The sequence below is a fragment of the Capra hircus genome, chromosome 24 (assembly GCF_001704415.2).
Source record: "Capra hircus breed San Clemente chromosome 24, ASM170441v1, whole genome shotgun sequence".
Classification (NCBI taxonomy): domain Eukaryota; kingdom Metazoa; phylum Chordata; class Mammalia; order Artiodactyla; family Bovidae; genus Capra; species Capra hircus.
In genome coordinates, this window is record NC_030831.1 from 61,763,117 (window position 1) to 61,830,934 (window position 67,818).

At 51.2% G+C, this 67,818-nt stretch overlaps 2 protein-coding genes across 5 annotated transcripts in view; both read right to left on the bottom strand.

Moving 5' to 3' along the window:
- The window catches only part of BCL2 (BCL2, apoptosis regulator), a 193,297-nt gene extending 185,507 nt beyond the window's left edge, over positions 1-7,790 (bottom strand). For 2 of the 3 annotated variants that reach the window (XM_018039337.1, XM_018039338.1), the window contains exon 1: positions 7,202-7,790. In XM_018039337.1, the coding sequence (XP_017894826.1) occupies positions 7,202-7,756 (555 nt within the window). In that variant the 5' untranslated portion in view covers positions 7,757-7,790. 3 annotated transcript variants of the gene reach the window in all.
- KDSR (3-ketodihydrosphingosine reductase) lies at positions 16,253-56,925 on the bottom strand. 2 transcript variants are annotated; one of them, XM_018039374.1, is made up of 10 exons: positions 56,726-56,925; positions 50,574-50,663; positions 48,472-48,528; positions 45,124-45,189; positions 44,838-44,933; positions 38,516-38,707; positions 30,368-30,451; positions 27,345-27,428; positions 23,889-23,990; positions 16,253-20,400 (listed from the first exon to the last, which is right to left on the bottom strand). In XM_018039374.1, exons 1-10 carry the CDS (start codon positions 56,831-56,833, stop codon positions 20,281-20,283), a joined length of 999 nt encoding a protein of 332 aa, XP_017894863.1. In that variant the 5' UTR covers positions 56,834-56,925; the 3' UTR covers positions 16,253-20,280. The 2 variants fall into 2 exon arrangements, with proteins under 2 accessions (XP_017894863.1, XP_017894864.1); XM_018039375.1 differs by lacking the exon at positions 27,345-27,428 and having other exon boundaries at positions 56,726-56,888.

The window sequence follows — 67,818 nt, forward strand, 5'->3', positions numbered from 1 at the left end:
ATGTAGACTTAGAGGTGTCAATGAACATCCCTTATAGTTCTTTTTCCCTCAAGAGATAAAATACCAGTATCTAAATATGACAACAGAATGATGCACCAATTTTATTCCTATGCTAACTGTAAGCAGGCACTGACCTAAGGGGACTAAGCACTTATCCCGTATACGCTTTGAAAAATCTATTTTAAAGGTGATACATAGGTATGACATTCATTGTGCTTAAAGCAGAAGAAATGTGAGGATTGGTGAAGACTTGGGAAAAGTCAAGGAAAGGCAACCTGTAACGCTGATGCCTGGTCCGGCCTCCAAGCGCTAGAAGTCAGAAACTCTCCACATTCTTCTGCAGCTTAAGAGAAGGCAGTTTAAAAATACAGAAATACAGTAATTGGGACTGTCACAATAAAGATGCATTGTTCTCAGTGGTAAAATCTCCCTTGGAAAACTTAAGCTTCACTTGATACAGTGGATCCTTGGGTCGGTTTTAGGACCCAGGAATAGAGGGGTGAGGGAATTGGTCATAAGCTGACTCGTTATGCTGAAGCTCCAGAGCACAGATGAGCTGATTATTAACTGAAAATGGAATGTGGCTCCATCTCTGAAATTCTGAAAGGCAAAACAAGGCGCAGAATGGACGCATCAGGGAACCTTCTCATAGAACCTGGTCCATTGCCTGAGAGAATCAGCCAAATAGCCCTGAGTGTGTCTGTAGCTGCTACCAATAGCCACGCCAGCACGGCAGGGAGATCCCCTCTCTAACGTGCTTAAGAGGGCGTTTGGGGAAGTAGTCTTCAGCATAAGCTGTTTTAGCTGCGTTGAGTTAGTGAAACTTCATCTCAGACTAGAGTATCAGCCCCACTCTAGTCTCCCGCTGCAGAGATCAGAGCCAGTGGACTCTTCCAGCAGATCCTATCTTTTTCCCTGCACAGGGTTGGAATTTATGGTCTCTGGAGGGCAAGCCATCATATCTGATCACAGAATTTTTCCTTGCCTGGCTGCTTGTGGCGAGAATGCAGATGGGGTTCAGATATTCCAGCCTGGACAGACCCCTTTCCTGCCCCTCTCCCTTGCGATCCAGACACAGTGCTCTTTCCTTCAGGTGAGCCCACCCTTCACGTGCTAGAGGCTCACAAGGAGCCGACCTTGCAGGTCCCCCTGCGCTGGGATGATGGGCAGGTAGGGTCAGTGATGGAGGTTGCAGGGGGTAGGTCCTGATGAGAAAGCCCACATGGCTCTGGAGAGAGAGAGACAAACACCCCGTCATCATGCTCACGGAAGGACAGCTGGGTTTATCTTCTGTCTGGCAAATGAAGAGCAGGGAAATCAGGTTGGCACTACAGAATCGAGCAGATCAGAACAAGCAGCAATCTACAAAAATACTTTTAGAAACAAAAATGGCTTTGTCAACCTTCATTAAAGAAAGAGGACCACGGATAAAAGACGTTAGATGGTAAACACCTGCTCTTCAGGAGCACGAACGTCACAGTGGACGACGAATTTCTGTATGTAGCGTTTTGGAAGACAAGCCTCTTAACAAACAGAAATAGGACTAGAATATAAAACCAAGCCAAAACAAAAGCTTTTATTTTCCTCTCTCCCCTGTTTTGGTTCAAATCGACTCTGACTTTTCTGCATACCAGAACGATTTAAGAAAGATAGTTCTTCAAATTAATCTATTCTAACCATCTTCATCAGAGCTTGACTGTCTGTTACTGAATCCTTCAAAAACTGCAGACCAGTATTTATTAAGCCTTTATAATATGCATAGACAGCGCCTAATGGGTGAATACTTAACAAGGGAACTCCCCTTGCCTTTCAGTTCTCTTAAGCACATGTCTGTGTAACAAAGTATTTTTTTAAATTATCTATATTCCTCTCCTAGTTAAATCAGGCCTAATGCACACATGAATGGCCATATGGTTAGAAATAGCTTTTTCAGACAAATACTGAAGGGTATGCAAAATAACACACACTTAGCTTTTTTTCTCCCCTCTCAATCTGAGAGTTTAGAATCATCTCATTGGGCTGGGTGGCAACAGAATGCAGGACATCTCCAGTCCAGGCCTGCGATGGCATCCAGGGCAGAGAAAACGCCCTCCTCCCTGAACCCCGACCTAACCCAGGACCGGGCACAGAGGGGACTCTGCCTGACCTGACCCAGGACCGGGCACAGGGGGGACTCAGCCTGACCTGACCCAGGACCGGGCACAGAGGGGATGCGCAGTCAGGTCTGCTGAACAGCCATCCCCGTCCTCAGCTAACTTTCATTCTCAATCCTGTTTCAACCTCACGCACTCACTTGGTTTGAATCAAACCAAGAGGGATGAAAGAAGAGCCCCGCGCTGGACTCATTTCTCCAAGTGTCCCCTGAGCCGCGCGCTGGACTCACTTCTCCAAGCGTCCCCTGTATGAAGCTGGGGGAAGGGGGACCAGCGTGCGAGGTTACCGCCATACCTGAGTCAGGTGCTATTAGATGACTTTAAAAAGGTTTAACAGAACCTTTGACCCTCAAACACAATATATCTCTGGGGGTAAAGAAGCCTTTTTACTCGCACACTACAAAGGCAGTGTTGTCTTTCTAGCACAAATGCCGCATTACTGCTGAAATACTGCTCCTGCGAAGACACGCTGGATGACCTCAGAAATGGGTGTGGGGGTGTGCTGAGTGGGAGAGATTGCTATTGATACACACAGCACCCACACACCTGCTTCATGAGTGGGTTTACCAGCCTCCAAAATGCTGACTAGGACTGGGAGGAAAGATAAACTATAGGAGTTCGGCTTTAAAAAAAAAATGTGGCTTTCTGTTACCTGGTGTACTATGTGGCCTAATGACATTCAGCGAATCTGAAAGGTACCAGTTCAACCAAGGATTGCTAAAAAGATCAATCCGTTCTCACTAGAAAGCACAGCTGAAAGTAACAGGATGCACAGAGGAAAGCCATGTTTTCGACTGACATTAAACAGCAACAACGGCCCTAAAACAGAAAAGAGAACTGAGTGAACTGTCAAATTTTACAAAAGTCCCCGAATGTGGTTGCTCAACAGCACATGACTGCAGACTCTGGGAGCCACAGTGTATCTTTTCTCTACAAAGCAAATCACTGAGAAAGGGGTCATATGATTCTTTGCAGGCAGAAAGATGCACTTTCCCAAGGAAAGTTCATCATTAAATATATTATTTAAGACTGGATCATCTTCGGCTATTTTTAATCCTATCATTTTGCTGCCAAAATTGGCCTTAAGCAGCTAATGCTCAACCACTAGAAAAACGATGTTTTCTCATGTATTTTGTACACTGGCCTGAGAACAGTCTTGCTTTCCAGTTAATCAACTGTTTGAGTGGATGTGGACTGTGTACAGAAAAGAGAAACTGCTTGCTGACCAACTAATAAAAAGGAAGCTAACCCTACTGGATGCGGAGTAGTAAGTTCCTGTCTTCCTAAACCACAGAGACCAAAGCATGAGCGCACAGAAAGGGTCGCCCCACCATCTCAGCAGAAGGAGCCAATCGCCCATTAAAGCACCTTTTCCTTGAAGCTGTCAGACGTCTCCCGCTCTCCTAAGACGTGAAGCAAAACGCTGTCACGCTTCTCAGTTCAGAGCGCACCGTTCACCATCAACTTGCCTACATCTCAGCCCTGTGCTTGCAAAAGCCACCTTGGCCGGGGTGGTCCCAGGGCCCCTAAACTCATCTACAGAAATTAGAACTGATTTACTAGGGGATAAAGCAAGGCTGAATACAGCCATTAAGAGTTAAGTTTCCTGTCTTTAACTGGAGGGGAACGCTATCTCACTCTAACGGGGCCGCCAGTGCCAACACGTCGTCTCGTGCTCAGCTGCTTCAGTCGTGTCCAACTCTCTCCAACCCTACGGCCCGCAGCCCGCCAGGACTGCAATGGGTCGCTGCGCCCTCCTCCAGGGGACCTTCCTGACTCAGGGGACCTCCCTTGTCTCCTGCGTTGCAGGCGGATTCTTCACCGCTGAGCCACCGAGGAAGGCCCACCGACTGTACGGTCACCACGGGAAACGTCCTTGAGAGGTCAGAGCGCACGACCGTTCTGCTCCTGTCTCTACGGCACTGCAGCCTCCCCCCCCGAAGCTCAGGCCGCTCCAGCAGACGCCTGGGATGTGCCTGGCATTCTAGGTGACACCGCGGAGCCCAGGAGGCCACTGGAAGGGGCGCTGCAGGACCCCTCCCGGACTCTCATTTTTCCTAAAAGATGTACGGGAATCAGTGGTCGGTGACGGTAGCCGGCACCTCTAACCCCCCTGTGCACCCCACCACCTGCAGACGTGCGAACCACAGGCTCTGACTCAGAGGCTCTGGGTGGAACCTGAGGCGCTGCTCCTCCAAGGCGCTCCCAGGGGACGCCCGCGAGCTCCCACACGTGGAGAGGCAGGTCTCAGATGCTTCCTAGAACCACTGCCGTCTCGCCGCTCTGCTACCCTGCCTCCCTCTAGATGCTTTATTCAGACTCAGGGATAAAGCCCCAGTCCACCCCACAGCCCGTTTCTTCCTGAGTGTTAGTGTGACGTGCAGACTTCTGAGACCGTCTCTCAGACACTGACCATCCAAGGCCCTGCTTTCTGCCGCTCACGGAGCTCGGAATGCAAACCGTTCTCCCTCAGCCTCAGAAGCAGCAGCAGCAAAGCCCAAGTGCGACTTCGAGTCTAAAGCCCCCATCAGAACAGATTCAGCAGATGGGCTGATCCACTGAGTCCTGTACGCAGGGCAAGTTACTGTCCAACGTTAAGAGAATGTGCCAGCTCTCCTCTGAAACTCACCCATCCTCACCAAGTCCTTTACGCCATCCCATGACACGTATTACGAGAGAAGCAACTCTGGTTGGTGCAAATTGGGAGGAAAATCTGTCTGGATGCCAAATGCTCAAAATAAAAATTTAGGTTCATAATGCATCTTTGGAAAGGACATGTAAATCAGTCCCCCAAATACACTTCTCAAATACTACCACCTCTTTTATTATTGCAAGGTGCCCATTTATGACGGCATTTCCTCACACTTTTTTCTGCCAAAGTCCTTTGTTTTCCTATTTGTCATCCATCTCTATGTTGTCCTGAACGCTACACATTTTGCCATCAGCAATTTGCGCTTCTATATGATTTATTTTTACTATACGAGGTTTTGTCAAGAAAAAGTTTATCATGTTCTATGGGACGTCACTGTGGTTTGGCATCATAAAATGTAGCCTCTACATTTATCAACCTCAGATACCTGTTGACCACAAAGACAGGCTCTACCAAGAAAAGTCTATTTTGAAAGGAGGAAAGAGCGGGCCTTCACTTAAAAAGAAAATTCAATTGTATGAGATGTTAATGTACCACAACTTTACAACAAAGATCAAGATTACATCTTAATTTCTATCATAAACATATGTCTCCATTTCCCATCTTTTTATTGCATTACTTGACACATGACAGTTACCACCTTGGCTTTCTTTCAACTGGAAAGAAAAATTTTTTAATATTTTTTCACAAAAGTTATGTAATAGTCAAACTGTTCAGTTACTTTTACTTTGGTCTCAAAATGATCCTTTTGGTGTCTGGAAGTCCCTACCTCTTTGGTTATAGTGGTTACAAACAAAACCAGCTACTTACTCAAACATTTAACAAAAATACTCCTTACACCTTCTACAGAACTCTTCCAGAATTACTAAAGATCTGATAACATGGTATCTCAAAGAAACAAACAATTCACAAAAAGCATTTATTAATAAATTTTAGGGGTTGAATGCGGATTTTCACTCTTAAACACTAAACACGGCATCAGGGCTTTGCCAGCTTTGGCCACGCGGGCCCGGCGTTCTCATTCAGTCATCTGCTTTTCTTGGCTTTTCTCTTTTCAGCCCCCCGTACGCGCACACTTTGTAAACTATGTGATGTGCTTCTTGAAATCGAACCCACGTGTAGTGCCTTCTAAGGGTTTTGCTCCTGTTAGGTCCTATAAGAGAGTAAGAGCAGTAATCCTGGCGACTGTAAAAGGAACCACTGAATGGCACCCTTTTTCAAGACAGCTCTTCAGATTAAAACAGAAAGTCTGCAAAAAACTTGAACCAGAGTTATTCCTCTTTCACTTTTTCACAAATTAATCATTTCAGATATGAAGTACAGATGTCAATGACACTTCTTCAGTCTTATGAGCTGTACTCCTCCCCCGAAGAATCACGCTCACAAAAAGAGCTTTATGGTGACATGACGGAGGCTCTGTCTAGCACAATAGTACCAGGAAAAAAAAAAAAAAACAGCTCACAGATGTTCTTCAAAAATACAAGCATCAATCACTTCAACTAAAGTCACAGCATGAGAATCCACAGCTAAGAATCAATTCTTCTATCTTTATATAGATACTCTGGACACAAGTTTGCCCCGCAGAGGATCCCACCAAACGATGTGCATTGTAGGTTAGGGTAGAAAATAAAATATACTAAAAATTCCAGTGAACTTCTAAATCGTACACAAGTTATAGAAATAGAATACAAGGCAGGCGGCCAACGCGAAATCCGTCAGTGATGAAACAAACACCCATAGCCTAGGGTTCTTCAAGACACAACGTCATGCCCACTATGAACGTGGCACAAACTGGAGGTCAGTGTCAACAGACTCTGGAAGTCAACTTAACCTTTTCACAATCATCCAGGTTTTCTAGGGAAAGGGGCTACACTGGTTTTCCTCTTTGGGTAGATTTTACCAAGTGAGCCAGAGAAGGCAGGCCCCTGGGCCTCTAGAGGAGTCTGCTCTTCTAATCCAGTGGTTTTCAAATTTTAGGACAAAGCAGAACCCCCCCAGGGGAGCTTATTTCTGATACAGATAGTCAGGACTCAGCCTGGCATCCAGTTTATGAGTTGTCCCTGAAATGCTCCTTTTCAATAAGCTCCTCCACCAGGTACCGTGATCAGGGGGATCCCTGGACTCCCAGTTTCAGGACCTCGAAGGGATGCTCTTTATCCCCAAATTCTACTGAGCAGCAAAGCCTGGATCTTTGGACCTCAGCAGCTGGCGCAAGGGAAGCAATGTCTCCGGGGAAGGAGCGATCGCGGTGGGGCTGGCGGGGAGAGCTCTCTGCAGGGGAAGAGAAAGGGAGACCACACACCTGGCTCCACTCCACTGGCCTGCCCTTGACCCTGGGCCCAGCCACACCCCGCCACTGGGACCGCCGGCTCAGGCTCACACCCAGACGAGCACCTACCCAGCCTCCGTTGTCCTGGATCCAGGCGTGCAGGTGCCGGTTCAGGTACTCGGTCATCCACAGGGCGATGCTGTCCACCAGGGGCGACATCTCCCGGTTGACGCTCTCCACACACATGACCCCTCCGAACTCAAAGAAGGCCACGATGCGCCCCCAGTTCACCCCGTCCCTGAAGAGCTCCTCCACCACCGTGGCGAAGCGTCCCCTCGCGGTGAAGGGCGTCAGGTGCAGCTGGCTGGACATCTCGGCGAAGTCGCGGCGGTAGCGCCGAGAGAAGTCATCGCCGGCCTGGCGCAGGGTCAGGTGGACCACAGGTGGCACCGGGCTGGGCGCAGGCCCGGCGGCGGCGGCCGGGGGCGGCGGCGGGGAGGTCCTGGAGGGCGCGGGCGCGCGGCCCGGCTGGGAGGACAGGATGCCCGGCGCGGGGGCGGCCCCGGGGGGCGCGGCGCCCGCGGCTCCGGCATCCCACTCGTAGCCGCGCTGCGACAGCTTGTAGTGGATGTACTTCATCACGATCTCGCGGTTATCGTAGCCTGTGCCCCCCGCGTGCGCCATCCTTCCGCGCACCTCTCGCCCCACAGCACCTCTCGCCCCCCCCCGCTGCCCGCCCCACGGCCCCGCAAATGGGGAGAAGAGTTACAATCCAGCTATTTCATCGGATGTGCTTTGCATTCCTGGAAGAGGGGGTGTCTTCAACCACGCGGAACACTTGATTCTGGTGTTTCCCTCTTGGCATGAGATCCTGGAAATTTTTACTTAAATCCCTTTCGGATCTTTATTTCATGAGGCACATTATTAATTACTGTTAATATCAGTCCACCTCCTCCGTGATGCTGAAAGGTTAAAAAAACTAATCAGTCAAAATCAGGTGCGTTTCCCTCTGTACGCTGGTTGAAAGCAGGGCACACACACACTACAAGTTACACGCTGAAAAGAGTATATTACACTGCCTGGAAATTAAACTTACTCCAATGCACTTAAAGTGAAAATCGCAAAGGTTCCCACTGACAGTTACATTAAACCAATTTCCTGTGCAAAGAACTTACTGGTATTTTTCAAGGACAGCATGATCCTCTGTGAAGTTTCCTTTTTTGTGAAAACAAATGAAAAGGCAAAAAGATTCCATCAATCTTCAGAACTCTCCAGTTAGAGCTGCTCTGAAAACTTCCAAATGAATCAGGAGTTGGGGGAGGGGGGTGCAAAAAATTAGGAGAATTTCCAGTTTGATTCCTAGACTTCTTCACAGAAATGTCAATCTGTAGGAATCCCAACCGGAGATCTCAAGAGCACGAGCAAACGGAAGGCAGCGGTGGCGGCGGATGAATTACCATTTCTCAGTCGGTATTTGCAGAAGTCCTGTGATTTTTCCCCTTCTCGGCAATTTTCACGCGCGCACACACGCGCGGGCACACACATGGGTCTGTATCCGCGGGGCCGCCTCACGCCTCCCCGGGGAGAAAACACCGGGCCGGAGCCGGCGGGCGAGCCGCGGACGCGGGCGGGGATCCTCTCCGGATCAAACTCCGAACGGCCAAGGCATTTTCCGAAGAGCTGCCGATAGACGCAGGCTGGCCGCGCCGGCCCCGCGGTGCCGAGCGCGAGGAGCCCGCGCTGTGTGTGGTGCCGCGAGGGTGGGAGGCGGCGCTGGCGGGGGAGGGCTTTATTTTTTTTTTTCCCCCTCTTTTCCTAAAAAGGGATGACTGCTCCGAAGTTCTCCCCCCCGGACCCCTCTTCCGCTGCACCCCACCGGCGCACCCCGCCTCCGGGCCGCGCACCCTCTCCCCGCCCCCGCGCCGCGCGCTCCGGCCGAGGACGCCGCCCGGGGGGGGCCCGGCGCCCGCACCTTCGCGGCGGCGGGGGGACCGGGCGCGGGGCGGGGCGGCGGGAGGAAGGGGGCGGCGCGGGGGGCCCGGCCTCTGACTTCATTCTCCGCTCGAACCGCCCGGTTTCCTGTGCGTGCGTCACACGGTTCATTCAAAAAAAGAAGAAAGGACGGGCCCTCCCCGGAGCCGCCCCCCCGGCCGGGTTAAAGGCGCCGCGGCCGGCGCTCCGCGCGCGCCCCGCCGGGGGCCCTGCGGGCGGGGGCCGCGGGGCCGGGGGGTCGGGGGGCCCGCGACGCCCCGCCCGCTCCGCGCGCCCGGCCGGGGTGGGGGGCGCGGGCGGCGCGGGCGGCGCGCGAGGGGCCTCCTCGGGCCTGCGGCGGCCGGGCGCGCGCTCGGGGTCTCCGGGGCCCGCGAGGGGCCGGGGGCGCCCGGGGAACCGCCCGCGGCGGGGGTCGGCTGCCGGGGGCGGAGGCGCGGGGGGGGGGGAACCCCGAGAAAACGGGCGCCGGGAGCCGCTGGGACCCTTCCTCGCCGCGGGCGCGCGCGTGGCGTGAGCGCGCGTCCGCACCCGGGGTCCACCCTCGGCCGATGCTGACCCCGGGCAGGGGCCTCGGCGCCGGCCTCCGAGAGGAGAGGCCACGCCGCGCGCGCCTCCGCGAGGGAAGCCGCGAGCCTCGCGCTTCCTTGCAGCCGCTTCCTGGCTGTCCACGCAGAGCGCGCGCTTCGGAGACCGCACCCGGGCCCAGGCTAGACGCGGCTCCCGGGGCTCGCGGACGGCCGGCCCGGGCGGCCGAGCGCGGTCCGGTGCGAGTGGTGGCGGAGGGCTCCGCGGCCCGCGGGCTCCCCTGTCCGTGGGATTCTCCGGGCAACAGGGCTGTCCCTTCTCCAGGGGCTCTCCCTGACCCAGGGATCGAACCCAGCTCTCCGGCATGGCAGGCAGATTCTTTTTTCCTCGCTCCCAACCATTTCGGCCCTGGCTTAGGAGCCGCGGGGGCTACGGGGCAATTTCAGGCCCGCAGCCCGCAGTCAGGGCGGGTGGGTTTCTAAAGGCCTCCGCGGTCGTCCAGCACTCAGTTCTAGACGTCCGCACCTTCTCGAGTTCTCTATACATACACCAACCTATATATACACTATGTGTGCACAGTTTTAATATTTTTATACACACTCATACATATACATTTTATATACGGAAACATTTTTTAAGTTCATCAGTACAAATGGCCTCCAGAAAAAGAGCACAGAGGGCAGACAAATCGCATGCGCGTATTTTTATTTCTAAAAGTCTGACGGAGCGCCGGGAAAACGTTTACTAATGGCACGGCGGCTTAGTTAACTGGGCTTCCCTGGTGGCTCAGGCGGTAGAGTCTGCCTGCGATGCAGGGAGACCAGGGCTCCACCCCTGGGTCAGGCAGATCCCATGGAAAAGGGAATGGTCACCCACGCCAGTATTCTCGCCTGGAGAACTCCATGGACGGAGGGGCCTGGCGGCCTACAGCCCATGGGGTGGGTTGCAGAGTCGCGCACACAGAGTGACGAACACCTGATGGGGCTCAAGTGAAACTTCCGGGAGCGTCCTTTGTGTGGGCGAGGAATGCGAGGCTGACTACTGCCCTGTCCACACGCACACCTCAAACTGTACTTGGTCTCCTTCTTAGACTAGAATCAACACATTCATTCTTCGGTAAAATAAGCACAGCAAATTACTTTCATTTCTTCATTTATCAGAGCCAGTCAGCCAACATGCCAGCCCACCTCTTGCTTGTAGGAATGTGCACCTGGTACAAATGTCTCTTCCAGGCAAGGAGTGAAGGAAGATGGTCCTTCCTGTTTCCAGCTGCTGGGACCTTTGCCCCACGGCAGTGACGGCCAGGTGCGGTGGCCTGGAGATCTGTTCTCACCGAAACCGAGGAAAGCCAAGCTGAGGCCACCCGTCCTGGTTGAGGGTCTTCTCAGAACTTGCCTTAACTCCTGAAGTTACTTAGGAGGAACCAAAAGCCTCAGTGCTTGCGACCCAGCATGCGAGCGAGGAAACGAGAGGCCAGAGCTGGAACCAGGCTGTCCTCCTGCCAGGGGGAGACAGAAGGAAAGAGAGGCCATTCCGAGTGAAGGAAAGCCTGCCTTCTTCTCCCCTTTACTCCACAGATGATTCTTCCACTCTTAAGTGGCCCCTTGATCATAATCCAACATTCTCAGGACAGGTCTGCATTAACCTTGACTAAAGGCTAAATATTCCCTAGGAATGTTCTGGGTACTCCTTCAATCAAAACAGTGAAACCACTCCTCTATTCAGATTGCGTGCTTATCAGATTCCACCGAAAGTGTCAGGGCAGGTAGTCCTCAGAAGTGTGTGGATTAACTGTTTGACTACTGGTGACCTAGTCAGAGGAGCACCAGTCTAAGTCAGGAGCCCTAGGTACAAACCGAGAGACTTCCAATAACCTTCCAAATGCAGGCACTGTGGGGTTTCACTGGCCAAGCCGTCCTCCACTTTTAAGAGCCGATGGTTGGTCCTTTGCCCAGCTTTGCTGGCTGGGTTCTAGCGGTGGGTGGTACCAGGGAGTGAAAAGGACAAGACGCAAGGAATGGAGATCATATCCAGTGTCTCGAAGGCCTGTGCGTCCCTTCTTTATTCTCCAATCTGCCAAACAAAAAGGGTTTTATTGCCAGTTTCGCCACCTACTGGTTGATATTTAACAGTATCATTCAGAAAGTTCTCTTCATCACCAATATTGTTATTCAGTTGCCAAGTCATATCTGACTCTTTGCCACCCCATGGACTGCGGCACACCAGGCTTCCCTGTCCTTCACTATCTCCTGGAGTTGGCTCAAACTCACGTCCATTAGATAGCGTAAGTGCTATCCCACCATCTCATCCCGTCACCCTCTGCTCAGGCCCTCAATCTTCCCCAGCATCAGGGTCTTTTCCAATGAGTTGGCTCTTTGCATCAGGTGGCCAAAGTATTGGAGTTTCAGCTTCAGCATCAGTCCTCCCAATGAATATTCAGGACTGATCTCCTTTAGGATGGACTGGTTGGGTCTCCTTGCAGTCCAAGGGACTCTCAAGAGTCTTCTCCAACACCACAGTTCAAAAGCATCAACTCTTTGGCGCTCAGCTTTCTTCACAGTCCAACTCTCACATCCACATGTGACCACAGGAAAAACACAGCCTTGAACACATGGACCTTTGTCAGCAAACTGACGTCTCTGCGTTTTCATACTGTCTAGGTTTGCCATGGTTTTTCTTCCAGAGAGCAAGTGTCTTTTAATCTTGTGGCTGAAGTCACCATCCACAGTGATTTCGGAGCCCAAGAAAATAGTCTGTCGCTGTTTCCATTTTCCCCCCTCTATTCATCACCAATATAGATGTTCCCAAAGCTTATGAAGCCCAAAAGGACATTGTTCTAATCTAAACATACGAGTAGATGTGTGTATCAAATTCTTCCAAACCGTTAAAATTTTTATTTAAAGCAAGAATAGAAAGAGACTGTTAACTGAGTGGGAATTGACAACTAACAGGTAAGATGAAAGGGGTAAAAATATAAAACATGACCCCAAACCAGTCAGGCAACCAAGTGCAAGGAAACCCATAAGGTGCACTAAGGAGAGTGAAAACAAGCAGAGAGCCTGCCTAAGAGAAAAGCGAACTGCTTAAAAACTAACTTCTCACAGGCATAGATAGGCAAGCCAGAACACTGCTGTCCAACATGAAGTATTTCTCCGCTGTTTCCAGCTTCACTGAGATAGAACTGGCGCAGCATCTTACACACTATCAGCGCTCATGCTACCTAGTGCCACGCTCTGCAGGACGGTTTCACACTTTGTGGCAAACAGTGCTTGATGACGCTGTAATACTGATTCCACATTAGTTAGTATAGCAACAGTAATAGCGTTCCTGACTCATTTACACTCCAGAGCCCCTCTTCTGTACATGCCTGTCCTCATCAGGAACCTCTTTACAAGATCTAAACCAACAAGCCCTGATGTAACCAGGAAACCCACCTGGTTAACTTTTAGTGGGCCCTAAAGCTCAATAAAATATTTGGAATAATTAAGCAACAACTTTTGAAACCAGGCAGTGAAGTGCAGGTAAACCATTGTATTGTGCAAATTTAGCCAGCAAACGTTCACAAAGACAGTAAATTCACCCATGGCAATTTTTCTCCTTTCAGATGAATGACTCGGCCCTTGATCTGAATGAACTGAGGTTAGGAACTTACACTTTTCAAATGCTCACTCCTCTTGTGGGAGTGACATGAACCACCACCGTGCTGAGAACAGGCGAAGAATCTGCGTTCTTCTGCAGTAACTATCGTTCGCTCTCTGCGCTCCCTTCTCCTTGCTGGACTAGCTCTGTGCGCACAGGGGCTCTCTCCAGCTGCTGGACTAGGTCTGTGCGCACAGGGCTCTCTCCAGCTGCTGGACTAGCTCTGTGCGCACAGGGGCTCTCTCTCCAGCTGCTGCACTAGGTCTGTGCGCACAGGGCTCTCTCCAGCTGCTGCACTAGCTCTGTGCGCACAGGGCTCTCTCCAGCTGCTGCACTAGGTCTGTGCACACAGGGGCTCTCTCCAGCTGCTGGACTAGGTCTGTGCGCACAGGGCTCTCTCCAGCTGCTGCACTAGCTCTGTGCGCACAGGGCTCTCTCCAGCTGCTGCACTAGGTCTGTGCACACAGGGGCTCTCTCCAGCTGCTGGACTAGGTCTGTGCGCACAGGGGCTCTCTCCAGCTGCTGGACTAGGTCTGTGCGCACAGGGGCTCTCTCTCCAGCTGTGGAGCATAGGCTCTCGGTGCCTGAGCTTCAGCAGTTGCTGCACCCAGGCTCCGGAGGACTGTGGTTCAGGCACATGGGTTTAGTTGCTTCAGGGCACGTGAGATCCTCCTGGAGCAGGGAGCGAACCGGTGTCCCCTGCATGCGCAGGCAGATTCTTAACCCCTGGACTACCAGGCAAGCCCCCTCTTATGCTCTTTAGCACAAGACCCAGTGTCTCCCAGACATGAACTACTGATGAGCACGTGTAGAAAAAGCAGTCAGCACATCTGTTATCTAGGGCTGCAGTAGCAAAGGACCACTAACTGGGTGACTTAGAGCAGAAATTTACTCTCCCCCAGTTTTGGCAGCTCAGAGTCCCAAATCCAGGTGCCAGGAGGGCCACGCCCCCTCTGAAGGCTCGGGGAAAGGCCTTTCCTACCTCGTCCTGGCTCTCGCTGGGGGCTGGCAACCCTTGGCTCGCAGCCGCACCGCTTCTATCCATGCCGCTGTCTTCCCGTGGCCTTCTCCCAGTTTCTGTTTTCCCCTGTTTTCATGAGGTCACCAGTCATATTGGATGAGGACACTAATAGCCTCACCTTAATGTGGCTGTATCTGTGAGGACCCCACTCCCAGTAAGGTCACATCCAGGGGTTCTGAGGATGAGGACCTCAGCATCTTTTAAAGACACACAAGTCAACCCATAACAATATGTATCTGACTTTTTCCTCCCAAACTACTGAGGAATGTTTATTCCAAAGCTCAAGGGCTCAGCAACCCCTAAATTTCAGAGAGCCATGATCTTTCCAAATTCCAGCCATTCCCTGTTTGTGCTCAGAGTTCTTCAGAGGCCGAAGCCTCAGCTCCTCCACGTGGGGTGATGTGGCCCAAGCCTGCCCACCCCCAAGACCTCCCCCCAAGGCCTCCATCCCGAGACTCCCCCCCCCCCCCGCCCCAGTCTGCTCACCCTCTCCTGGAGCTGCGTTACCGCCACAGGCTTTCTGGGAGACGCCAGGGTCTCTCCCCTCTCCTTGCACATATGCTTGTCTCCCTGAAAGGAACCCAGCTTTCTTGTGGCAAATTCATATTCATTCCTCAAGGTTGATCTGAACCGCTTCTTCCTTCCATGTGACCTTCCCCGCCTGTCTCGGGCAGTCCAAGGATCCCACTCGTGCTGCTAACAGAGGTTTCACGTGGAGGCCAGGAGGCTCCAAGTCAGAAAACCCGTTTGGATCCAGGCTTCAGTGCTTTGCTTCTGCGACCTTGGTCTAGTAACTTAACCTCTGTGCCTGTGCCCCCACTTGTAACACAGGGGCGTAAGGGCACCACTGGCAGGCTCAGTGTATGGTTTAAGTGAGTTAGACAAAAAGCGCTCACAACGGGGACTGTCACGGGTCACATCTCCAAACGTTAGCTGTGGTGCTTTACTACTGTCGGGTCACCAGGTGATCTGTCTCTTTTCTCCTCTGCAGGGCTAAGCAGCACCGTGGGGACTTAACTCCCCCATCGGGATCGAACCTGCACCCCTTGCGTCGGAAGCGCAGAGTGTCAACCACTGGAGCACAGAGAAATCCCACCATGTGATTTCTGACATGCGCCCCCTGCCCCCAGATTGTAAACTATTTGAGGGCAGGAACCATATTTTCCTCTGTACATTCCCAGCCTAGAATAGAGCTCGGCATTCAAATGATGGTGGCATAACGTTCAGAAGCCTGAAGAAAGGAATGGGGAGCGGTTCCTCTTTTTCCAGGAAGAATGGTCAGAGCCTTCAGAGGGATGAAGAAGTGAGCAGGGGACTCACCAGAAATGGGATCCCCACGGGGAGGGGCAGACTGTTTCCAGTACTGTTTACATCGCCGGTGCCTGGATACCAAGCTCCTCATAGGCATTCGATAAACACAGGCCAAAATGAGAGAAAATGGGGTGCATAAAATCAAGAGTGGGACAGAAGTCAAGAAATAATTTCCTTTTTAAACATCCAAACATAAAAAGTACAGAGGGGATATCCTACGCCATTTATGTATACAAGTTGCTCAAACTGAAAGGTTCAATTTGCCAATCAAGCCATCCAAGGCATCTCTTCTCAATGTGACCACAATTTTTCTATTTAAGGATCGAGAAATATTAAGGCGTGTTCTTTCCCATCTCTCTCTTCTATGCCTTTCAGAGTCCAGAAGATATTTCCTTGTTGGAATATGAAGCCTTAAAGCATAGAAATCAATTTGTGTATGAAACATAATTACCTAAGAAATTTTCTTAAATTCCATATTTCTTCCTTTTATTCATATACCCCACACTAGAGTCACACAAATCCAGAACATATTTGAAACAAGGGCCAAAACATCTACTGTGAAAATACTACTTCCTAAAAAATGATAAAAATAAAGCCTTGTCAAGTGTTTAAGATGTAAGGTTAGGGTAATATCATGAAAGAGACTGGTGTTTTGCTTAAACGTGTCTTTAAAAATGCACATTTCTAAGAAAGAAGTTTTCAAATCTGTAAAGCATGTTCCCCATTTATTTTTTGTCATGATTCAGAAATACAAGATATGAAAATTAGGTTACAATTCTGCCACAAAAGCTTCTATAGTAGCAAACACAGGTTCTATTATATATCAAAATAGCCATATGCATTCTTATCAGTTTAAAAATGCCTTTAGAGTTGTCACCTCAAGCAAGTGTAAAATATAATAGCTAGTCTTTCCTCTTCAAAACACCAGACCTGCCAGCTCTGCTGAGCTAGGCAAGACTACATCCAGAATACGGGAGATCATGGCTAGCAGGCATTCTCAGCGCTGAGCCACTGAGAAGCTAAGGAAATGAGAAAGCTGCAGAACATTTCAGGGCAAAAAGTATGAGCAGCTTAAGCGTCTTCAAGTAAGTTAAGACACATTTAAACTGGAATATGATATAATAAAACTAAATATGTTGATACACTTCATTTCTCAAAAATTATTATGGGACTACCTTCTTCTGAAAAGAAAGGACACTCAATTCTTTGAATCAAAGCAACTATTATGAAAAAGGTTTTGTCATTTAATATTAGAAATGGTCTCTCAAATTTTTACTTCCAAGAATCAACAATAAATGGTTTACCAGATCCAAACAGAGACTCATAATGAAACAAATATAATTTCATATAAAGGGGCCATCAATAACAGCATTTTTAATTTCTTCTCTTTTCAGCTGTCAAAGTTAAATTTTAAAGTATATAGAAAAGAACAACTCTCTTGACTTTGTTTTGGCAAAAATGAGAATTTTTATACCTTTTCCAATGATATAGGGTCCTTGAACATACTTTGCAATTTCAATGGCTGAATAACGTTAAACATTAAAATAAATATACTCACAAATACATTATAACAAAATAATACAACCCAACCTAGCAGAGGCAGGCACATCAGACCTGAAACTCACATAATAAGCTATTGTTGGTCACATACACAGAATCCACCTTTCAACAGAATTATGATTAAACTTCTTCTGCCACAAGTAAGACTTACCCACTTCTCGGTACAACAGAAAGTGTTGAATCAATGTGATCCTTAAAAAAAAAAAGCCGATAGTTTCCCTAACAATCTGCAGTCTGAGTCAGTCTTTCTCTTCTTTGTGAGCAAAAAAGAAATCAGTATAATAAAAGGTTTAACAAGAATTGAGCCAAAAAAGATAAAAAATAGAATCTGCCTATAATAGTTTCACAACTTGGATGAAGCCAGGTCACTGTGTGATGCTTCTTAAGTGTCTACAATCCCCCATCCAAAAAAAATTTTTTTTAACATTTTGAAAAGGTAATATGAGGTCTACATTGGACATTATAAAAAACATCTCCACAGAGTCTGGGGCAATCTCTGTCATCTAAACCACTGGTATTTCTTCAGATAAGTGAACAGCCCATGGTGTGACATAAAGAAAAACTATACGAATCTCAAGTCAGGTTTTGCTATCAAGTAAATTACGGCACCAAGTGTAGGCAAGAACAAAGGAACACCTCAGTTTCCAAACCTTTTTGTCTACGAAACTGTAGACCTTTGCCATCTCTGACAGAGGCTGTATTTCCATGAACCTCATGCTATAATTCCCCGGTGCTATGATTTCCACAAACCTGCTCTCACGCCTGAGCCTCGCCTCAGTTGGGGATATCTCCCTGTTGCAGAACAGGGGCTCCTAGATTTGTTCGGGTAGTAAGTGACCCAGAATGACTGAACTCTCTCTGAAGCTACCTTGAGAAATGTATATTGAAATAACTACTGTAAAAGAGTTAATTTGATCAAAGAAGGTACCATTTTGGACTAGACTTAAATACAGACCATCAGTAGAAGATACCCACATTCAAGAAACACTTATGAGAAAAGAATAAAACTGAGAAACATTCAGCTTTTACTTTGTATCTGTTTTCTGCCAATGAGGAAAATACAGTCAATACTCCCTTTTAGAAGCTACCCAACATGACTCAACAGAGTTTGCAGATGATGGCTCCTGAAGGCTGAAAGATTCATGAAAACTTTATGGGTTCAACCCACCCCGATAGACTGCAATGAAGTCATCCCGAGTAACTTATATATTGATAACAATCTCTTCTGTCGCCGTCAGTGTGTGAACGCATGCCATTCTCATGCCTTTCAAAAAGACACTGGATAAAAGCCGTTCAACATCTTACTTTGTAGAAATTAAGTCATTTGAAAGTCAAGAGTTCAAAAACTCAAGAGTAAAAAAGGTTTGTCAAAGTGGTCAGGTCTTTAATCTCTTGTACAGCTGCTGTTTTTGAACAAGAAAAAAAAAAATTCCTTCTTCCAAAGCAGTGGTCTTTTCTCACTAAAAGGAGCTGGAATCTGGAGACGCATAAACTCACCCGTGTGCGAGAGGGCGGAGCTGGGTACAGTGAGGGCGCCGCCCTCGAGGCTCAGGTCTGCAGAGCGCATCCCGGACGGCGCGGCTCGGGCCTCGCCGCGGAATTCCGCCCGTGGACAGCAGGCCGCGCCCGGAGAGGAACAGCGTGTCCAGGCCTCCGCTGTGCCAGCGACGACGGCTGGGCTTGCTAACACGCGGTCGGAGATGTTCTCAAGGTCAGTGGAGTCATGGAAAGACCAGGGCGATCATTTCATTTCACAAAGAAGCGTCTTCAACACCAGGCAGCCCTGTCGTCCTGTGGTTTTTTCTTAAGGAGTAAGCTGAGGCTGCTGCCAGTGTGTGCCTCGAGGGCGCCGACCGGCACCTCCGCAGGAGCCCCCCCAAACACTGGCAGAAAACGGAGGGGGGGCATTTTCTAACTATTAAGGAGGTGGGTCCATGGAAGTGTTGCTTCAGCTGCATATTAAAACGGTTACACACCTTGGCCAGATGGAGCCTACCTCTGCCGAGCAAGGCAGGTAAGGCACCACACGGACGCGAGGGGGAGAACCCGCACGGCCGTCTCAGGAAAAACCCCAAGCTGAAACATGCTGTCAGCGTGTTTTGTTGTTGTTGTTTTTGCTGTGCTACACGGCATGTGGGATCTTAGTTCCCCGACCAGGGATCAAACCTATGGCCCTGCACTGGAAGGGTAGTCTTAACCGCTAGGCCACTGGCGAAGTCCCCTTTCAGTCTTTCTTAAAAGCTACATATATGCCACAAAGAGACAAACGTCACACTTTCTAACTTTTTCATTTGCTTTAATAAACTCATTAATTCATTTTAAAAGTCAAGGGGAAAAAAACTGGTCTCTCTCTTTTCTTTTTTTATAAAAATATTATAGCAGTCTAAGCAAAAGTGGAAAGGCAGGCGTGGGAAGAGTGAGAAACTACAGCGGAATGGTGAGCTTTGGGCCGTTACGGCTATCGAAGAAACTGCAAACTTTAAGCTCCTAAGGTTTCATCTCTCTCCTCAGAAAGTATTTTAGGAGGCTGCCTTTCTCCATGAATGAAAAATGAGACGTGCCCTAAGCATTCGAGCCTAAAGAAGACAAAAAAATCATTATTTTTTCCTACTGGAAAATATTTATCTCCTTCGTTCCTCTGTATGGTCCTCTCCCATCCCCCACGTAGTTTTATGGGATCAAAGAGAAAGAAACCACAAGTGGCCACCAGCATCAGAGTGAGTCAGGGGCACTATTACGCATTCAGCCCCCACGGCAATGTGTGAAATGCATCTGTAATAAAACACACCAAGTTAAAAAAGAGAACAAGAAAAAAAGGAAAGGTCCCAGAAACCCATTTGGACATGATTTCTAGTGGGAAAAAGTAGAAGAGAAGAACCATTTCGGTGATCTTTCTGGAATCCTGCTCACATGCTGTGAGTTCCCTTACCATCACCTCTCCACCTCGGAGAATCAAGCAGTCTCCTCCGTATTTGCATAGTATTAATAACAGTCTGGAGTTGAACGGCGATCCCCTTGCTTGTAGCCAGGTTTCTGAAGATCACTGGTCCAATCTCACAGATTAGAAAGCAAGACCTAAGTGTCTGCAAGCCCAAAACTGCGTCCCACTTAGCAGCAAGCTGGCAGATTATTCAGACAGTCTTTTTCCAAGGGGTGAGAATCAGGCAGTTTTGTCTACAGTCTCCAATTGCGCCTTCTGCGTCATGCAGCGACGCACGATGCTGTCGAAACTTCCCAGGTAGAACAGCGCGATCGTGCGGAAGAGGCCCATGGTGACCACCTGCGGGACAGAGGCCTGTGAGCTCGAGCGGCGGGGCAGCACACTCACCTGTCCAGGGACTCTTCGGGTCCGTCTCTGATACACAGTCCCTAAGACACATCTTCTGATCTGCTCCGAGGATAAGGATAGAGAATGAAAACGTGGTAAGCACCAGCAGAACACAGAGGCTCTGCACCGCTGGACAGCACAGGGCCTGCAGCCAGGCGACAAGTCGTCATCCAGCTACTGAAAACATATGCAGCTACACAAAGAACAAAACGGAGATGCTCAGTAGCCCTCGGGTTCTCCGAGCTCGGGAAGGTCCAGAGAAGCATCTCCAGTATCCAGACTACAACCAAGGCTTCTTGGTTCAAGGTTTATGTACTGATCGTAAAAGGCAGACCCTACGCCAGGCGCTGAGAATGCCTAGTGCCAGCCGCCACCAGCTCGCTCCAGACCTGGGCAGAGAACCAACTGAAGAACAGCAATTACTGGCTCAGGGTTAGGGAGCGATTAACCAAACCCCTTAATTTTTGCCCTTTCCAGTAAGGGACTCCCACTGTAACACCTGCAAATGCAACTTTTAAAAGGCAGGAGACTACAAAGAGAAACATTTTCAAAGATTCAAAGCATCAAAAAATTTGCCTCCCAGGAGTTCCCTGGTCGTCCAGTAGTTAGGACTCCATGCTTTCACTGCTGAGGGCCTGGGTTCAATTCCTGGTCAGGGAACAAAGATCCCACAAGCCATGCTGAAATGGCACAAAAAACCTGCCTCCCAAGCAGCACCTGTTTTTCAGGAAGCTACTAGAAGAGGGAAGCAGCCAAAGAGAAAGGCGTCAACAGAGAAAGGCAACGTCCTGTGATACAAGGAAGCAGGGGACCTGACACTGAAAAGAGGCGGAGCGTCCCTGGGGTGACCGAGAAGGGGGCCGGGGTCCCCCAAGCCCCAGACTCGGGGGTGGCAGCCAGTCCTGATGGCAGATAAGGAGGCTCCGTGAGGAAGTCCTTCCAGGTGAGACTGACAGATTATCTGATATTTCTGAGAGGAGACGAACACAGTCACTATGAATAGCACCCAGTAAAAGGCCAGCCAGCCTTTAGTTTCAGGGAAGAATAGGAACGATGGTAGGAGAAAGGAGAATGGGCTGTGTGTTGCACAGCTCAGCTGGGAACAGCATGAAATAGCCCTAATGATGGTTAGCTCAGTACAGTCTGACCAAAATCACAGCATCACTAAAAAGGGAGGGTAAGAGCTGGTGGAGGCGGGGCGGGGTAGGTGTGAACAAGGAGAGAAGGGTAAGAAAGGGGAGCTCCACGTGCACCCTTCAGCAAGGATATCAACCTGATCCAGAACCAAGAAATCAGCTAAAAGCCTCCATGGACGTGTCTGCTCCAGAGATAAGGAGGTAAAGGCCGGAGCCAGACCGCTTCTGAGAAGGGTGGACAGTGGATATGGGTGAGGGTCTGCCGTGTCTCACATCAAGTCTCAAAAATGACCTCATTCTCTCAAGCAGGCAGAAGGATAATTTTGAAAAGTGTAAAAACCAAAGGGAAGCTGGAAAAGGCAAACTATGGAGACAGTGAAAACATCAGCGGTTGCAAGGGTTTTAGAAACAGGTGGCCCCAAGGGAACACTCGGAGCTTCCAGGTGGCCCTAGCGGTAAAGAGCCCACCTGCCAACGTGGGAGATGTAAGAGACGTGGGCTCAGGCCCTGGGTCAGGAGGACCCCCTGGAGGAGGGCCCGGCAGCCCACTCCAGCGTCCTTGCTGGGGTAATCCCATGGACAGAGGAGCCTGGAGGGCGACAGTCCACAGGTTCACAAAGAGTCGGTCACAACTGAAGTGACCTAGCATGCACAGTGCAAGATTCAGGCCAGTGAAGCATCTGTAGGACACTTCAATGCTGGGTAGGGGTCACTCTACAGCCGTCAGAGCCACAGGGTGGATGACGCGATGAATGACTCCCAAGGCCAACTGTGGACTTCGGGCGGCAGTAACGCATCGACACTAGCTCCTGAGCTGTAACGGAGCCACGCCAACGCGCAAGACGTTACTGGCAGGAGCATCGGGAGGGAGTGGAGACAGGTCTGCGGGAACTCATGGGCTTCTACTCATTCTCCATAAGCGTCTAAAAGAAATTTAGATGCTCTTTTTGTTATTGTTGGCAAAACCCTGAGGCACGCGGGGTCTCAGTTCCCTGAGCAGGGGTTGACTGCATGCCCCGCGGCGACAGTGCGGACTCAACCCCTGGACCCCCTGGGGCGTCCGAGGATCTCCTCCTGGGAGAAGCAGAGAAGCCTCTCCCCACCCGACTCGTTGGGACTTTCTGGGGTGAATGAGGCTCTGCCATCAGCCGCCCCTGAGGGGCTGCCCCGGCCCCATCTCCCCTCCATCACCTGCCTCGGTCTTTCCAGAGTGGTCCCTCCGTGGAAACCCGCATCACGCGGCACTGCACTCTCGCATCAGCCTCCTCAGCCTCTCCCACCAGACCGAAAGCCTCCTGGCGTCCAGAGGCTGCCGCCTTCCCTCTGGTTCTCCAGCAGCAGACACAGCACCAGGCTCAAGGAGCAGCTGATTTTTATGTCTCTTCTGGATGAACCGTAATCGCTGTGAGGGCAGGGACTGCCTTGCACCCTGGACTTACCTCCCTGAGCTCCTGTGGTCTGACTCACTGGAGAGTTTCTGGTCTAATATCCTGGGACTTTCAGGCAGGACCACCTCTAACCCCTAGAGACCTACCAGGATTCCCAGGTGGCGCCTGTGGTAAAGAACCTGCTTCCCAGTACAGGAGACTTAAGAGACCCAGGTTTGAACGCTGGGTGGGGAAGATCCCCTGGAAAAGGAAATGGCAACCCACTCCAGTATTGCTGCGTGGAGAATCCCATGGACATCCCATGGACAATCCCAGAGGAGCCTGGCTGGCTACGGTCCATAGGGTCACAAAGAGTGGGACATGACTGAAGCAATTTATCATGCACACACCCCCTAAAGACAGAGATTTCCAATTTTCAATTCCAGACGAGGACGCATTCTCAGAGGAAAACTAGATTAACGCCCTAATAGCAGAGCAGGCGCCTTCTCTCTACACCCGCAGCGCCACGTGGAAGACTTCTTCCCAGTCTAAATTCCTCACGCTACATCTTTAACCTGGCTTCCCTGGGGGCTCAGATGGTAAACAATCTGCCTGCCAACCCAGGAGACGTGGGTTCCATCCCTGGGTCAGGAAGATCCCCTAGGGGAGGGCACGGCGACCCACCCCACTGTTCCTGGAGAAGCCTGCGGACAAAGGGACCTGGAGGGCTGTGACTTAGTGACTAAACGACTTTAAAACGCTTCCTGTTTACTTCTCCCGGGTAGAGGAAGACACAAGCTGATACTCCAGTAACAACTCTTCACACCCCCAGGCAAAGCTGCCCTGTCTCCCCTCAGCCTTTGCCCACTGAGGCTCAGTGAAGGGCCCGGCTGTCTGTCTGGGTGTCCGTCTGTCCTGAGGCCCAGGCACGGCTCACCTGCTGGAGCCCTTCAGTGATGGACGTTACTGGAGCCATTCCACAGGTCAGTGATGAGAGCATGTACCCGTCGGAGCCGATGGAACTGTTGAAATTTCCTTGCTGAAATAGAAAGGAAAGAGGCAGTGGTAGCATCATGGAAAGGAATCAGCTCAGCATGCCAGAAATGATGTCCCGTGTCCATCCACGTCGAGGGGAGGAGCGGTCACGGGCACACGCGCGAGCTCGGGATGAACGTGGCTGTGGCAGACAGGCTGGGGCGGCTGGATGGACACTTCTCAAAATGTGAGCCACGGACCCTGAGTGTCGGGAGACCCTCCCCGAAGACAAACCTGCAGTCATGCCAACACCAAGACGTGAATCGCCTCGTCTCACCCCGGGGCACTGCACTGATGGGAGATGCCGCTGTCTGGTTAGCCCGGACCACCCCAGCGCTTAAAATGATCAGTAAACACGGGAAGAAAACGACTTGCTCCAATCTCCAAAACTTTTGCTTAAAACTGCACTCGTTAAGCAATAGAATGAATCGTTCTGTTCAATCACGACCCTGGAGAACATCTTTTTCCAGTTTTTTTTTAACTGGAGTATAGTTGCTTTACAGCGCCAACTGCTATACAGCCAAGTGCCTCAGCCACACGCGTGCGCACACCCTCCTCCCCACGCGTGCGCACGCCCTCTCCTCCCCTGGGTTTCCTCCCATCTACGTCCCCGCAGAAAACTCAGCCAGAAAGAGAAAAACAAACATCGCATATTAATGCATGTATGTGGGATCTAGAAAAACGGTAGATGAACTTAATTACAGAAATAGAGACACAGCTGTAGGGAACAAATGCACAGACGACCACGGGAGAAACGAGGCGTGGGACCAACGGGGACGTCAGGACTGACATGCTGTGAGGCAAGAGACCGCTAACGGGAGCCCAGTGCACGCACTCGGGACGCGGCTTCTCACAGTTCTGCACGACGAAGAGGAGCAACGGGCGCGCCCTCGCGCTCCGCGCCAGCGGAAGGCGACGGACGCCTCTCGGGCGAGCCCTGCGCCCGCCGTGCGCGTCAGGAAGCGTCCCGCTGCTCCGCGGACCGCTTCTGCAGCAAGAACCAGGACTGACGATCTGTGGTCATTCAGACGGGGGGACTTGGAAGAGTCCCAGCAGAAAATGAATGAAACGACTGTCGCTTCAAGGCAGGCGGGCAGCTTTTGTAGTCCGTGAGCAAGTCTGAGCCAGAATTGGAAAAACGTGCGCCTGCCATTTTGAGGCTGTCAGCTTCTCAGTTACAGAAAGACTTCTATCATAAGATCAGCAGTGATATGAATGAATGCAATTTGGGGGGGTAACTCAGGGAATCCATGTTTTCCCAAGGATGAATACATAATGTTACAAAATCATGAATGGGTACAAAACAGCGCACAGAACAGAGAACGAAGAGTTCACTGCCAGAATTCCCAATTTCACGTTGCAACTAACCTTTAAGAAACTACTGTTCATCTAGTTCAGGTTTATATCGAAAAAAAAAGGAATGTCCACAATCATCTGAAAAGCCTGGAGCGTCCCCCTCCCTTTCCCAGCTACAGTCTTTGCGCGGCCAGCCTCACTTTGCACCCTGCATGCAGAATGACCTGACGGATGGCGTGCAGGAGCGGCTACGGGGCAGCTGCTCTCCATCAGCACAGACGTTAAGGAGGCTGGGCGGAGGAGAGACAATGCCCCCCTTCCCCTTAGGTTCTGTTTTGAAAAACACTTTTTGTTATAAAAATGTTACAGTAAAACACACTGGATTTGTCTTTGTCATTTTAAATGAATAAATCCTTTTTAAATGATACAGTTTCACTTTCTGATGCAGCAAATACTGATAAGGATAAGCCATGGAACCAAAAGTTCTCTGGGGCCCTGGACAAGTTTAGGGTGGAAAGTGCTCAAGAGATGAAAAAAGCGTGAGAACCTCCAGATTAAAGGAATCCTGCCAAAATACAAAGAGCTGCTTCGAATCATTAAAAACATGGAGCGTGTTTGCTTTGACTTGAGATAACCAGGAAAAACAAAGTCCGCCCAATCCACTGGTGCCATCTTCCTACGCCTTTGAACACAATCAGGGCAAAGTCCTTCCCACCTCCGCAGATGTTTTAATAGTCTTCAAGGCTTCCTGTATTCTGCTGGGTTCGGCCTGAACACGCAACGGACGTTACTTCAAGGCCGAGGTCCAGCCAGCTGACACTTCTCGTTCCGATCACCCCCAAGTTTCCTAAATCCAATGTGGGCCTAAGGATTGCATGTATGTTTACATGTCCCCTGGACATGTATATTTTTCTGCATGTGGGTTAACAGGAACGCTGCCAAAAAGCTTGTGGCCCACACGTCATCCTACAGAGCAGCACCTGGTTTCCAGAAAGACCGTTCTGGACTCTGAACAAACTCTGGAACGCGGAGGGGCACCAGGACGATGGCTGAGGGGGCTGGCAGCACTTTCTTGTTGGTAAACGTTTGGGAAATTATACCAGGAAGCAGGAAAGGGAAAGGAAAGTCCTTAAACCGGTGTGGCAGTGAGACACCTGAAATAATCCAGAACTGAAAACACTGCGGCACAGAAGGGAGATGGCAGCATGCCAGGCAGGCCGTGGTGCAAAATGCCCACACGCCACAGGCAGCCCTCGGCTTCCTTTCAAAGAGCTGAGGCGCTCAGACTGCTCAACCTGCTCCTGAGATTAAGAGACACAGCCACGGGGCTCCCTGGTGGTCCAGCAGGAACCCAGCTGCCAGTGCAGGGGACACAGGTCCGGGAAGACCCCCCACGCTGCAGAGCAACCAAGCCTGTGTGCCAACGACTGCTGAGCCCAGACTCCAGAGCCGGGGGCCACAGCGAGAGAAGCCAGGGCACCTGCAGCATCCATGCTCCTCAGCAGAGAAGCCGCCGCGGTGAGGCGCCTCTGCAGCACAAGGAAGACGAGCCTCCACTCGCCACAGCCAGGGAAAGCCTGCGCTCACCAACAGAGACCCAGTGCAACCACAAAGTTAGATTCAAAAGAGTTCGGTGCAAGATACAGGATGCTTGGGGCTGGTGCACTGAGATGACCCAGAGAGATGGTATGGGGAGGGAGGTGGGAGGGGGGTTCAGGATTGGGAACACGTGTATACCTGTGGCAGATTCATGTTGATGTATGGCAAAACCAACACAGTATTGTAAAGTAAAATGAAGTAAAAATAAAATAAGAAATAAATAAATTTAAATTTTACTGTGGAAAAAAAATAAGAGATATAACGAGTTTCCAGAACTTATTAAGTAACATGGAATTAACCAGGGAAGAAAAGAACAGTCTATGCTATTAGATATGATGAATTTAATGCACACACACACACACAAATGCTAGTCATTTTATATTTTGAAATAAACCCTGGGACAAATACCTTTTTGGAAATACAGCACTGTAACTATTCACAAGGGAACAAGGGTTTTACTTACTACGGCGTCTTTAACAATTTGTTTGGCCACTTGTTCTGGTTTGCAGACCGATGTGGTCTCTGAAATAAGACGTGTCTCTAAAGGCTAAAAAGGTGGGGAAAAAAAGAGACATTATCGATACCATTACTACCCACTGCATCAAAAAGTAAGTAATTTTGAGAGTCCTCCTCCCCTAATTTTACATAATTCTAGTTTTCTACCTCTGAACAGATTCCTATTTTTAGAACTAAGTCCGTCTGGATTCCAGATCAGTTTCTACCTGGTTACCATGTAAAATTCAGCCCCTCAGCACCCCAGTTACTCTGTGGGATGAGAGTCCTAATTCCAGTGAGAACCATCAGAACTTCACTTAAAATATGAAAAAAAAAAAAAAAAAAAAGACCCTGCCTCGTCTTTTTTATTTTTAAATCTTTGGAGCAACATGCAACCCATGTGCTCAAAAATTCTTTAGAAGGGAGTTTCAGTTAGAAGTTTCTAAACTTAAGCCTTAAATGGTATGAATCAATAAACTTTGTTTACCATGCGGGCTTGAAAAAATAAAATAAAAACCAGAACACAGCTCCTTAAAATAGAAAAGCGTAGAGCTCATAAAAGTGCTTCTTGATGAACCTGAATTAAGAGAAGAGTCCTTTTGAAGGTGCCACCACTCTCCCACGTCCCCAGGCCAACACGACCACACGTGGCCAGACCCGCAGCAGAGGTGGAGCACCGTGCGCCCTCTACAGGGCTCACGGAGCAAGGCCGAACGCCATCGACCCGCAGAAGTCAGCCCAACATGCCAGCCAAGGAAAGACAAACAGCAGTTCACCAGCGAATCAAGTCTTCGCCGGGAAATCACCGCCTGTTGCCAGCTCTGCTTCTACCTAAAAGATCACTTACCAGATGTTGCAAATCTGCTTAGCGGATTTCCCTTATGCTAAAACAGAGCATTCAGGTTAACTTTATTTCTTTCAAATAGTAGCCATTTCAGGAAGCAGAGTCAAAACGAAATGAATAGGGGGAAAGGCTTCTCAACCATAGACATCTTTCTGAAAACATACAGCCCATGGAGCGTCAGTGCTAGTGTTTATGAGGCACAGATCCACACTTAGTGAGAGTCACTACAAAAAAGAAGAAAACCAGTCAACGCCAAGTTCAGGAGGGGAAGTTCTGACTGATTCCTTTCTTCCCCACTTTGCTTGCTCAGAGAGCGCCTACTACGTGTCAAGGCAGGTTCACGTGAACAGAGCACAGGGCCTGCTTTCAGCTCGGGATGACTGACAGTCACTGTGTTACTGTCAAAGTCCAGAGGCGAGAAAACACCGCGGAGAACAATAAGGCCAGGGCAGAGGATGGTGAGCACCCCGCGGGAGGGACGCTGAGACACAGCAAGTCAGGGGAGTCCTCTCCAGGATGACGGCTGCACAGCAACGAAAAGAAACACATGAGGAAGACCCACTCGAACAGCCAGAGAGAGGGCGGCAAGGGTGCAGCCCACACGGGGGGGCGGCGGGAGCCCCAGCGCGGCTGAGGCCCGCAAGAGGAGAAACTGCACAGGGCGGCCACACGTGGGATCGGCCTGCGGCAGGCTTGGAGGTGGACCGAGCCCCGGCGCGGCTGAGGCCCGAAGGGGAGAAACTGCAGAGGGCGGGTGGCCGAGGTCCAGACGGGGTCCCAAACGGCTCAAGGCCCCTGGCTTCTACTCCCAGATTGCCCGGGAAGCCGCACGCCACAGAATGCTATCAACACCAACATGCGGCATTTAATTCTAACTTCAGGTTAAATAAAATCAGACGTTCCATGTCTTGGTCCCACTAGCTGCCTGGCAAGTGTTTAACAGCCGCAATGGGCCTGCATCACAGAGCTGCAGACATAGACCATTTCCACCATTCTAGAACATTCTATCAGACTATGCTGCACAACAGTTTTTCATCTTTTGTGGTTTGGGTTTTTTTTAAGTTTTGCCTTTTGGCCTTTTACTCACAAGAGGGGTTTGCACAGGGGAGTGACAAGAGCTGGCTTGTCCTTTGAAAGGACCAGTAGCTACGCTATGAGACTCCAGCGGGGTAAGAGCTAGGAGCAGCCAGACCAAGCTGAAGACCATTACAACAGTCCAGGAGAAAATACCGGCGACTCACACTGCTGGGATGGCAGTGACACCTGCCCTTTTTTTTAAAAAGTCAGACTGGGGACAGGTCCTGAGAGCAGAGCCCAGGGTGGTGTGAGAGGAGGCATCAAGGCTGGCTTCAGGGTTTCCAGCCTGAGCAGCTGTGGGAATAGGGGGCACCAGAAATGAGATGGAAACTAGTAAGCGGGAACGAGAGGGAAATCAAAAGTGCTGTTTTTGAAATGTTACGTCTGAGGCGCCCATTAGACCTCCAGGCAGAGACAATGGATCAGCAACCACTTCAAGTCCTTAAATGAAATTCAGTCCAGAGGAGACGATCGCTGAAGAGTACTGTGTGTCATGCTGAGTCAGGAAGTGACGGCGGACTCTCGGGGCCCCTGTGGACTGCAGCCCGCCAGGCTCCTCTGTCCACGGAAGTCTCCCCGACCCAGGGATCAAGCCCGAGTCTCTTACGCCTCCTGCATCAGCAGCCAGTTCTCACCACTTAACTTGTTAGTTAGAGACACAAGCTATACTCTCCACCAGAAAGGAAACACTTTATTCATCACATCAAGCCTGAAGACTTAGCAAAAACGGCCTTTGAAAACAGGGTCACACCAGGACTTTCCTCCTGGTCCAGTGGTTAGGACTCAACGCTTCCACTGCAGGGGCCTGGGTTCAATCTCTAGTTTGGGAACTAAGATTCCCACAAGCCATGTGCCGTTGCCAAAAAATAACAAAGAAAATAGGGCTATAGCCCCCAAGATTTCAAGTGAAAGTTCCAGAAAGTTCTGAGGCCTCTCGCAAGCACTTAAGTTCAAAGAAGCTCAATTTTCTGACGAAAATGCCTGCAAGCTGAAGGACGGAAAGAGAGAAAACAGGAAAAGGGGTTTCTAGCGTTCAAGACTGGAAACAGGGCACAGAGAGGCCTACTCACCTTGGTCTGGTTTTCTTTTGCAAACCCAGGGGTGTCTGTGTCTGGTGGGTAGGCAACTGTGACGTACACATTGTAAGGCTTCACCTGCGTTTCAGAGACAACATCGGGCCCTTTAGTAAAACAAGACACTTCCGCACCCTCCCGTATCAACCCGTGCTGGCTGCCAGGCAGACATTCTGCACATGGCCCTGATTTTCCCAAGAGGTGGGGAGACCAACAGGCTGGCTCCGTAGAGGAGTGCTGTGTGTGCACGACCCCGTGGACCGCAGCCCGCCAGGCTCCTCTGTCCATGGGGTTCTCCAGGCAAGAGAACTGGAGTGGGTTGCCACTCCCTTCTCCAGGGGATCTTTCTGATCCAGGGATTGAACCTGTGTCTCTGGCGTCTCCTGCACTGTAGGCGGGTTCTTTCCCCACTGAGACCCCAGAGAAGCCCCTACCACTGGCTGAATCAGGAAACTCTTGGCCGTGAAGATCATTTAGAAATAAACAGCTCACCCGAGCCTCTATTCTAGAAATCAGCGGGCCCTGAGCTACAGAGGTTCGCTCGCCTCCTTCTAAGGTTCTTTCGCTCCCACTGACCAGAGCCTGGAAGCTGCAGTGAGGACAGCAAATGGTGCTAAAAGGAAGCCCGCTTGTCCCCCGACCCCGACCCCAACCACTCAGCACAGCGGCCATAGCCACGGGCAAGTCTGTGCCTTGGCCATCCGGCTGCAAAGCTGCTCTCCTTCACGGTGCTTCTCAAACTGCCGGCTCTGCTAATCTCACCTACGATACAGGCTGAGACCATTCAAACCCCTCCCCTTTGCCCCAGACCCACGTGGAGAGTGACCCCATCCCGAGTCTGCTGGCCCAGGAGTGCCCAGCGCCAGGGAGGGCTCAGGGCTCACTTCTTCAGCAAACAGGGTGCTCCTTGGGGCTTCCCCCAGGTCAGACCAGGACCACCTCACCCGCATCTAAACACGGAAACTCCTCCCCAGCTCCTCTTCCAGCAACCCTGCCCAATCTCGAACAGGATCCCAGGCTTGGTTCCCTCTCTGCCGCGTGTCCCCTCTGGAACCTCTCCACTCAGAACACACCGATGACCCCTAAGGTCGTCCTGCCGCCCAGCTGAAACGCAGCACCCCATGGGCCCCTGCTGCGCACCCCTGTGGCTCAGTGACGCTAAGGGGGGTGATTCAAACCTTCGGAGCCTCAGCCATGACTCTGCTTGCTCCTGGCTCACTGCTGAGTCCCACGGGAACACCGAGGGGACCCGGACAGGCACTGGTCCTGAGGGAGACCCCGCGCGTTTCAAGGAGGCCGACAGGTGAGTCACACGACACCTTGGAGCGCTCCAGGGTCCCGTCTGATCCGGTCTTTTCTCCCCCTGCTTCCCTCCGTGATGCGCAGCCCTGGAGGCCGAGGAAGGAGCTGAAGGGGCAGGGGCGCCGAACCACTCAGCCTGGGAGGGGCACCAGCAGGGGACGCGGTCCCCACCAGCTGGGCCCCGGACACCCAGGCGTGAGACGCACTTGCTCAGCGTCACAGGGCAGGCAGCCCCAAGGCCCAGCTCATAATGGCTCTGGACTCAGGCCAGGCAGGGAGGCTGATGAGCAAGCAATTTCTCTTCCACTTGTTCTCATGATAGCAATTTTAGAAAGTGTCTCCCACAGCCTTGCCCTTCGCTGGGCACAGACAGAAGAAAAACACCACCGCCATCAAAAAACAAAAGTCAGTAAGTGGGAATCAGACCGCCCACCCGAAGCGTGAAGCTGGCGGCTCGGACGAGGCCGCTGCAGGGATAGTGCTCCTGTCCCCCACCATGGGCCAGGACGGTGGGGCTGTGAGCTCCACGGCAGGACGTCAGAGTGGCGTTTCTCCAACTCAAGGTTACGGCTGGGCTGCCAGAAGAGCTTACCACTTTTCAGAACAGCTTTCTCCCGGGGGTGGGGTTGGGAGAAACCAGTCCAACCCCTTTCTGAGTACTGGTATCCTCGGTATAATCCTGGAGCCAGATGACCCTCTCAGCCTATGGCTGGGCAACTCCTGTGGCTACAAACTTAACCACTGTATTTATTTATTTTAATGTCTGTTTATTTATTTGGCTGTGCCAAATCTCAGGGATTCCATGGGGACTCAGACAGTGAAGAATCCGCCTGCAATGCAGGAGACCCACTTCCTGACCAAGTGGGTTTGATCACTTGGTCAGGAAGATCCCCTGGAGAAGGGAATGGTGACTCTCTCTAGTGTTGTTGCCTGGAAAATCCCATGGGCAGAGGAGCCTGGCGGGCTAGGGTCCATGGGGTTGCAAAGAGTCAGACCCGACAGAGACAAACACACTCTCCCTGCACTGGGAACGCTGAGTTTTAGCCACTGGACCACCGGGGATGTCCCCACTGTATTTATTTATCCAACAAGTGAAAGTGAGACAGTTACACAGCATCACAGACTCAACGGACGTGAGTCAGACTCCAGGAGACGATGGAGGACAAGAGGCCCTGGCGCATCGCGACCATGGGGTCGCAAGAGCTGGACATGACTGAGCGAGTCAACAAGAGCAGCAACCCAACAGACAGTTGCTGCACTATTTCCATGCCTTCATGGAGCTTACAGGCTCTGGAAACTCCTGGTTAAATAATCTGTAAAAATCTAAATAAGCTGACTCTGGTTGTGGTTTAGTCACTCAGTCGTGTCCGACTCTTTGCGAACCACCAGGCTCCGCTGTCCATGGGATTCTCCAGGCAAGAACACTGGAGATGGTAGCCATTTCCTCCTCCAAGGGATCTTCCCGACCCAGGATCAAACCCAGGTCTCCTGTGCTGGAGGTGGTGCCCTGCACTCCAGGCGGATTCTTTACCCTCTGAGCCACCAGGGAAGCCCCCCAAATTAACTCCACATCTTGATCCAATTAACTACGGTGAGTCCCCTGCATACGGGTGAGCTCCACTCTAAGCGAGTTCGCCTAAGTGCAGTCTGTCCCTAAGCCCAACGATGTTAGCTAGGTACTCAACCAGCACAATCGGCTATGCAGTGCTGCACTGGAACAGGTATAGAATAGTTTTCAAAAATTATACATAAAAAAATAAAACATTTTAAATCTTACAGTACAGTACCTTGAAAAGTACTGAAGTGGCATGCAGGGGCTGGCACTGCGTGAACAGCAAGGAGCATCTCTGACTAGAGCGGGGAGAAGGGGCAGGAGATGGCAGGGCGGAAGGATCGTCAGCAGGGGGGACAGAGGGCCAGGGACAGCCTCGCTCACGGCGTGCAGACCGGTGCACCAAAGACACGTTTGCGTCTCTGAAAGTTCTCAGCCTGAAGGTTTGTGTGTGGGGACACATCAACCCCCTGGCCCCGGCAGAAAAGGAAATGAGGGTACTGGTTCTCGCTAAGACAGTGCTAACCCCTCAGGACCACCTCTGCGAAGAACTTAAGCCAGGACCGCACTGACTCTCTGTTGGTTTAGCCGCTGTCTGCGTCTCTCTGGTCCTGCTGACCAACTCTTCCCTCCCTTCCACCCCAGGTCTGCCTGGTCCCACCCTACCATCATTTCCTCCCTTCCACCTGGCCTCAGTCGCAGAGATGCCCACTTACTCAGGACCTAATTTATTACCCAAACAATTTCACCTAAAGGCGTGCTGTTCCTCATCCCATCAAAGCAAAGACAAGGGGGCAGAGAGCAGGGAGGAGCTTCCTGGGGGTCCGGGGTGAAGACCCTGCCTCCAGCGCAGGGTCTCAGGCCCATCCCTGCTCGGGCAACTGCGATCCCTTGTGCCGCGGGGCAATGAGCCTGAGCTGCAACCACTGAGCCTGCGGGTCCCAACCAGAGAGCCCTTGTGCCACAACTAAGAACCGCCACAGCCAAACAAAGTAACAACCAACCATTAAAGAAGAAAAGGGAAGACGAAGACCGAGGAGCTGGAGGAAGCATTAGAGCTGCTGACCGTGAAGCTCAGAACCTCAGCTTCAGCTTCTTTCCGAGCAGGAAAAGGTGAGGGAGGGGGTGGGGGTGATCGGGAGCAGGGATGTGCAAAGCGGGCACCTAGGGTTCTTTTATTTGGTCTCTGCCGCCGTATCTTTGGCTACGCTCCCACCGCCAAAGCCTGCTTTCCTAAAAGAACAACTTCTAACGTCTTCAAGTGATGTCTTTATACCTAAAAGACTGGGTTTAGAAAAGGAAGCCAAAAATGCCAACAGAGCATCTTCCAATTTAGTCCTTGCACATAGAGCATTTCTAGATCCAGCTCTCGTCTAGGGAGCAAGAGTGTGGTGGAGGAAGACTGAAGAGCTCATTAAACCAGAAACAACGATCACAGGCACTTAGAGTCTTAAGTACAGAACGTTTCATTCACAAAAAACACAAACCACCTTGGCTAAACAGACCAACAAGAACAGAGCAGTGCCAGCTGGTGAGGAAACAAGTGCATCAGCGGCAGTTCTGCTATGAACATGCTCGATCCTGATGACTGAACTTACTTCCCCTCAACTCTATTTTCCATGGGACATGTTGATTTCAGCTTTTGCTTACATGAGGACATTTTATTTTAATAGAGTCCAAATATGGAGCAAAGTTAAGCCACTTGGCAAGCCCAGACTGGCCACTTGCAGCCTGTGAATCACACATGTCACTGAGAGGCTTCGGGGACTCGCCCAGAAGGGCAGCTCCGGTCTCTTCCCTCTTATTTATTAGCATCTTCCTTCCACCCAAAAGGGAAACAGGCCGCGCAGACCAAACATGTGCCCTGAGTGACTCCTGGAGTCCTTCTACGAGACAGGCTTAGGGACAGAAAGCTGTCGTACATGCCTTTCAATCCCAAAACGTGCCTTCTGCTGTGTTTCTGAGGCCAAAGGGAAGAGCTGAGGCAACCCTGACCTAAATTACAGACACATCATAGCACAGACAGGGAGCGGGAAGGCAGGACCAAAAGGCACAGACTTTGCTACTATTTCTGTTACAAAGTCATGATGCAGCTTTCGGCAACTGGACAGAATTTTGGAAAACTCAGCTTTATTACCTAGAAAGCTACACAAGGCCATCTGCCTCATCTATTTCGGGAAACTGTTATAAAAGGTGGTTATTCACAGAGGGATGTATCGAAGTGAAAGCTACAAAAGAAATTACTGGTGTTCTTGTTGGAAATTTCACAGCCATATGTGCCCCGCTGGCTAAGCATATGTTACAGAGACCTGTTATCAACTAAGCGTATCAAGGACGTCAATGACAGTGAAATCTGCGGCCGACTCCTGCGGGACGAGATGAGCACAGAGTGCTGGTCCCAAAGAGGCCGGTGGGGACTCTCACTGGCCCAGGACGTGTCTGCGTCACACGAGCTCCTCCAGTGTTAGGGCGGTGTGGCACTCTGCTCAGCACCACCCAGGGCTCTCTGCAGGCTTCTGAATCAGAGGTTGGCCAGCTGCGGCCTGAGGACCAAATCTGGCCCTTTACCTGTTTCCACGAATAAAGACTTACTGGCACACATTAGCACCTGTTTATTTAAACCGCTCACAAGGCTGCTCTCCTGCTATCGTGAGAGATCTGAGCAGTCGCAACAGGCACCATCTAGCCCTCAAAGGCTAAAATATTCACTCTGGTGCTTTGGGGGGAAAAATAAAAAAGTGCCCACTCCTACTCTGAACCATGAAATGAGAGCCTGAAGCCACACTCACTGTGAGCGGGTTGCTGCTGCTCAGTCGCTAAGTCGTGTTCGGCTCTTTGCGACCCCACGGACTGCAGCCCGCCCGGCTCCTCTGTCCATGGGATTTCTCAGGCGAGCATACTGGAGTGGATTTCCTTCTCCAGTAAGAGAAACGGCCACAGTTAATTTTCTTCTGGGCTTTTAACATCATGAGGTAGTGTTACATTTCAGTACACAGCTGACCCCTGAACAACATGGAGGTCAAAGGCACTGACTCCCTGCGTGACCACATTTTAAAATCCGCATTTAGCTTTCCAAGGCGCCCACCACACCCACGGTGCAGCATCAGAGGGTCCAACCACCCTCAGGTCAGGTGGCTCTACCATCTTTACTGGAAGAAAGCCATTCACAAGTGGACCCGTGCAGTTCAAATCCGTGACGTTCAAGGGCAACTATATATAGAATTAGAAGGAATTTCACCTTAAAGTACACGGTTTGGGAAAGGGCCACGCGGTGCTCCCTAAGCACCCCTGGTGGCAGCAGCGCAGAGGAGGACGGAGCTGCACACACCTGGCAGGCGCCGACTGGACGCTGACCCCAAGCACCCTCCTGCCACGACACCCTCAGTAACCATGCAGATTCGTGACCACGCCCACTCATCAGTCTTTCTTTAGGGTATTAAACCGTAAGTATCAGGAGAGCCAAGTGCAATTTTTAGTCCAAGTCTTATTCTCATTTTTACCAACAAGGATGATGAGATCAAGTTAAATGATTTGTCTAAAAACTGAGACCTACACAGTAGCTCTTCCCTCACACACATCCGCATTCTATTAGTCAGGACTTCCCTGGTGGCTTAGATGGTAAGGCGTCTGTCTACAATGCTGGAGACCTGGGTTTGATCCCTGGGTCGGGAAGATCCCCTGGAGAAAGAAATGGCAACCCACTCCAGTACTATTGCCTGGAAAATCCCATGGACAGAGGAGCCTGGTAGGCTGCAGTCCATGGGGTCGCAGAGAGTCAGACGTGACTGAGTGACTTCAGTTTCCTTTCCTTTCAGGTGGCTCAGTGGCAGAGAATCTGCCTGCCAACGCAGGAGATACAGGAGATGCGAGTTTGATCCCTGGGTCGGGAAGACCCCCTGGAGGAGGAAACGGCCACCCGCCCCAGCATTCCTGCCTGGGAAATCCCCATGGACAGCAGAGCCTGGCGGGCTATAGTCCACAGGGTCGCAAAGAGTCAGACACAACTGAACACCTGAATACACATGCATAAAGGAAGGATCTTCTCATTAAAGGAACATCTTTAAAGAATGTTAAAGAACAATGACAAAGAAGGGGATAAAGTATCTGGTTACCCTTAAGCATCCCCACATGGTATCAGGTCAATACAGTCACGGCTTACGGGGATCTTTAAAATTATCTATTTATTATTATTTTTTTTAATTAAGGTGCATCTTTCTTGTTTACTTTTTGGCTGCATTGTGAAGCATGTGGAACTTCCCCAACCAGGGACTGAACCCGTGTTGCCTGCAGTGGGAGCTTGGAGTCTCAACCACTGGGAAACCGAGGAAGCCTGACTCAGTTATTTTATCGCATTTTACTTCACTGCACTTTGTAGACACTGCTTTTTTTACTAATTGCAGGTTTGAGCTTCCCAGGTGGTAAACAACCTACCTGCCAATGCAGGAGGTATTAGACACGAGGGGTCGATCCCTGAGTCAGGACGATCCCCGGGAGGAGGGCACGGCAACCCCCTCCAGCGTTCTTGCCTGGAGACTCCCGTGGACAGAGGAGCCTGGCAGGCTACAGTCCACGGGGTCACACAGAGTCACACACGACTGGAGTGACTCACACTCATCCACAGACACTGCATGTTTTACCCGATGAATGTCTGTGGCAACCTCGCACTGAGCAAGTCTACCGGCATCAGATTTCCAACAGCAGTTGCTCACTTCATGACTCTGTGACACATTTTGGTAATTCTCCCAGTATTTCAAGCATTTCGTCATGACTGTATCTGTTACGGTGATCTGAGATCAGTGACCTTTGATGTTACTACTAAGGGCTCACTGAAGGCTCAGAAGATGGTTAACATTTTTGAGCAACACAGTACTTTTAAGTTGAGACTGTTCACTGTTTCTTTCAATGTTCTTGCACACGGCACGGCACAGCACAGCAGAGACACAGCCTTCCTGTGCACGGGGACCCAAACATTCCTATGACTCGCTTTAGAGTGATACTCTCTCTGTTGCAGATGTCTGAAACACAAGAGCTCTGCCGTCTGCCCATAATACTATGAAGATGTTGGTACTGCTAAGTTAGGTTCAGTTGCTCAGTCATGTCTGACTCTTTGCGACCCCATGGACTGCAGCACGCCAGGCCTCCCTGTCCATCACCAACTCCCAGAGCTTACTCAAACTCACGTCCATGGGGCTGCAAAGAGTTGGACACAACTGAGTGATTGAACCGAGCTGAAAGGGGACCATGTTCCCCTAGGCTGAAAGGAACAACGTAAAAGTGAAGGACGCTCTTACCTCCATCTGCAAAGCCTCTGCCAGTCCCCTGATGGCAAACTTAGATGAAGAGTACGCTGTGTAACCAAAGAGGCCCAGCTGCCCGGCCTGGGAGGACACGAAGACGACCCTGCCCACGCGGCGCTCCTTCATGGTGGTGATCACCGCCCGGCTGGGGTACACGCTGCCCAGGTAGTTGACGCTCATCAGCCTCTGCAGGGAACAAAGAGGCCTGGAGCCTGAGCAGGGCGCACACAACAGGCACCTGCCCCGGGTCACCCGTGCGCCCGCGCCCCTGGGGTACGCCGCCCCGAGTCACCGGCGCACCCTTCGGGTACCCGCCCCAGGTCACCGGTGCGCCCCACGGGCACCCACCCCGAGCCGGAGCCCGGGTCACCGGTGCGCCCCGCGGGCACCCACCCCGAGCCGGAGCCCGGGTCACCGGTGCGCCCCGCGGGCGCCCACCCCGAGCCGGAGCCCGGGTCACCGGTGCGCCCCACGGGCGCCCACCCCGAGCCGGAGCCCGGATCACCGGTGCGCCCCCCGCCCCCCCGAGCCGGAGCCCGGGTCACCGGTGCGCCCCACGGGCGCCCGCCCCGAGCCGGAGCCCGGATCACCGGTGCGCCCCACGGGCGCCCGCCCCGAGCCGGAGCCCGGGTCACCGGTGCGCCCCCCACCGGGGCCGGCCCCGCCCCCGAACCAGAGCCCGGATCACCGGTGCGCCCCAAGGGCACCCACCCCGAGCCAGAGCCCGGATCACGAGTGCGCCCCACGGGCACCCACCCCGAGCCGGAGCCTGGGTCACTGGTGCGCCCCGCGGGCGCCCGCCCCAAGCCGGAGCCTGGGTCACCGGGCGCTCAGCGGAGCTGCTGAACAAACCGGAACTAAAGGGTCCCAGAAGTGACTGTGACACACAGGGCTCCCCGCTGGGGGCCCATTTCTTTTCTTTCTCTCTCCCTCTTCTTTGCTGCCATACAGTTGCTTCACAATGTCGCTAGTTTCTACTGTACAAGAGAGGGAATCCGCTCCGTGCAAAAGCACACCCCGCCCCTCTGGGTCATCACAGAGCGCCGAGCTCACTGCCTGGCCCACAGCCTGCCACCCCCTGTTTACGCAGGGCGGCGCGGTGAACGTCAGTCTCAACCTCCCAGTTCACCCCCTCCCGTGTCCGCCTGTGAGAGCCTATTTCAATCTCCGGTTTCACTCTAACCTCACGCTCTCACGACAGCACTCAGGTCTTTGCTGAAGCCTGGACAAAATTAGTCTTCTCCTTAGGAAAAGTACACTGCACGGTGCAGGTAATCCTTTTGAGAGACAGTCTGAGCAAAGAGCTTCTAAATAGTTCCTGCCCTGTTAGTTCTAAGTGACAGACAGGCCAGGACAGGGGTTAAGAGCGTGGACTGCGGGGCTGGGCTCCACCATTCACGCCTATTTGATGAAAAAGCCGGACACTCTACATAATTCCTCCGCGAAAAGTGGGTTCACACAGTGTGATCTCACAGGCCTGCGGCAAGGACTGAGGGAGGAAGCAGAAGGCACGCGCCCTCCCCGCCCCACCGCAGCAACCACGCAGTGCATGTGGGTTCTCGTGCCGGGGAGGACAGGCACAGGTACCAAGGGTCTCCTTTCCCCTCGTCCTGGGAACTCTTAAACCTTTAAAATGTTCAACCTGAAAGTCTCATGACACTATCACAATGCTTCTACATTAAAAAGTCTTATGAAAAACTAGGTCTATCACCATGTACAATATAAAACAGAAACAATAACAGAGGCTCCCAGGTGGAACCCAGGCCTCCTGCGTGTCCTGCTGAGCTATCAGGGGAGCCTCCAGGTGGCGCTAGAGGGGAAGCGCCCGCCCGCAAGGCAGGAGACCAGGGGACGCGGTTCCATCCCTGGGCCGGGAAGATCCCGGGAGGAGGGCATGGGAGCCCACTCCAGTATTCCTGCCGGGAGAAGCCCATGGACAGAGGAGCCTGGCAGGCTCCAGTCCGTAGGGTCGTGAAGAGTCAGATGCGACTGAAGCAACTTAGCAGGCACACACTACATCTATTAAAGAAATTAAAGTTAAAACCTTCCCACAAAGAAAATCTCAGGTTTCACTGGTGAATTCTACCAAGTATTCAAGGAAAATAAATCAATCCTACACAAATTCTTCCAGAAAACTGAAAAGGACGGACCATTCCTCTACTGATGTTATGAGGCCAAAAAGTAACACAAAACCAAAAAGTAACATTACAAAACGCTACAGCTAATATCCCTCAAGAACATAGAAGGGATAACACATCCTGACCAAAGGAGGCTTATCTCAGGAACACAAGGCTGGAAACATCTGGAAACTAATCAGTGTGATTCACCACATTAACTCACTATTTGATGGTGAAAAGGACTCGATCAGCCCAGTAGAAGCAGAAAGAGCGCCTGACAAAATTAAACATCCATTCCACAAAAAAACTCTCAGCAAATTAGGATAAACTGCTAAACTCAAAAAAGGGTGTCTACCAAAAATAAACAAACAAAGCTACAGCTGACATCAGGCTTAGGAGTGAAAGGCAACTGCTTCCTCCCTAAAGTCAGGAGCGAGAAACGCCTACTTTGGCCACCTCTAGTCAGCATGGCACTGCAAGTTCCAGCCCACGGAATACGCGTATCTAGATGGCAGTGGGAGACCTAAGACTTGCAGATGACATGATCTTGGCTGTAGAAAGTCCAGTGAACACTAGAATTAATAGTTGAGTTCAGCAACACTGCACGATCGATACACAAAAATCAATTGTAGTTTTTTCTACATGAGCAACAAAAACTCAAGAAATTGAAATATAAAAACCACTTACACAAACATCAAAAAATATAAAATACTGAAAAACAACATGCAAGCTCCACACACTGAAAATTATGAAACACGACAGATGATTTCGTTTAAAAACTTAAATAAATGGAGATATATGTTATATACGTTGCTGCTGCTGCTAAGTCGCTTCAGTCGTGTCCAACTCTGTGCGACCCCATAGACGGCAGCCCACCAGGCTCCCCACTCCCTGGGATTCTCCAGGCAAGAACACTGGAGTGGGTTGCCATTTCCTTCTCCAATGCATGAAAGTGAGAAGTGAAAGTGAAGTCACTCAGTTGTGTCCGACTCTTAGCGACCCCATGGACTGTGGCCCACCATGCTCTTCCGTCCATGGGATCTTCCAGGCAAGAGTGCTGGAGCGGGATGCCGTCGCCTTCTCGGGTTATATGGGTCAGAAGACCAAATATCGTTAAGATGTCAGTTTCCCTCACATGTATCTATGATGTCAGTGCAAAATCCCAATCAAGACGAACTGGGGCTTCCCTGGTGTTCCAATGGTTAAGAACCCGCCTTGCGATGCAGGGACGTGGGTTTGATCCCTGCTCAGGGAATTAAGATCCCACGTGGTGTAAAGTGCCTGAGCCCATGCGCCTCACGCACGACACCACTGCTGGGACAGAGTGACGAGCGGTCCAAGTGCAGAGGTGCTGGTGTGGAGACGGTGCGGGGCTGGGTAGAGAGATGGTGCGGGGCTGGGCAGGGAGATGGTGCGGGGCTGGGCAGGGCGGGTGCTGGTGTGGAGATGGTGCGGGGCTGGGCAGGGCGGGTGCTGGTGTGGAGATGGTGTGGGGCTGGGCAGAGAGACGGTGCGGGGCTGGGCAGGGCGGGTGCTGGTGTGGAGATGGTGCGGGGCTGGGCAGGGTGGGTGCTGGTGTGGAGATGGTGCGGGGCTGGGCAGGGGGAGGTGCTGGTGTGGAGATGGTGCGGGGCTGGGCAGGGCGGGTGCTGGTGTGGAGATGGTGTGGGGCTGGGCGAGGAGATGGTGCGGGGCTGGGCAGGGGGGGTGCTAGTGTGGAGATGGTGCAGGTCTGGGCGAGGAGATGGTGTGGGGCTGGGCAGGGTGGGTGCTGGTGTGGAGATGGTGCAGGTCTGGGCAGGGAGATGGTGCGGGACTGGGCAGGGTGGGTGCTGGTGTGGAGATGGTGCGGGGCTGGGCAGGGGGAGGTACTGGTGTGGAGATGGTGCAGGTCTGGTCAGGGAGATGGTGCGGGACTGGGCAGGGTGGGTGCTGGTGTGGAGATGGTGCGGGGCTGGGCGGGGAGATGGTGCGGGGCTGGGCAGGGAGATGGTGCTGGTGTGGAGATGGTGCAGGTCTGGGCAGGGAGATGGTGCAGGACTGGGCAGGGTGGGTGCTGGTGTGGAGATGGTGAGGGGCTCGGCAGGGGGGGTGCAAAAGAAATGGACTGTGACTGCTTTTTCAAGCAAAGTGAGAGAGACAGAGGAAGGAGACAGTGTGATGGGAGCCAGGCTGAGAATAAATGAGTGTTTTAAAAGGATTAGATTCATGCATTTTTAAAATATTGCCACATACTTCATATTCTATACGTGCGTTTTATTTCTTCCTTCATCTCACCCGTTACATATTTTCTCCTTGCCACTGACACCACCTGCAGCTGCCTGAACTTTTTTTTTAACGCCACACCACAAGGCAGGCAGCATCTTCGTCCCCTGGTGGGCTTGAACTCGCAAGCCCTGCGGCAGGAGCACGGAGCCTTGACCAGGACTGCCAGGGCAGGCCCGCAGTCACCTGGTCTCATGTGCTTAGCTCCTGCTCCTCTTGCTCAGTCATGACCCCCACACATCTCTGGCTCTGAGCTCCAGGCCTCCGTTAGACACAGATGCGGGGGCCCTCCCCCTCTGCCCTGCACAGACCCTGCTCCCCGGCGCCCGGCTGCACAGCTCTGCGTTCACGTGCTGCAGCCACACAGCCCCTTGCACACTGGTCCTCTTCACCGTCCACGGTCGACTGAGGAGTCTGCCGACCTCCTTTCATATCATCTTCCACACACAGGCACACAACTCACACTTCTCTCTCACCGGCCACCTCTGAAGTCTTTCCCCTCATCCGTTCATGCCTAGACTACAGCGACTTCCTCCAACTAATTCTTTACACAGCCGTTGACATAATCTTCAAAATCTCCCTGTCAGTACCTAGAGATAAAGGCATATAGGTCAAGACATCTATCTCTTGATTCCCCTCCCCTTTGGCTGTGCTGAGTGGCATGTAGAATGTTAGATCCCAGACCAGGGATCGAACCCACAGCCCCTGCCTCAGAAGGCAGAGTCGTAACCACTGGACACCAGGAAGTCCTGACCCAACAGCTATCTTTACTGCTGAGCCGATAAAGAAGCCTTACAATACCAGAATCCCAGCTAAGGCAGCACCCTGCGTCTGCCTGTGCTGGCCTTGCCCAGCTTGACTTGAAATCGCAGAGCTCACAGTGCTTTCCCCCAGCCTGTCAGAGCAGGACGTCCGAACTGCTGCTCTGGGAGGCTCCTCTTCCATAACAGCGGGTGCACTCTAACTTCACTGAGAAGATCACTCAAAGCCCATCACCACCATGAAGGCTCTAGAGACCAGGAAGAGAGAGACAGCTGACGCGACAGCAAGTGAAGAAGAGCACGCTGTGCACGGAAGGACTTCAAGGCTGCTGTGCGCTCCTGCAGCCGACGCTTCAAAGTCATGACACGCTGTGGCGTGCTGCCTTCCTCTCTGGGCTTGAGAATGCCAGAGTCTGCTCTCCAGCTTCTTTGGGTTTTCATTGTTAAAAACACGGATACTTGACAAGACAATCCAGCGTCTCTTGGCTTACAAAGAGCTCTATTGATAATATGACCTCAGTAAGTCAATACTAATCTGTGTCAGGCTGGAGGTTGCATTCCCATCTTACAGCTGAGGAAGCCAAGGTCCAGCGGTTTGCGTAAACTTCTAAGGCTGGATGGTCACTGGGACTAAAACCCTGTCCAGCCTTCCTCTAGTTTGCTGAAGCTTCTGTTAAGCTGGAATGCATTTCACCTATTTCATTCATAAAGCTTTTAGCCATAAGCTAGTTCTCCCTCCACCCCACTCCAGTGCTCTTGCCTGGACGGGGGAGCCTGGTGGGCCGCAGTCCATGGGGTCCCGAAGAGTCGGACACGACTGAGCGACTTCACTTTCACTTTTCACTTCCATGCACTGGAGAAGGAAGTGGCAGCCCACTCCACTGCTCTTGCCTGGACAGAGGAGCCCGGTGGGCTGCAATCCATGGGGTCCCGAAGAGTCGGGCACGACTGAGCGACTTCACTTTCCCTTTTCACTTCCATGCACTGGAGAAGGCAATGGCAGCCCACTCCAGTGCTCTTGCCTGGAGAATCCCAGGGACGGGGGAGCCTGGTGGGCTGCCGTCTATGGGGTCGCACAGAGTCGGACACGACTGAGCGACTCAGCAGCAGCAGCAGCTCTCCCTTTTAGTGTATGGGCTACCACAGTGAGAAAATAAACAAATTTTTACTCACTTCAAAAGCACTGACTTCAAGATCTTCGAATTTCCCTGCAAGCGACGTTCCGGCACAGTTCACAAGCACGTCCACCGGGCCCAGCTTCTCCTGCGCCTGGAAGTTCACCCAATGGGCGTCAAGGGAGAGAAACAAAGGGCCCGTGAGCAGCCAATCAAGCTGATGAGCAAAGTCCATGAAACGGTTAGACCTACAGGGAAGGTGTGCCACCTGCAGGCCACACATCAAACCGGCAAGGGCCGATCAAAAGGCGAGTGGGTTACCTTCAACTGACCCAACCTCTTACTTGTTTTATGACGTTCTCTACTTGGCTATAGTCTTGAGATACATCAACTGATATACAAAGCACCACCTGTTAGAAAGAGAAAAAAATGATCAAAGCTTTAAATGCAGGGCTTTAAAAGAACTGTCTTTAAAAATTAAAGGCAATTCTTTCCAGCAGATAAGGAGCCCAGTTTGGATGCTCCAATTCCAGGGTCGAAGCTGCTGACGATGCAACTAGGAGGCAGATGGGGGATGGGCGGGCAGCTCTTCCAGGGGTTCAGCGGCGAAAGACACCGCCCACAAGGCAGGGGATGCGGGAGACGGGGGTTGGATCCCTGGGTCTGGAAGACCCCCTGGAGGAGGGCACGGCAACCCGCTCCAGTGTTCTTGCCTGGAGAATCCCAGGGACGGGGGAGCCTGGTGGGCTGCACAGAGTCGGACACGGCTGAAGCAACTCAGCCTGCATACACGGGCAATTTTTGGCAGGGGGGGAAAACTGTTAACAAACTACCGGGGAAAAAACGTTGCCAGGGCCCTGCTTATGCTACGCAGAGACGCACCAGCTCTGGGACGGGAGGCCGCCCTGGCCCCTCATGCACGCCCCAGCCCTGAGGACCTTCCCCTTCCTGGACGTGCAAGTCAAGGACTATTCACACGGCCTGAGGCTTCTGCCGGGTGAAGAGCAGGGCTAACCAGGGGGAGAGGGAGCGGCCGCGGCGTCAGCGAGACTGGCCTTCACCAGGACGCTCCAGATCCGTGTTCTAGACGATGCCCTTCTCTACCAGAGCTCACAGGGACAGGAAAACAAAGCAACGAAACTGGGGGGACCCACCAAGCTGAAGCAGCGACGCCGGGGGACCCGCCGAGCTAGTGCTTTCCAGTGTCTGCGGGCTTCAGAGAAGGGGGCAGAGACAGAGGCCCCAGAACTAGAGAAACCCCCAACATACGCACAAAGAGAGGTGGACACCCCCCCACACACACACAGAGAGGCGGATGAGGACATCTGCTTGCAGCACAGAGCACAGAGGAAGGACAACGCAAACAGCCAGTAAAAGAGAACTGATCCAAGGCGCGCTGCGGCGCCCAGGGTCACGCCACAGCTGCTTAAGAGACGAGGCAGATTTATCCGACTGACACGCAACCTTCTCTCTGCTCCACTACCCTAGCATCTTAACATCACCGACTCAATGGACATGAGTCCGAGCAAACTCTGGAAGATGATAAGGACAGGGAAGCCTGGCAAGCTGCAGTCCAGCAGTCCATGGGGTCGCAGAGAGTCGGACATGACATAGCGACTTAACAACAAAAAAGACAACAGAGCTCTCTAATGAATTTCTGGAGGGAAAAATGAGGCGATTGAAACGACAGTGAAACACCATTTAAAACCCATCAGAAAAGCAAGACTTAGAAAGTCTGTTAATACCAAGTACTGGCAAGGAGTCACTACTGGCAGGAGTGTAACCATTTTGGTGAAGCATGCACTCAACAGTTTCATGTCTAGGCATATTCCATCCTTGTACAACGTGCACAGAGACAAACCTTAGCAATAGCAAGGAGAGCAAACTGAAAGAAAAAATGGAGACACCCTAAATACCCACCCACAGTAGAGCTGACGGAGGAGAGTCTACACAGACAAGAGACTCTCGACAGAGAGCTGATGGATGGAGGACCGTCTACACAGACTAGAGAACTCTAGACAGAGAGCCGATGGATGGAGGAGCGTCTACACAGACTAGAAAACCCTAGACAGAGAGCTGATGGATGGAGGAGAGTCTACACAGACTAGAAAACTAGAAAACCCTAGACAGAGAGCCGATGGATGGAGGACAGTCTATAGAGACAAGAAAACTCTCGACAGAGAGCCGATGGATGGAGGAGAGTCTACACAGACTAGAAAACCCTAGACAGAGAGCTGATGGATGGAGGACCGTCTACACAGACTAGAAAACCCTAGACAGAGAGCTGATGGATGGAGGACCGTCTACACAGACTAGAGAACTCTAGACAGAGAGCCAATGGATGGAGGAGCGTCTACACAGACTAGAAAACCCTAGACAGAGAGCTGATGGATGGAGGAGAGTCTACACAGACTAGAAAACCCTAGACAGAGAGCTGATGGATGGAGGACCGTCTATACAGACTAGAGAACCCTAGACAGAGCTGATGGATGGAGGAGCGTCTACACAGACTAGAAAACCCTAGACAGAGAGCTGATGGATGGAGGACCGTCTATACAGACTAGAGAACCCTAGACAGAGAGCTGATGGATGGAGGAGCGTCTATAGAGACAAGAAAACTCTCGACAGCAGCAAAAAAAAAAAAAAAGAACAATTACTTCATGCAGCAACTGAGGGATTTTAACGACAATATCAGGTGAAGAATACACAAAGAATGATGTTGCATAAACTTAGAGAACTCAGGCTAGCGATGTCCCAGGGCCAGGAGTGCGTGGAAGAGAGCAAGGACTGACTGCTAAGGAACACGGACCTCCTTTCCGGGAGGATGAGAGTGTTCCATAACTGCATCTGGTGATAACTGCAACTCTGTGGATATGCTAAAACCCACTGAACCGCACACCTTAAATCAGTGAGCTAAACAGTATGTGAAATTCTATCTCGACACAGCCATAGAAGTAAGAATGACGCCATGAAGCTCAAAAGGCAGCAGAAGCAAAACTCTTCTTGGGCGACGTGCACGCATGGTCCAATTATTTAAAACCAGTGGAAGGGAACTCCCTGGAGGTCCGGCGGTTGCGACTTTCAATGCAGGGGCGGGGGGTCCATCCCTGGTCAGGGAACTAAAGTTCTACATGAGTGTGGCACAGCCAAAACACTAAAAAACAAAAGAAAAAAACTATAAAATCAACTTGGGGGTTACCTCTAGGAATGAGACAGAAGGATAAGGCTGATGTGGGCAAAGAGAGGAGATTTCAAGGGCCCCAGAAAATGCCATTTATTAAGTTGGGTGATGAGTGTGTGGCTATTAATTTATCATTATGTTTTAGCCTAAAATATATATTGTATAAGACATATACCATTGCATTCATCAAAAAATTGCATAATCAAAAAATATTTTTAATACCACCTTCCCTTTATGTTAATTTGAATAAATAACTGAAATGAAATCATTTTCTAGGAAAGCATCCTGTTACTGGATCACGTGAGTGTGTGTGTGTGTTAGAGTTTATGCATTGCTCGGGTAATAACCTGAAATCCAAGATAATTCAAACAATTTCACGATTTTAGAAACAATGTAATTAGGATCAGTTGGCGTGCTTTCAGCAAACTATTCACAGATGAAGTCATGGTCTCTTCCTTTGCACACCTGTGCTGATTAGGCAGAAAATACATCACGAGCACAGTGACTTTACCTGTTTATCATTAATAGAGTGTTTTTCGATTTCTTTCTTTGCCTGCAACAGCTTGTCCTGAAAGCAACAGAGAACAATTAGTTCTGGTGATGGTCTATTTGTCCACTTGTCTGTTTAAAAGGAGAGAAAAAGCAGTTTTTGTACAAGGATTTATTAACTGCCAGAGAGCACACGGGACATCACCTGTGTGTGCAGAGTTACGGACCACACGGCTGTGAAGTAGGCTGAGCTGTGACTGAGGGACAGTGAGGTTTTACATTCGCTGCAGAGAAAGACAATTTAAGAAACTAACGAACCTCAAAGTCCCAATCATCAGTATTGATCGCTAAGGGTCTCCCATCAACTCTCATAAATGTTTCCATTGTCATTACGGAGACAGGAAACATATTCCCAAACTGAAGGGTGTGGTGATTTCACGGCATAGTGATTTCCTGCAAGATCATCTAAAGAGCCCTTCCTCCACCAAAAAAGCAAATAAAGTAAAAATCCCTCGTGAGATGGACGAGGTACACCTATGCTCTGAGGACAAGCAAAACTGTCCGGTAATTGAGTGATTCTCCCAAGGTCTCAGTGGTGCTTGTCTTAGTCATTTTCAAGAAGATGGAGATCAGTTTACAGTGCCTCAATCTGCTATAAACGCTAGAATTTAAATACAGCATGACGGCAGAGACGAACAAAAGGAGAAGGGAGTCCTTTCAAAAGACGTGGAGGTTTTCTAAACAAGAATGTGCCTGTAATAAAGTCATATTATTCTACTGATACAGAGGGGCACCATCTGACTTTGCCAGAGTCAGAGCATAAAATTACACTGGAGAGTGAAGGCCTTCTCGGTGCCGGAAGGCTCGTTCAGCCCCAGCAGCGCCAGGAGCCATGGAAAGCCCGGGCCTGCCCTGCCTCCCGTCTCCTGTGTCTTCCGTCAAGCCTCAGCACTGGACAAATCTCACAGGACGCCGTTCCATCACCGCCGGGTTTTCAGTCGCGGAAGGTGGTTTCGCTGCCACAGCAGATGCGCTGTTGGAGGAGTCCCGGGGCAAATAAAAGGAGCTGATGCTGCCTTTCTTCACTTTTAAAGAGGTGATGGCGCCCAGAGCCTGATCTGTGCGGTCCCCCGGGACCCCTGTGGCCAGCCATCCCCCGGGGGCACTGCCCAGCTGTGGCCACCCCCCGCCCCCGCCCCAGGGCAGCTACCACCCCGCCGCCCTCCCTGTTCACCGGTGAATCAAACCCCATCGACGACGCTGCGCTGTATGTGCCCCTCGGTCCATCATCCTCCCTTCTTGTCTTCAGCCAACAGAGATGTTCTGAGCGCCCACTGTGACCTGAGCTCGAGGCCAAGCCAGAAGGCCTGCCGTGGTCCCCCCACCCGGGGAGCAGGAGGATGCGGGACTATGGGGGAGAACAGAGCGCCCCACCTTGGGCTCTGGCAAGGAGAACAGACACTGAGCAGAAAAGGAACCAGATCTGGTGCTGAAGCAGCACAGAAAACCCCTCTTTGTGGGACTCTGGGGAGGAGGGAGACTCCCCTGTGCAGTCTGGGTCTCACTACAGATGGCGATTACGTCGGAAGCAAATTACAGAGGAACGCCCACAGTCATCTTTCAGGACTCAGATCCGCCCTGCGCCGCCGCCGTCGGTGGCTCCGGCCGGGGGGCTGGCTGCCTCCGGCCGGGGGGCACCTGCGTCTCTGCTTCTCCCAGGCCTGCAGTCTCTGCAGTGTTGCCTCAGAGTTCCTGGCCCTGAATAAACATCTGTGGAGCTAACCTGACTCCAACCAGGGAGTTTTTGCCCGGAACACAAATAACCAGCCAGATGGTAAAGAATCCACATGCAGTGCGGGAGACCTGGGTTGGATCCCTGGGTCGGGAAGATCCCCTGGAGGAGGGCATGGCAGCCCACTCCTGTATTCCTGCCAGGGGAATCCCATGGACAGAGGAGCCTGGCGGGCCACCGTCCACGGGGTTTCGAAGAGTCAGACACCACTGAGCACAGCGCAGGAATCACAGCTCCAAGCGGAGACGAGGGTGAACACTGCGAGGCTCCCACGGCCTCTGTGACTCACATCATGCTGACTTAGCACCTAAAAACACAACCGGAAGACTTACCTCATTCCGTGCAACCAGAGTTATAAAGGCTCCTTGTTTGTAGCACTCGATAGCAATGCACTTCCCGATGCCACTAGAGCCTCCTGTAACCTAAAGGCAGAAAGGAAGAGATCTTAGCACTTGAAACTTCCCTTCTGCGGGAAATTTTTAAAACCTATGACGGGGGGCTTCCCCGGTGGTCCGCCATATGTAATATGGATAATAGACAACCAATGGGAATTTGCCATCCGACGCAGGGAATTCAAACCCAGGCTCTGGAACAACCGACGGGGGGCGGGGTCAAGAGGGCGGGGAAGTGGGTTCCCTAAGGCTGACTCACGCTGTTTGGCAGAAGCCAGCACAATACTGTAAAGCAATCACCCTTCCATCAAAAGTAAGTAAATAACAATAAAAAAAGAATCTGCTTTGCAAGGCAGGGGAGGCAGTTTGATCCGTGGTTGGGGAACTGAGATCCCAAACGCCCCGGGACAACGAAGCCTGCGCCTCGCAACTGAGACCCAACGCAAACAAATAAAACAACTATGATGGGCTCCAAAATCTAACCTACAGGAACTAAATCTTCAGCTGCTGTAGCATCGTCATCCCAGACCGAATGAACGGCGTTTAAGACCAGCAGGGCGTGCGGGTGTGGCTGTTTCCAGTGCTGAACTGTGCACACCTGTAATGTATTTCTGAGTCCACTGCGGGGAAAGAGCCCTATACATCTAGCTGATGAGTCTCATTTCAGTCTGATAATCCGAAAAGATCCGTGTACCCCTATGTTCACGGCAGCACCAGTCACAACAGCCGCGACGCGCAAACCACCTAAACGCCGGCGAACCGATAAGCCCTGCGGACGCACTGGACGGGTGCGCGCACGCGTGGACTGGGGCGCAACGCCACCCGGCTCTAAGAGAGTGCTGTTTGCAGCGACACCGATGGGCCCAGAGGCTACCGCACCAAGTGAAGTAAGCGACACAGGAAAGACAAGTATCAGCATCGCATGATGCCGCTGTACGTAGAATCTGATACATGACACAAATGAGCCTGTCTATGGAACAGACCCACAGACGCAGAGAACAGGCTTGCGGTTCCAGGGTGGCGGCGGGGCGGGGGCAGGAACGGACTCGGCGTTCGGGTTTAACAGATGCGAGCTACTATGCGCAAAATGAATGAGCAAGAAGGGCCTACTGCACAGCACAGGGAATCACATCCCACCTGTGGTAAACCGTTACGAAAAAGGACGTATATGTATATATTATATACAATATATAACTGAATCACTTTGCTATACCACAGAAATTAACACACTGTAAATCAACCGTACTTCAATAAATTAAAAAATAAAATAAACACATTACTTTGGCTTTGCGTCCAAATCCAAATGAACACTGTCTTTCTATATATCTTCTATGAATGACCAGTTCTACAGGAGATGAAAAGAATAATCACCAGCCTATATCTTATGATCTTTTAAGTGACTGCTTATTATAAAGTAATACATGATCATGTAGAAACACTAAGCAGTGAAGCTTTTCTTCTGGCACGATTCTCGTCTTCACCGTCCACAGCTCAGCATACTGGCTGGCTCCCAGTCATGCCTTCTCCAGCCACTGGGCCTTTGCACATTCTATTTCCCCGCCAGAAACGCTCTCCTCCCCTCTTTTCATCTAACTGGCATCTATTCACCCAGTCAATCTCAGCTCAAATGATCACAACCTTGGGAAAGCCTCACAGGCTGCCCTCGGCGCCGCCTCCCTGCCCCAGCCCGCTTTTCAGCATGGCAGCCTCTCTCCCCTTGCTTTTCCATCACTCCACAGCCACACAGCCGCGCATTTACCTGTGTGACGATCAGATTCCCAATCATCTCTCCCATTGCCACTCCACAGACTCCCTGCTGCTGCTGCTGCTAAGTCGCTTCAGTCGTGTCCCACTCTGTGAGACCCCACAGGCTCCGCCGTCCCTGGGATTCTCCAGGCAAGAACACTAGAGTGGGGTGCCATTGCCTTCTCCAATGCATGAAAGTGAAAAGTGAAAGTGAAGTCACTGAGTCGTGTCCAACTCTCAGCGACCCCATGGACTGCGGCCCACCAGGCTCCGCTGTCCCTGGGATTCTCCAGGCAAGAGCGCTGGAGTGGGCGCTGTCGCCTTCTCCCTAAAAGTACCAATTCCATTTGGCTCCCCACTATATCCTGGGCTTCCCTAGTGGCTCAGATGGTAAAGACTCTGCCTACAATGCAGGAGACTTGGGGTCGATCCCTGGGTCAGGAAGATCCCCTGGAGAAGGAAATGGCAACCCATGCCAGTCTTCTTGCCTGCAAAATTCTCCTCCTGCAGAGGAGTGTGGCAGGCTACAGTCCATGGGGTCGCAAAGAGTTGGACACGACTGAGCGACTAACACACACACGGTACTCCCAGCCCTCAGTATAATGCCTGGCATATAGAAAGGACTCAAAATATACTTAACTTAATGATACAAATGTAACATTGTCTTTCTATTCATTTTTCCTACACACATTACATAACACAGGTCAGGGGAGCAGGTGAACGAGGAAGAGACGAGTCAGACAGGGATCTGCCCTCACACATTTGTGTATTCTACCTTTAAAAAAAAAAATGTATAGTCGAAAAACTAAAAGGACACACAATATTGCCTTAGATAGCTATATCAAAACTTAGTTAACATTCCCCTATAGTCAGACATCTAGATTGTTCTGAATATTTTATTGTTAGATATAAATCTTGCTGTAAAGAGTATCTCTGATCGCATCTCATGACTTTAAAGGTCATCAAGACTCCTTCCTACACAATGTACCTATCTCCATGCAACACCCCAGTTTCTCCTGAGCCTCAGCTTCTCACTAATGACGGGATTTCTTTGGGTTAATTAACCAATTATCTACCAGTTACTGTTAAGGTACATCTGCTATCCCGCCTCAGAGTCACCTCTGAAGAGCTCTTTGCTATGAAATATGTTGTAGGGGGGCTTCCCCGGGGGTCCAGCAGCTAAGACTCCCAGCGCAAGGGGCCTGGGCTCTACCCCTGGTCAGAGAACTGGACCCCACCTGCTGCAACTAAGGGTTCACCTGCCACAAGGCAACAATGTGGCTGCCGCAATGAAGACCCAGACCATCCATGCAAATAAATGTGGTGGTTCGGTTGCTCAGTTGTGTCCGACTCTTTGCGATCCCATGAACTGCAGCATGCCAGGCTTCCCTGTCCTTCACCATCTCCCTGAGTTTGCTTTAACTCATGTCCATTGAGTCAATGTAGATAAATATTTAAACTATATATATTTCACAGGTGGTTTTGGCTTATTATTTATCATTCCAATTAGCAAGATCATTAAAAACGTCCCTGGCTGTCACTGCTGCCTACAGGTCCCTTCACCTAGCATCTCCCACACACCTGCATTTCCAAACCCCACGGAACCTGCAGAGGCGGGTCCCAGCAACTCCTCCTCCAGGAAGCCTTCCGGGCTCCGTCCTCTCCACCACTTTCGCACCTTCTGCAGCTCCTTCTGCGCCTGCCTGAGCTTCCAGGTCAGGCTCCAAGTTCGCTGAGGAGGAGGGTCAAGTCTGAGCTACCATCCTCATTCCTAGCACAATACTCTGCATAAACAGTTGCTAAATAAGTACTTGCCTACCATTAATTTGCAAAGTGGCGTACAATGCCATTTCCATGAAAAAAAAAAAAAAAAAGCCAAAAAAGCCTGTAAGTAAACTCCCTGTTATTCCATGACTACATGGAAGTTGAAGTGATGAGGTGACTGAGAAAATGTATATGCTCTCAAGTGCTCTGTAGACACTATGATTGTTACCGTCCTGTTTCTAGACTGAAACAGGCAAGCAAGCTGTGTCAAACTGCTGCACAGCAAAGAGCAGGGTGTAATTTTATAAGACTTGTCCATAAAAACAAGAATAAGACTTCAGCTTCTGAGTCATGGTTCATGGGAAACTGACCTTCCAGTCCAAGCCAGCTAATTCACAGAAGGTACCTAAGAACAGGCGTAAGTCAATCCAGGCTACGCTACCCTTGAGTGGTATAAGAAAGCTTAAGAGATTTTCTTAATGGCTGAGAAAACCGTAAATATGCACTGAGTTGCCTGACCATTGGTGACTTGAGACATGAGACCCTAAAGGTAACAGTTTAATGCCCTTCTTTATCACTCGCTCTGACTGTTCTTTGCCACTACTGTTTTAAATGTTAGTATCTCTTCCATTGCACCACACACCTCTTATCAAGGGCAAGAGAGGGCGCTGTGCAGTCAGAACAGCTTCTCCATCCATCTCTCCAAAAGGGTGGGTTTGATTTTCTAGTTCTCACCAAATCAGTTTAACAGTTTTGTTTAAAAAACAGCTGATTTAAATAAGTGTATACTGTGTAAGAGGGGTTCCCTGGTGGCTCAGATGGTAAAGAGTCTGCCTGCGAGGCAGGAGACCTGGGTTCGATCTCTGGGTCGGGAAGATCCTCTGGAGAAGGAAATGGCACCCCACTCCAGTATTCTTGCTGGGGAATCCCGTGGACAGAGGAGCCTGGTGGGCTACAGTCCAGGGGGTCACAAAGAGTGGGACACGACTGAGTGACCAAGTGTTTGCACGTGCGCGTGTACACACACACACACTGTGTAAGACGTGCTGCACAGCTTTACCACTGTAATTAAAGAGCTAACACTGGTCAATCAGAATTGTTTTGAAAACAAACGAATAACTAGCTCTGACCTAAGCCTGCTCATGCTTCCCCATCAGCAAGACATTCTGAACACTGGCCCCCTTCCTGACACGACTGGGTCTGGTCCTAACAAAACTCAAGGAAAACAATTACAGTTTTACTCTTTTTATGTCATTAAAAAAAGAAGACAGATGGTGACATCATGTCAACTATTCATGTCGTCCTCACATTATTTACAGTGGCACAGCCAAATGAGACGGTGAGAGTAAGAACTTCTGTGGGACCTACCCCAGCAGACATGTTCGTTATCTTATCCACGGCCTGCAGAAGCAAGATGGGGCTGGTAGGACCAGAGTCACCATTTAGTGAGAGTCCCTTACAGACACTACAAGGTATGCTCTGCAAACATCACTGCTAAAAAACCCAAGTTTTAAAGCCACAGTTTTTGAGGCATAAGCTCTCTTGCAGATGTGACCCCTTCAGAAGGTAACATGACTGTGAAATTTTGCTCCTCTCGTCCCTGCTAATGAACTAGCAAGCCACCTCCTTATCTCTCTCCTGCATCAGGGATGGCAGGAGGTGGAAGTACACTGAATAGTTTGACGAGAGAAATTAAACAAAATATATGTTTCCATCACAAACTCTCCGCGGGACGTCAGGCACGCTAAAAGCAACGACCATCCCATTCCATCTCATCTCAGCGATGCCCGATCTTAGCCAGGACACCAAATGTCACCTCCCACACCAGGAGGATTTGCGATAACTGCTTAGTAACTAACTTTTCTTACTCATAAGCTCCCGTCTCTACGTGCCTCGGGCTTGTAAAAAAATTCAGGTAAGAAAAGGGCCCAGAAAGCCACAGTAAATGGCAGCATACTGGGCGCAGAAAAGAAGGCTTTCTGTTTAAGTGAGGTGGTCTACCTGCAGAAAAGGGATCGTCGAAGACAGGAGTTTCTGGTAAGAAACAAACCAACCCACAGACCCCTTCATTCCCAACGCACAAGCCAGGTTCTCTGGCTCAACCGTCTGACTCTGCACCGGGGCGGCACCCGCCGACCCCAGGCCGAGTCCAGCAGGGACAGGCCTTGCAGACGGGGCAGAAGGGCCCCAACGCCGCTGGCGAGGGCTGCCGCTCCGCCGGAGAGACTCTGCGCGCTGTCACTTGCGCAAGCCGCCATCCAGGGGGCCGCCCCGGCGGAGCCCCGGGCCCCGGCCAGGGCCGCGCGCCGCGCGCGGGCCGCCAGCGACCGCGGGGTCCCGGCGGAGTCCCGCAGCCTCTCTGCCCCTCGGCGGACTCATCGGGGAGCCCGAGCACAAAAACCCCCAAACCCTCTGACCCCGGAGATGCCCCGGGCGCGGACGCGCGCCCCCCGAGCCCGCGCCGGCCCCGGGGGAGCAGAGGCCGCGGAGGAGACGGCGCGGGGCGGCGGGGCGGCCTGGGGCCCGCGCTCCGGGGCCCGCGCTCCGGGGACGGCGCCGCCGCGGCCTCGGGGGCCACTCACCACTACGTGCGCCCCGGACAGGGCGAGGGGCTTGGGGCTGATGAGCGGGGACACCATGTAGAGCAGCAGCACGAAGGCCACGAGCGACGCGGCGGCCAGCAGCAGCATCGCGCGGCCGGCGGCCCGGGCGCAGCTCGGCGCAGGCTCGGCGGTCACGCGCGGCGGGGCCGGGCCGGGGCGGGGCGGGGCTCGGCGGCGCGCGGGCGGGGCTGGGGGCGTCGTCGGGGCGGGGCGGGGCCGGGGTACGGCGGCGCGTGGGGCGGGGACGGGGCGGGGCCTAAGCCCGTGTTTGGCGCCGGGCGTGGCCGGCGGCGAAACAGGTCGAGGTGGGCTCTCGGCGGCGCGTGGGGCGGGGCCTGGGTGAGGCGGGGCCTGGGTGAGGCGGGGCCTGGGTGAGGCGGGGCCTGGGCGAGGCGGGGCCTGGGCGAGGCGGGGCCTGGGCGAGGCGGGGCCTGGGCGAGGCGGGGCCTGGGCGAGGCGGGGCCTGGGCGAGGCGGGGCCTGGGCGAGGCGGGGCAGGGGCGGGTAGGGGGCGGAGCCTTAGCTTGTGTTTGGCCCCGGGCGCGGCCGGTGGCGGAGCTGGCGGGCGTCGGCTCCGTGCGCGGGGCGGGGCGCGGAGGCGGGAGTACCCTGGGCTCCCCACGTCCCCGGCGCCCAGACCGGCCCAGCACCCTCCGCCGGGGAGGTGGGGCCTCCTTAGGGCCGCGGGGCCGGGCGCCGGACCTCCCCCGTGTCGGAGGCGGCGGCCCGGGGCTGTCTACGCGCCGGTCCGGACCTCCCGGCGTCGCTCCAGCGCGGGAGGCCCGGCATCAGGCCCGCGAATCCCGGGCTCCATTTCGTATTTTCTTTCGTGCTTAGAAAGGGGTCACAGCGCACTTTTGCTTGCCGAGGACCGGGAAGGCCTAGACAGGGAGTTCTAGAATCGCTCAGGTCATTCAGCTTCCTTGAGTTCAGAGTTCACCTTTTACTAGGGCAGGGTTTAAGAAAGCCAAACGCTTCATTGAGATCTAATCGCCTAACCGTATAATGCTCCTGTTTAACGTGCGTTATATAGTCAGAGTTGTGCGAGTATCACCACCGTCATTTAGCTGCGCCCGAAAGCACACACACAAATCCCTACGCGGCAACAGTCACTCCCCATTCCCTCCCAGCCCCTCGGGCTCTAAGTAAGCGCTAATCTTTCTGTCTCCGTGAATTTACCTATTCTGGATATTTCATATGAGTGGCATTATGGAATAGGCAGCGTGTTGCAGCTGCCTTCTTTCAGTCAGCATAACGTTTTCAAGGTTCTTCCATGTGGTTCAGTGTATCAGTAATTCGTGTTTTTTATGACCAAATTCCGTTGTGTGGAGAAACCATATTTCAGTTATCCATTCATCAGCTGATGGACATTAGGTTGCTTCTGCTTCGGGACTGTTAGGAACAACGCTGCTGTGAGTATCCCTGCAGAAGTTCTTCATTTCTCTTGGTTGTATACCTAGGAGTGGAATTGCTGGATCTTACAATAACTGTTCAACCAGAACCGCCAGAGCATTTTCCAAAGCAGCTGCCCAATTTTACAGTCCCTACCAGCAGTGTATGAGGATACCAGTTTCTCCGCATCTTCACCGAGACTTGTTTTTATCCGTCTTTTTAATTACAGCCTCCGCTGTGGGTGCGAGGTGACATTTTGTTAGGGTTTTAGTTTGCAAAAGGCACATATTTTTTGTCCACTTATGTGCTTTACTTTTTTGAAGTTATTCTTAGAAATACTAGAGAGCTCAGAAACAAAGGAATTGATCTTGAGTTTTTCTTCTTAATTCATTGCCCAGAATTAGCAAAACTGCCGCTTTGAGTCTCCAAGACTTCTGACATCAACTGAATGTTTGGAGGAGGGGTTCCCAAGCCACCCTCAGGTTTGATTACTTGCTAGAAGGACTCAGAGAGCTCAGTAAGAGCTGTTACACTCATGATGATGCTTTATGAGGGTCAGCCAAGAGAAGTTGTACATAGGGTGAAGTCTGGGCTTCCCTGGTGTCTCAGTGGTAAAATGCAAGAGACACTTAGCTGCAGGTTCAGTCCCTGGGTCTGAAGGATCCTCCGGAGAAGTGTCCAGTATTCTTGCTGGGCAATTCCATGGACAGAGGAGCCTGGCAGGCCACAATCCATGGGGTCACAGAAAGAGTCAGACCTGACTTAGCGACTGAACAACAAGGGCGCAGCCTGGAAATCTCCAGACGTGGACCTCCCAACCCTGGGTGTGACAGTTCCCATGGAGAGTTGCCAACTAGGGCAGGTCAACCAAGGAAGCTCCTCTGGTATCCAGAGTTTATACTGGGGCTTCATTACTAATAGGGGCTTCATTCATAATAGAATTGACTGATTGCCTTTGTGGCTGAAGGCAGTCTCCAGGTTAGCAGATAACAGAGAACTCCCACCTAAATCACATGATTGGTCTTTCTGGAATGGGCAGGCCCCACCCTGAAGTCCAATTTCGCCAGCCCTCATCTGAACAAGGACGCTTCCATCAGGCAGGTCTGAGGGAGAACACTTCCGAGAAGCCAAAGGAAACGGCAAGAACTTCTCTGGGGTCCAGGCCATCCAGTGCCCTTCTACAACAGAATAAACATATGCCTAGTACTCGGAGGAGGCGATGTGAGGTAGGAGGCTCTTAATTCAATTTCACAACAGACTTAGCTACCGGTGTCCACATTGCAACCTTGCTGCTGAGATGACGCCAGTGTCGCGTCGTGGCCCGCTGTGCTTCTTGTTGTTGCTTAGTTGCTAAGGCCTGTCCAGCTCTTTGTGACCCCATGACCTGCAGCCGGCCAGGCTTCTCTGTCCGTGGGATACCGCAGCAAGGATGCTGGAGTGGGCTGCCGTTCCCTTCAGGGGATCTGCCCGGCCCGGGGAGCGAGCCCGTGTCTAGTGCACTGGCAGGTGGGCTCCTTAACGGTGAGTCCCCCGGGAAGCCCTATCTGGGTGTGAGTGGCAGACATAGCCTGGAAAAGAACAACGAAACGGACTGAAGACCTGAACAGACCGTTCTCCAAGGAAAACATACAGAGGACCAAGAGGCACATCACTAATTATCAGAGAAATGCAAACCAAAACACGGGTCGGAATGGCTGTCCTCAAAAAATCTACAAATAATAAATGCTGGAGAGGGTCTGGAGAGAAGGGAACCCTCTGTCACTGCTGGTGGGAATGTAAACTGATACAATGACTAGGGAGAACAGTATCGAGGTTCTTTAAAAAACTAAAAATAAAACTACCATGTGACCCAGAAACTCCACTATGGGGCATATACCCTGAGAAAACCATAATTCAAAAACCATATGCACGCCAATGTTCATTGCAGCACTATTTGTAATGGCCAGGACTCAGAAGCAGCCTAGCGGTCCATTGACATGGGAATGGATAAAGAAGATGTATACACAGTGGAATATTACTCCACCATGACAAGGAGTGGAGCTGAATCATTTGTAGAGATGTGGACAGACCTAGAGACTGTCAGACACAGTGAAGTAAGTCAGAAGGAGAAAAACAAATATTGTGTGTTAACGCATCTATGTGGACTCTAGAAGAATGGTCCAGATGAACCTATTTCCAGGCAGGAACAGATACGCAGATATAGAGAACAGACGTGTGGGCCTGGGAGGGGAAAGGAGAGTGACGAATTGAGAGGTTGGGACTGACATACGTACACTACCGCGTGTGAAATAGACAGCTAGTGGGCACGCAGCCCCCTGTATAGGACAAGGAGCTCAGCTTGGTGCTCTGTGGCGGCCTAGCGGGGTGGGATGGGGTTGGGTAGGAGGTGGCCTAGCGGGGTGGGATGGGGTTGGGTAGGAGGTGGCCTAGCGGGGTGGGATGGGGTTGGGTAGGAGGTGGCCTAGCGGGGTGGGATGGGGTTGGGTAGGAGGTGGCCTAGCGGGGTGGGATGGGGTTGGGTAGGAGGGAGGTCCAAGAGTGAAAGGCTGTGTGTACACGCATCGCTGATCCATTTCATTGTGCAAGAGAAACTGCCAGCACATTGCAAAGCAGCTCTGCCCCAGTTTTAAAAAGATGGTGCCACGCTTGCTAGAGCTCCACTCAATTACCAGCCCTTGGTCCAGCTTACAACACGCCATTTCACCAAAATGTCTCCCGAAGCACACCGCTCAGGGTTGCGGGCGTCAGAGACTGTCATCTTGGGCTCCGAGCTTCCCTCAAGGAATTCATGAACGCTGGTTTTTCCTTGTCACATAATCCATTGATTCATTTTCTCTGGTTACCACTTCTCCGATTTATGATTTGCTTTTACTCAAATCGTTGTGCTTGAGGGACACTGTTCAACCTAGTACTGAACACATTGGAAGGGACCCTGTGTTCAGCCTAGTATTCTGCTTTTCCAGATTGCTGGCGCAGATATTAATCTAGAAAAACCCCCCTCTCAGTCCACTCTGATTTGTATATGGTAGAGTGTTGCAGGCATACCCCTAGTGGGCTTTTGGCAACCACTAAGCTTCCCTGGTGGCTCAGACAGTAAAGAATCTGCCTGCAGTGCAGGAGACCCGAGTCTGACCCCTGGGTCCGGAAGATCCCCGGGAGAAGAGAATGGCTACCCACTCCAGTACTCTTGCCTGGAGCACCCCGGGGACAGAGACGCCTGGAGGCTGCAGTCCATGGGGTCGCAAGGAGTCGCACAAACCGGAGGCACCAAGCGTGGCGCGCAACACAGCGCAGGCTGCATGTCTGCATCCACGGCTGGGCAGGCGGGCCCGTTCGTGAGTTTGCCAGGCAAAGTGAAGGTGTGATCCACCCATAAGCCTCTTAGGGATTCCGCCGTAAAGGTTTCAGGGTAGAACCACAGTCCCTCGCTTAGGCGTGATCCCTGATTCGGCACCCACACCTGAAGCACGGTCCTTGGGAATACTGCGTCAGGTGGAAAAATGAGAAAGTTGAGGCACTGTGAGGAAAAAAGAGTGAACCATAGTCGCATCGCCGTCTTCTTTCCAGGAGAAGAGCTGCGTAATCTCGGCAGCGTTCTCTAGCACCCCTTCTCTTCCAGAACCCCCAGAAAAGGGGAGAAGCGTATCTCGTGGCCCCTTTCTCGGTCTTCCTCACGCTGACGTCCGCACACACTCGGGCCAGCGGGTGAGCCTGCCTCACTCCCCATCACAGCCGTTCCAATCCCCACTCCAGTTCTCTGAGACCTGGACTCTGAGGACGGAATGCCACGTGAGGCATCCCCCTTCTGGGACAGCTGCTTGCCCATTGGTGGACGTCATGGGCTTAGTTTGACTTTTTTGCTGTTATTTTTTCAATTTTTAAAGTTTGTTTTATTATAAAGTGTGTTTTCCCAATCAAAATCTTAGCAAGATTTTTTTGTAGCTATAGCCAAGATTATTCTAGAATTTATATGTAAAGGCAAAGGAACCAGAATATCTAAAACACGCGGGAAAAGAGGGAGCTATCCGTCTACGTGATTTCAAGACTTACTATACGGCTACAATAACAGACAGCGCGGCAGCCACAGAGCGAGCAGAGCCCAGCCGAACCCGGAACCCACGAGGCATGCCGCAGACTTTTGACAAAGTTGCAAAGGCAGGTTGATGGAGGACAGGGAGCCTTTTCAAGAAATAATGCTGGGAAAATTGGACATCCATCGACAAAAAAATGAAACTCAACCTCAACTTTACACCTTCTGCAAAAATTGACTCATAATATGATAGTTAATTTTATGTGTCAAATTGACTGGACCACTTGCTACCCAGCTCTTTGGTCAAAACTTACTCCAGGTATTTCTGTGAGAGTGTATCTCATGAGGCAAAACATTTCAGTCAGGAGGCTGAGGAAAGCAGGTTAGCCTTCCCAGTGTGGGTGGGTCTCATCCAATCAGCTGAAAGCCTGGAAAGAACCAAAAGGCTGACCTTCCTCCAAGGAAGAGATCATTATTCCTGCCTGATGAACTTTTAACTGGGACACTGCCCATTTTTCTTGCCTTTGGACTTGAGTTGAAACATCAGCTCTTCTTAAGTCTGCAGCCTGCCGGCTCACCCTGCAGATCGTGGAATATGCCAGCCTCCATAATCACGGGAGCCAAGATCATATTTCATGCACATGCATGCTCATATCTTCTGTCAGTTCTGGTTTTCTGGAGAAATCTAATACAGAATGGAACATGGGCTACAATGTAAAACTATAGGGAAAAAAACCACATTGGGTTTAAAAGAAGGAAAACTTTGGCCAATCAGGCCAAAAAACAAACAAAAAGAAAATCAGGTCACTTGTTTAAAAAAAAAATCCAGCTAGTTTCAGATTTCTCCACAATGACATTCAATGTGTGAGAACAATGATATGTCTATAAGATTCTCCAGGAAGGAAATGTTGAGCCAAAGTTTTCTATCCAGCTAATCTGTATTTCACCCTTGAACATGTAATGATCAATACTTTTCCCATGAGTGCCTCTTGAGAAAAGCATTAAGGTTATTATATTAGTCTGTCTGGGCAGCTATAACAGAAGACCATAGACTGGGTGGCTTATAAACAACAGAAATCCATTTATCTCCATTGTAGAGGCTGAAAGTCCAGGACCCCGGGACTGGTAGGTTGGGTGTTGGGTAAGAGTCCACTTCCTGGTCCCCGGAGGCCATGGTTTCACTGTGGCCTCACTTGGAAAGGGCAGGGAGCTCTCTCTCTTTAATGAGGCTGCTGATCGTGTTAGTGAGGCCAAAACCACCTCTCTTGCCTGCACCTTCTGATACCATCACCTTGGGTATTACTAGGGTTTCCCATGTGAGTCTGGGGCACACAGACATTCGGTTTCCAGCAGAACCTTCAGCCAGTCACAAGGTGACTGAGCAGAGTAGAGTGAAAAGAGTGTCCTTTGAGACTTTGGCAAATGAAATAAGTTTAGGTGTATAATGAAGATTGAAACAAGTGTAGCGTCTAGGGTAAAGATGTTACATGAGTGTTATACCTTAACAAGGTAGAAATAATAGAACGTTTGGGGAGGGGAAGAAGGAAAACACTTGGAAGGTAGGATGACTTTATTAACCGCCTCATTTGAACCTGATGCCCAACGATACTGGTTAAAGTTGACAAATCAAGTCACAGAAGGATACATGTTTACCACCGTAAACATTAAGAAATATATTATTGGGGCTTCCTTGGTGGCCAGTGGTTAAGCAGCTGCCTTGCAATGCTGGGGACACACGTGCGACCTCTGGTTTCGGAACTAAGATCCCACAGACCTCGGGGGAACTAAGCCAGCTCCACAGCCAGAGAGGCCACAGAGAGTTCTGCAACTAAGACCTGACACAGCCAAATAAGTAAAAACAGAAACATATTATCAACTCAAAAGAAGTATGCAAACTTTATCACTGTTTATGGTAAAGACTCACAGATCCCATCAAAGGAAGTGGATCCAGGGCTAAATGAGGTGTAATTATACAGGCGAATAGCACTACCACAATCTATGCTAACGAGAGGTTATAAAAAGAAGGCAGAGAGGGGCTTCCCTGGTGGCTCAGTGGTAAATAATCCGCCTGCCAACGCAGGGAACACAGGTTCGATCCCTGATCAGGGAAGATTCCACAGGCCATGGGGCACCTAAGCCCTCGTGAGCCCGCCCCAGAGCTGCCGCTTCCGAAGCCCAAGAGCCTGGAGCCTGTGCCCCACAGCAGGGACGCGCCGCAGAGAGGAGCTGGGGACTGCGGCTGGAGAAGAGCCTGCGCATCAGGGAAGACCCCCGCACAGCCAAAGAGAAACAGAGGAGTCAGAAGGAGGAGGGAGGGCAGCACCAGCACCCTTCACGGCGCCTCTGCCGCTGCCTCTCCCCGCACGTGCTGCCTCCGAGCCCCCAGCATCCCCGCATTCTGCAGGACTCACGGGCGACCCCCCGGCAGCACTGCCCTTTCCACGCTTCAACGAGACCAGCGCTTCTCAATTGTGTTGCACGTCCAGTTTCCTTTTTGATTTCTTTTCTGCGGCCAACCAATTAGAAAAATGAAACCAAACCAAAATAAAGACTTGCAAAATACAGCCTTTAATGATTTAGTATTAGAGTCCACAGACTTAAAAATGCGTTTTAATAAATGTAATCTGAACAATCATTGAGAAGGAAAAGGACACAATTGTGCGGGCTGTTCATGGAAAGTATGCATAAAAGTGGTGAATACAGAGAATTATTTTTGCAACAAACTATATTTTCCAAGGATGGCGGCCACAATCTCTCCAATCCCAGATGTTCTTTCAATGTGACCACCACTGAGAGGTGGGGTCTATGAACGCGGGTGGACCTTTGTGACTGCCTTGACCTTTAAAGGACTGTGGCCAAAGTGACACAGCGGGGCTTGTAGTGACAACCTGGAAAAGGCCCTGCAGCTTCTCCCTGGTTTTCTTGGAGCACTCGCCTTGCAGTGATCCACTGTCCTTTGAGTGAGCTCAGCCTGTCTATGGGGAGGTCCATTCGAAGAAGAGCTGAGGCCTCCAGCCTGCAGTCCCGCTGGACTCCCAGTCAGTAGCCGACACCAACTAGCCAGCTGTGTGAATAAGCCATTTTCAAAGAGCATCCTCTGCCCACAGGGACAGCGCAGGGAGCCCATACATTTGGCAGTTTCATGAGCAAAATAAATGGTCGTCAAATAAATTGTTTCATGAGCAAAATAAATTGTTTCGAGCCATTGAATTTTGGAGTTATTATGAAGCAACAGTTCGTAATAACTGTTGGCCACCTGATGCAAAGAGCCAACTCATTAAAAAAGACCCCGATGTTGGAAAGGATTGAGGGCAGGAGGAGAAGGGGACGACAGAGGATGAGATGATTGGATGGCATCACCGCCTTGATGGACATGAGTTTGGGTGAACTCCAGGAGTTGGTGATGGACAGGGAGGCCTAGCGTGCTGCGGTTCATGGGGTCACACAGAGTTGGACACGACTGAGCGGCTGAACAACAGTAAATGAAAGACAGTTACACTGACGGCTTTCTGTTATTTTGTTTCATAACAAAATTGTGAGTGACTCATATTGTTAGTCAGTGATGCCATCCAGTCATCTCATCCTCTATCTTCCCCTTCTCCTGCCTTCAATCTTTCATTACACGCCTGTAATTACACTGTGTAGCATTTTTATTGTGAGGCATGAGCTTGACCCTTTCTCCTTAATTCATCTAATGTAGGTTGAGTTATCAACAGCGTAACTCAGAAGGGATAATCTTTACTGAAACGATTTGAATGTTTTGTTTTAATACATGCTGCATTAATAAACCAGATACAAAGGGAAGATGCTATAGATTCCATTTATATGAGGTACCTAGAATAAGCAAATTCACAGAGGAAGAAAGCAGAATAGTGGTTCTCAGGGGCTGGAGGGAAGGGAGAAAGGGGAGGTGAGGCTGAGAGTTTCTATTTGGGTCGAAAGTTCTGGAAATAGTGCTGATGGTTCCACAGCACTGTGAATGTACTTCATGTCACCGAATCGCATGACACTTAAAAATGGTAAAAACGGTAAATTTTACGCTATGCATATTTTACCTCGATAGAAAAATGCTCCCGTCATAAAACTTAGAAAATAAGAGCGCCAAGAAAAATGTCTCGTCAGCAATTCCACAATTCAAAGGGGGCTGTTTTTAGCTCCAGACTCTCCTGGAGACACCTTCCTGGGATGACCTAGCCCTGTGTGGCAGGGTTATCATTTTTTCTATTTTCTCCTCCCCTGGCGTCTGAAGACGGCAGGCTTCCTTCACGTCGAGTAAACAGGCAGAAACACAGGATCTCGTGCAATTTTCTCCTTCCTTCTGGCTCCCCCACCAAGAGATGCTGACCTCGCGTCACTGAGGAGGCTAAGCTAAACACCCTCGGGGGCAACAGGAGAAAGAGATTTTGCAGGCTCCGGGCGGGCAGGAGAGGGGGATTCCTCCGCCCAGAGACCTGGGGCTGGCCTACCTCCTGCCCCAGGGCCGGACCTCTCACCGGGCGGCGCCGGGTTCCCGCCTGAGCAGATTCCTCGGCCTCCTGCTGCTTCGGAAACCAGAGCGGAGGGACATGAGCGAACCTGAGGCATGAAAGCGGCCGCAGCGGTTCTGGACTAGAGGTCTACCTCCTGCTCCAGAGAACTTCAGTGTGATCCCTGGAGGAAGCGTCTAGTGAAGACCAACAGTGATTTTCCAGACAGCACAGCAGATTTGGGTTTGACTTACTGAGAGTGTAGAAATATGATGCTTCTGTCTGGAGTCTGTGAACTGAAATTTAGACTTCCTGTTAGTGAGCTCCCGTAATTTCAGCATCCCCTAAAGAAATAGAAAAAATTGTCAAAGGGTTTTCTCTACTCTGTAGTCAAACCTGTGCAGAAGGAATCTGTGAGAACACAGGTTCTACCTCTTATTGGAAAGGTGTGTGTGTGTACTTTTACGAAGATTCTAGACCTGTCGCCTTGGAGACTGACCGTGCTGAGAACAGACAGCTATTCTGATTGGCCAATGCTGTGCCCACAGTTTAACATCCCTGATGTTAAACACTTTTAGCATCATCCTTCCCACTTTCCTGTGGAGTGAAGCGAAGTGAAAGTCGTTCGATCGTGTCTGACTCTGGGACCACGTGGTCTATACAGTCCATGGAATTCTCCAGGCCAGAATAGAGTGGGCAGCCTTTCCCTTCTCCAGGGGATCTTCCGAACCCAGGGATCAAACCCAGGTCTAGCATTGCAGGCAGATTCTTCACTGTCTGAGCCACCAGGGAAACCCTCACTTACCTGTGGCTGCCACCAATTTCTCCCATTTTCAAAGTTTTTATTTAATAACCTAGAACTCCTGTGATACTTTGTTACTGCTTTTTAATATGGAATGTTTAAAGGTTTCTATAAAATTGTCAGTGCATTATTAAAGGAATTATTTATGGCCTAAGATAACATACCTTGCAATTAAATATAGGAAAGCCTTTTATTTTTGTATTTTTTATTTTTTTCACTGCCATTTCATTTTTATTGATTATTATTATTTTTTTTTACTTTACAATACTGTATTGGTTTTGCCATACATCAACATGAATCCGCCACGGGTGTACACGTGTTCCCAATCCTGAAGCCCACTCCCACCTCCCTCCCCATACCATCCCTCTGGGTCATCCCAGTGC

Excerpts from the sequence above, each read along its gene's own strand:
- KDSR (XM_018039374.1), bottom strand. The coding sequence starts at position 56,833 with ATGCTGCTGCTGGCCGCCGCGTCGCTCGTGGCCTTCGTGCTGCTGCTC. Across the intron at positions 48,529-50,573 it reads CTCTGGTTGCACGGAATGAG|GACAAGCTGTTGCAGGCAAA; the intron begins GTAAGTCTTCCG and ends TGTTGCTTTCAG. Across the intron at positions 27,429-30,367 it reads CAAAAGAAAACCAGACCAAG|CCTTTAGAGACACGTCTTAT; the intron begins GTGAGTAGGCCT and ends CCACCTTTTTAG.